Source organism: Oncorhynchus nerka, linkage group LG21 (assembly GCF_034236695.1).
Source record: "Oncorhynchus nerka isolate Pitt River linkage group LG21, Oner_Uvic_2.0, whole genome shotgun sequence".
Lineage (NCBI taxonomy): Eukaryota > Metazoa > Chordata > Actinopteri > Salmoniformes > Salmonidae > Oncorhynchus > Oncorhynchus nerka.
Genome location: NC_088416.1, coordinates 7667423 through 7727207, shown reverse-complemented (window position 1 = coordinate 7727207; position 59785 = coordinate 7667423). Strand labels below are relative to the sequence as shown.

The 59785-nt window shown below is 43.0% G+C and overlaps 3 protein-coding genes and 1 pseudogene across 3 annotated transcripts; 1 reads left to right on the top strand and 3 right to left on the bottom strand.

The window, feature by feature from the left end:
- Positions 1-18827: 18827 nt before the first annotated feature.
- On the top strand, positions 18828-23527 carry krt98 (keratin 98). Its single transcript, XM_029624383.2, has 7 exons — positions 18828-19355; positions 19957-20039; positions 20653-20809; positions 21705-21866; positions 22183-22308; positions 22931-23162; positions 23433-23527. Exons 1-7 carry the CDS (start codon positions 19002-19004, stop codon positions 23507-23509), a joined length of 1191 nt encoding a protein of 396 aa, XP_029480243.1. The 5' UTR covers positions 18828-19001; the 3' UTR covers positions 23510-23527.
- Positions 23528-24468: 941 nt separating this feature from the next.
- LOC115103760 (keratin, type I cytoskeletal 13-like) lies at positions 24469-28680 on the bottom strand. The gene is made up of 7 exons (XM_029624674.2): positions 28075-28680; positions 27462-27544; positions 26982-27138; positions 26583-26744; positions 25796-25921; positions 25257-25477; positions 24469-25073 (listed from the first exon to the last, which is right to left on the bottom strand). Exons 1-7 carry the CDS (start codon positions 28564-28566, stop codon positions 24917-24919), a joined length of 1398 nt encoding a protein of 465 aa, XP_029480534.1. The 5' UTR covers positions 28567-28680; the 3' UTR covers positions 24469-24916.
- Positions 28681-33655: 4975 nt separating this feature from the next.
- On the bottom strand, positions 33656-38725 carry LOC115103761 (keratin, type I cytoskeletal 13-like; annotated as a pseudogene).
- A 12320-nt stretch (positions 38726-51045) lies between these two features.
- LOC115103762 (keratin, type I cytoskeletal 13-like) lies at positions 51046-54765 on the bottom strand. Its single transcript, XM_029624678.2, has 7 exons — positions 54147-54765; positions 53519-53601; positions 53039-53195; positions 52635-52796; positions 52376-52501; positions 51846-52066; positions 51046-51614 (listed from the first exon to the last, which is right to left on the bottom strand). The coding sequence occupies exons 1-7, from the start codon at positions 54684-54686 to the stop codon at positions 51470-51472; spliced, it is 1434 nt and encodes a 477-aa protein (XP_029480538.1). The 5' UTR covers positions 54687-54765; the 3' UTR covers positions 51046-51469.
- Positions 54766-59785: the final 5020 nt, after the last annotated feature.

Here is a 59785-nt window from a genome sequence, read left to right as displayed (position 1 = left end):
TGGACAGTCTTTGGAATGAGTTGTTTTCGCATGGGACTGAGGGAGTGCTTTAGGACCGAGTCTTACAGACTGTCAATGTTATGAACTATGAAGCGAGTGGATTTGTTGGCTTACTGTTGGCATGACAACAAATACAAGGCATATTGCCTTGTGCTTTTTTCCATGGTTTACACTTGTTAGTAGTGTTACGGTCTAAAGATAAATAGGTTTTACTACTTGGTAAAAAATGTAGTGGGTCCATGGAATCTGAGTCGTGCGTTTATAGTAAATGTAAATGTTGGTATGAGACACGTTCCTTGTACTTCAATATCCATTATCAAGGATACCTCACTGTTTTATAGATATCCTAAATTAGATTATAGAAGAGACAATGGTTGAAAAATGATGGAGAGATGGAAGGGGAATGGGCGTTGGTCTATACAGAAACTGAACAAGAACAGGTGGCTGCATGTCCTCCACCAGCTCTCATCCCTTTTTTGTAAGTAGGGATGTGGTTACTGTTGAATACCTCATCTATTATGTGAAATTTTGGCTTAGCTAGCTTGAACAAAAAATGGTGGTCGGAGTTAGTTCCACTCCGAAACTGCCCATAATTACCTTTACCGAAAAAAACAGGCTTCTGGCTAACAGTTGTGGCAAATATTTTGGCCAATTTTCCGCAAATCTTTCATATTCTGTCATATTTTGTCATCTGTCATATTTTCACATGCAAATTAGTTTTTTTGGCACACTGTTGCAACAAATTTGTGGTGACTTGGGTACTTCTGGCAAATAATTCTGGGAAACTCTACTGTTTGCCGCAAATTTGCAGCAAATTTGATTATGCATATGCAAAGATTAATAACAACATCGGTCCACGCACCCGCACAGTCATGAAGAGGGCACAGCAGTGCCTCTTCACTCTCACTTGGCTGAAAAGCTTTGGCATGGGCCCTCAGATTCTCAAACATTTCTACAGCTGCACCATTGAGAGCATATTCAATGGCTGCATCACCTCTTGGTACAGCAAATGCAAGACCCTTGACCGCAAAGCGCAACAGAGGGTGGTGCAGACAGCCCAGTACATCACTGGGGCCGAGCTCCCTGCTATCCAGGAACTCTATAATCAAGCGGTGTCAGAAGAAGGCCCAAAAAATTGCCAAAGACTCCCGCCACCCAAAACAATAGACTGTTCACTCTGCCACCATCCAGCAAACGGTACCGGAGCATTGGCTCTCTGACCATCAGGCTCCGAGACAACTTCTACCCCCAAGCCATTACACTGCTAAATAGCCAGACAGTTTTGGTACCATTACTTGACTATTTAACAATCTAAATCAAATCAAATCAAATTTGATTTGTCACATACACATGGTTAGCAGATGTTAATGCGAGTGTAGCGAAATGCTTGTGCTTCTAGTTCCGACAATGCAGTAATAACCAACAAGTAATCTAACTAACAATTCCAAAACTACTGTCTTATACACAGTGTAAGGGGATAAAGAATATGTACATAAGGATATATGAATGAGTGATGGTACAGAGCAGCATAGGCAAGATACAGTAGATGGTATCGAGTACAGTATATACATATGAGATGAGTATGTAAACAAAGTGGCATAGTTAAAGTGGCTAGTGATACATGTATTACATAAGGATGCAGTCGATGATATAGAGTACAGTATATACGTATGCATATGAGATGAATAATGTAGGGTAAGTAACATTATATAAGGTAGCATTGTTTAAAGTGGCTAGTGATATATTTACATCATTTCCCATCAATTCCCATTATTAAGCCAAAGGCTCCCTGCCTGTGCCATTAAACCCCTACAACTCATCCAGAACGCCGCAGCCCGTCTGGTGTTCAACCTTCCCAAGTTCTCTCACGTCACCCCGCTCCTCCGCTCTCTCCACTGGCTTCCAGTTGAAGCTCGCATCCGCTACAAGACCATGGTGCTTGCCTACGGAGCTGTGAGGGGAACGGCACCTCAGTACCTCCAGGCTCTGATCAGGCCCTACACCCAAACAAGGGCACTGCGTTCATCCACCTCTGGCCTGCTCGCCTCCCTACCACTGAGGAAGTACAGTTCCCGCGCAGCCCAGTCAAAACTGTTCGCTGCTCTGGCCCCCCAATGGTGGAACAAACTCCCTCACGACGCCAGGACAGCGGAGTCAATCACCACCTTCCGGAGACACCTGAAACCCCACCTCTTTCAGGAATACCTAGGATAGGATAAAGTAATCCTTCTCACCCCCCTTAAAAGATTTAGATGCACTATTGTAAAGTGGCTGTTCCACTGGATGTCTTAAGGTGAACGCACCAATTTGTAAGTCGCTCTGGATAAGAGCGTCTGCTAAATGACTTAAATGTAAATGTAAATTAAAGTGGCTGGAGTTGAGTCAGTGTCAGTGTGTTGGCAGCAGCCACTCAATGTTAGTGGTGGCTGTTTAACAGTCTGATGGCCTTGAGATAGAAGCTGTTTTTCATTCTCTCGGTCCCAGCTTTGATGCACCTGTACTGACCTCGCCTTCTGGATGATAGCGGGGTGAACAGGCAGTGGCTCGGGTGGTTGATGTCCTTGATGATCTTTATGGCCTTCCTGTAACATCGGGTGGTGTAGGTGTCCTGGATGTTACAGGAAGGCCATAAAGATAATCAAGGACATCAACCACCCGAGCCACTGCCTGTTCACCCCGCTATCATCCAGAAGGCGAGGTCAGTACAGGTGCATCAAAGCTGGGACCGAGAGAATGAAAAACAGCTTCCACTGGATGTCATAAGGTGAAAGCACCAATTTGTAAGTCGCTCTGGATAAGAGCGTCTGCTAAATGACTTAAATGTAAATGGAGGGCAGGTAGTTTGCCCCCGGTGATGCGTTGTGCAGACCCTACGCACACTCACTAGATTATATATGCAAACCATATACAGTCACACACTCTACAAACCCCTCATACATTTGCATACACTACATACACCCACACACACACTAACACTTTTACACATCATTTTCTGCTCCTTCTCTGTTCTTTATTTTACTCTTATTATTATTATTATCGATCCTGATGCCTAGTCACTTTACCCTGCCTTACATATCTACAGCAGGTAGCCTAGTGGTTAGAGCGTTGGGCCAGTAACTGAAAGGCTGCTGGTTTGAATCCCCAAGCTGACAAGGTAAAAAATCTGTCATTCTGCCCCTGAGGAAGGCAGGTAACCAACTGTTCCCTGGGCGCTGTGGATGTTGATTATGGCAGCCCCCTGCAGCTCTCTGATTTAGAGGGGTTGGGTTAAATGTGGACACATTTCAGGTGAATGCATTCAGTTGTACAACTATCCCTACCTCAAATACTTTGTACCTCTGCACATTGATCTGGTACTCCCTGTGCATTTTATTTTATTCCTCGTGTTACTATTTGATTTTTAAACTCTGCATTGTTGGGAATGGCTCGTAAGCAAGCATTTCACGATGAAGTCTAGTTGTATTCGGCGCATGAGACAAATAATATTTGATAGCTATCAAATCCAATTTTATTTGTCACATACGCTGAATACAACAGGTGAAATGCTTACTTATACAAGCCCTTAACCAACAACAAAAAGTGTTAAGAAAATATTTATTAAAATAAACTGAAGTTATTTTTTAATTTTTTAAAATTAATTAACAGTAGTGAGGCTATACACAGGGCTATCACATCAATTGTGCAAAATATGATAGCTAATGTTACTAACTAGCTAAGCGTTACTAACGTTAGCTAGCTAGCCAGTCAGTGTTGCTGACAGATTGAAACTGATATAGCAACAACATGTGTTTCACCCGATCCCATAAAACATGACATTGCTAACCAGGCATCAATTAGCTAACACAAGTTTAGAAGGAAGTTTAATTAATGAGTTCAGTAGATAGCTAGATAGTCCGGGTCGATATTCGCGTAATAATAAGGAATTCCCCTCGACCACACCCACAAATTGGGGGAAACAAACATTCTTTCCCAATGACCCCCGGTGTAAAGAGCCAACTTCGCCGTAGATGTTTTGTTACGCAGGAATAACAAAACATTCCCAAACAAGTAACAGGGTCAAAAATGCAACCAGATCAATAAATCCCAACCTATGGTTCGCAATGCTCCCTCGTATGGAAATAGAGCCTGCGAGAAGAGAACTGTGGTTTCATGCTATTTGACGTCAGAGAGTGGGAAATGTGGGAACCTGGTGTCCAAGTTGGCGACACATAGCTATGTGTGTAGAAAACATTTAATCACAGGTAAGACATTTAACTTGTTTAGTATAGTTTGTTTGTAACTCCACTCACCACTTCCCAGCTAGCAATGAGGAATCGGCCCAGAAGCGGCCCCCCCGAACTGATTGAATTGGGCCGGAATCGGGTGTCGGACTCGGCCCGGAATCAAAATTAATGACTGCCCAGAATCGGCCCGATGTTTCCGTCTAACGGAATCCAGCCAACTTTGCCGGCATCTTACCAGAATCTCCCCAGAATAGGCCTGATGCAAAAAAAAGTATTTATTTATTTTTATTTCACCTTTTTTAACCAGGTAGGCTTGTTGAGAACACGTTCTCATTTGCAACTGCGACCTGGCCAAGATAAAGCATAGCAGTGTGAGCAGACAACACAGAGTTACACATGGAGTAAACAATTAACAAGTCAATAACACAATAGGAAGATAAAAAAAGGGGAGTCTATATACATTGTGTGCAAAAGGCATGAGGTAGGCGAATAATTACAATTTTGCAGATTAACACTGGAGTGATAAATGATCAGATGGTCATGTACAGGTAGAGATATTGGTGTGCAAAAGAGCAGAAAAGTAAATTAATAAAAACAGTATGGGGATGAGGTAGGTAAAAATGGGTGGGCTATTTGCCGATAGACTATGTACAGCTGCAGCGATCGGTTAGCTGCTCAGATAGCAGATGTTTGAAGTTGGTGAGGGAGATAAAAGTCTCCAACTTCAGCGATTTTTGCAATTCGTTCCAGTCAGAGGCAGCAGAGAACTGGAACGAAAGGCGGCCAAATGAGGTGTTGGCTTTAGGGATGATCAGTGAGATACACCTGCTGGAGCGCGTGCTACGGATGGGTGTTGCCATCGTGACCAGTGAACTGAGATAAGGCGGAGCTTTACCTAGCATGGACTTGTAGATGACCTGGAGCCAGTGGGTCTGGCGACGAATATGTAGCGAGGGCCAGCCGACTAGAGCGTACAAGTCGCAGTGGTGGGTGGTATAAGGTGCTTTAGTGACAAAACGGATGGCACTGTGATAAACTGCATCCAGTTTGCTGAGTAGAGTGTTGGAAGCAATTTTGTAGATGACATCGCCGAAGTCGAGGCGGCGTGAGTGAAGGAGGCTTTGTTGCGGAATAGAAAGCCAACTCTTGATTTGATTTTCGATTGGAGATGTTTGATATGAGTCTGGAAGGAGAGTATACAGTCTAGCCAGACACCTAGGTACTTATAGATGTCCACATATTCAAGGTTGGAACCATCCAGGGTGGTGATGCTGGTCAGGCGTGCGGGTGCAGGCAGCGAACGGTTGAAAAGCATGCATTTGGTTTTACTAGTGTTTAAGAGCAGTTGGAGGCCACGGAAGGAGTGTTGTATGGCATTGAAGCTCGTTTGGAGGTTAGATAGCACAGTGTCCAAGGACGGGCCGGAAGTATATAGAATGGTGTCGTCTGCATAGAGGTGGATCAGGGAATCGCCCGCAGCAAGAGCAACATCATTGATATATACAGAAAAAAGAGTCGGCCCGAGGATTGAACCCTGTGGCACCCCCATAGAGACTTCCAGAGGACCAGACAGCATGCCCTCCGATTTGACACACTGAACTCTGTCTGCAAAGTAATTGGGGAACCAGGCAAGGCAGTCATCCGAAAAACCGAGGCTACTGAGTCTGCCGATAAGAATATGGTGATTGACCGAGTCGAAAGCCTTGGCAAGGTCGATGAAGACGGCTGCACAGTACTGTCTTTTATCGATGACGGTTATGATATCGTTTAGTACCTTGAGCGTGGCTGAGGTGCACCCGTGACCGGCTCGGAAACCAGATTGCACAGCGGAGAAGGTACGGTGGGATTCGAGATGGTCAGTGACCTGTTTGTTGACTTGGCTTTCGAAGACCTTAGATAGGCAGGGCAGAATGGATATAGGTCTGTAACAGTTTGGGTCCAGGGTGTCTCCCCCTTTGAAGAGGGGGATGACTGTGGCAGCTTTCCAGTCCTTGGGGATCTCAGACGATATGAAAGAGAGGTTGAACAGGCTGGTAATAGGGGTTGCGACAATGGCGGCGGATAGTTTCAGAAATAGAGGGTCCAGATTGTCAAGCCCAGCTGATTTGTACGGGTCCAGGTTTTGCAGCTCATTCAGAACATCTACTATCTGGATTTGGGTAAAGGAGAACCTGGAGAGGCTTGGGCGTGTAGCTGCGGGGGGGCAGAACTGTTGGCCGAGGTTGGAGTAGCCAGGCGGAAGGCATGGCCAGCCGTTGAGAAATGCTTGTTGAAGTTTTCGATAATCATGGATTTATCGGTGGTGACCGTGTTACCTAGCCTCAATGCAGTGGGCAGCTGGGAGGAGGTGCTCTTGTTCTCCATGGACTTCACAGTGTCCCAGAACTTTTTGGAGTTTGAGCTACAGGATGCAAACTTCTGCCTGAAGAAGCTGGCCTTAGCTTTCCTGACTGACTGCGTGTATTGGTTCCTGACTTCCCTGAACAGTTGCATATCGCGGGGACTGTTCGATGCTATTGCAGTCCGCCACAGGATGTTTTTGTGCTGGTCGAGGGCAGTCAGGTCTGGAGTGAACCAAGGGCTATATCTGTTCTTAGTTCTGCATTTTTTGAACGGAGCATGCTTATCTAAAATGGTGAGGAAGTTACTTTTAAAGAATGACCAAGCATCCTCAACTGACGGGATGAGGTCAATGTCCTTCCAGGATACCCGGGCCAGGTCGATTAGAAAGGCCTGCTCACAGAAGTGTTTTAGGGAGCGTTTGACAGTGATGAGGGGTGGTCGTTTGACTGCGGCTCCGTAGCGGATACAGGCAATGAGGCAGTGATCGCTGAGATCCTGGTTGAAGACAGCGGAGGTGTATTTGGAGGGCCAGTTGGTCAGGATGACGTCCATGAGGGTGCCCTTGTTTACAGATTTAGGGTTGTACCTGGTGGGTTCCTTGATGATTTGTGTGATCTAGCTTAGATTGTAGGACTGCCGGGGTGTTAAGCATATCCCAGTTTGGGTCACCTAACAGAACAAACTCTGAAGCTAGATGGGGGGCAATCAATTCACAAATGGTGTCCAGGGCACAGCTGGGTGCTGAGGGGGGTCGGTAGCAGGCGGCATGCATTTAAATACATGCATTTAAATACATGTATACAAAATGACCCGATTTAGTCATTTTAAATATTACTATTATACATTTTATGCATACAAATGATACCCATCCATCCCCCAAATAATTATGTCAGAGGAAACACCCCCGGTGATTGTGTCAGCGTGCATGCGCTTGGCCCACCACATGAGTCGCTACAGCGCGATGGGACAAGACCATCCCGGACGGCCAAACCCTCCCCTAATTCGGACGACGGTGGGCAAATTGTGCATCGCCTCATGGGTTTTCCGGTCACGGCCGGCACAGGTATCTAGCAACGTCATGAAAAAGGGCATGATGGAAGCCCTACGATTTTATGTTTCTCTAAGTAGTGAGAACGCCCGGGCGAAGGCAATGTAGAAAAGTAATCTTAAAACATGCTGTACTTTTCTTAAATGTTGTTTTGTAATTGACTAAAACAAACAGGTAAGAAAGTTGCGTTTGAAAAAGGTGAAGTTTTTTCTGTGAGCCAATGGGGTAATGTGGATAACCACAGGTTGTTTTCCCAACAGGCGGGCAGTCTTTCTATCTAATACCGACAAGGACTATAGCCAAAGACTTTTATAACTAACCCAAGATAATCCCTGTTGTTTCCAATGGGAGCAAATTAATCATAATGGGCAAATATTTATTTTATATTTTATTTATTTATTTGCATATTTCCGTTGGGGAATGCCTACTCTGTGAAGTGTGCTTGTGCAATAACTCAATTTGCCCTTGCAATCTTTCTAAACAATGCAAAAAAAAAAAAGAATTTGGCAAAGGGTAAATAAAGTCTACAAAAAGCAGTCCACTGTTTGCTACAGATTCTAGTTTTGGAAACAGAAAACTGTATGGAGGTCAAATGTTTCATCGATGAGAAGATTAGCAGAATGCCGGCCAAAATCCACTTCACTCCATCTTCTTCCACTGCCGGCCACTGGGCTTCCTCTCATCACCATTTGGTAGTGGGTGAAAACTCCAACCGGTTGCTTCACATTTATACATCCGGTGAAATATCTGGCTCATTGCTATATCTGTGCTATAGCCTGGTTTCCATTTTCCAATTGAATTTTCTTCTCCCCCTGACTGGTCGTCAACAGTGACTGGTCTTGGAACTCACGTCTTCACCAGGAACGGCTTCTGGTAAACTATTTGCCACTAGTCGCAATAAATATTCTTGCCACGTGTTTGCCACAGATTGAAATATGTCGAATCTTGAGATAATTATTTCCCAGAAAAAATCCTCTGGCAAATTGTTTGCCACTAGGTTTGCCAAAGGTTTGCGCAGATTCGCCACTGGTGGCAAATATTTGAAAACCTTTTTTGGCACACTTTAAATTTACCACAAATTTGCAGGAAGTTTGCCACATCAAATAATTTTTTTGAAGGGTACACACTATATTTCTGGAAATAAAACTGTTTACTGTTCTGTATATCACTTCTACCCATCTATCTCTAGTATGTACTGTATCTCTCTATTGAATGCCCTCAGATGATTATATGAGATGCTTTGGGAATATGGGCCCTGGTTACTATTTATTTACAACTTTGCTGCCATGGCGATTGCACCTGATCACATAGTACCAGATGGTGAATATCTCATCATAGGGTGTGAGTGTTTTCTTTACTCATTCTTGAACGTCTCTTTGTCTATTGTTGAAATCTGGATCGTCTGGATTCCTATCATGAGTACAGACGGATACAGTGTCACAGTGTTGTTGTCATCAACAACAATAACCAATGACACAGTGAGAGCTGATGCTCGGTACACCGTTCCCATGCCTGTCATAAGCCTGTAATTGCCTGTTCCTTAATCTCTGAGTGGCAGGTGAAGTTGTGAAATATGTTTGTGCTGTAGCATTGAAACTCAATGGTGCGTCTATTGTCACATACATAAACGTTCACGTAGCTTGTGATTGGACTGTAACATAAAACATAAAAACAACTGAGAAGCATAAAAAAAGTAAAGATAACAAAGTAGTTTGTTTTTGTCTTTAACGCAGCTGTTTATCACCTGTGAATATGGTAAATAACAAAGGTTGAAGAGTACAATGGTGTGAGTATGGCAATCATATGTGCTGGGAATTAGCAGAAATACAGTATACAGTATGCTTTATGTGAGACTCATTGCACTGTATAAGTGTATAATTGAAATATTTGAATTACTCCTCTTTGAGGTTCTTGTCGTTAATGGCTATGAATGCTAAGCATGAATTCAATGTGCATTCATTAATAATATTGTGTCTTTTATGAACTTAATTTTAAGTCACATACCGTAATCTTTAGATACCCAACATCCGCCATTGTATTGTGCCTTCTGTGAGTAAAACCCTGCAATGTAAACAAGGTTATTGTACGCTGATTTCACTGGTATATAGGCCTACACTACATCATTGTCGTTTTGGATGTACAGTGCCTTGCAAAAGTATTCACCCCCCTTGGCGTTTTTCCTATTTTGTTGCATTACACCCTGTAATTTCAATGGATTTTTATTTGGATCTCATGTAATGAACATACACAAAATAGTCCAAATTGGTGAAGTGAAATGAAAAAAATAACAGGTTTAAAGAAATTCGAAAAAATCAAAAACAGAAAAGAGGTGTGTGCATATGTATTCACCCCCTTTGCTATGAAGCACCTAAATCAAATCTGGTGCAACCAATTACCTTCAGAAGTCATATAATTAGTTCAATAATGTCCAGTTGTTTGCAATCTAAGTGTCACATGATCTGTCACATGATCTCAGTACATATACACCTGTTCTGAAAGGCCCCAGAGTCTGCAACACCACTAAGCAAGAGGCACCGCCAAGCAAGCGGCACCGCCAAGCAAGCGGCACTATGAAGACCAAGGAGATCTCCAAACAGGTCAGGGACAAAGTTGTGGAGAAGTACAGATCAGGGTTGGGTTATAAAAAAATAGCAGAAACTTTGAACATCCCACGGAGCACCATTAAAATCAATTTTTCAAAAATGGAAAGAATATGGCACCACAACAAACCTGCCAAGAGAGGGCTGCCCACCAAAACTCACGACCAGGCAAGGAGGGCATTAATCAAAGAGACAACAAAAAGACCAAAGATAACCCTGAAGGAGCTGCAAAGCTCCACAGCGGAGATTGGAGTATCTGTCCATAGGACCACTTTAAGCTGTACACTCCACAGAGCTGGGCTTAACTGAAGAGTGGATAGAAAAAAGCCATTGCTTAAAGGAAAAATAAGCAAACAAGTTTGGTATTCACCAAAAGGCATGTGGGAGACTCCCCAAACTTATGGAAGAAGGCACTTTGGTCAGATGAGAAACCTGTTTCAGTCTTCCAGAGATTTAAGACTGGGACGGAGGTTCACCTTCCAGCAGGTCTATGACCCTAAGCATACTGCTAAAGCAATACTCTAGTAGTTTAAGGGGAAACATTTAAATGTCTTGGAATGGCCTAGTCAAAGCCCAGACCTCAATCCAATTGAGAATATGTGGTATGACATAAGAATTGTTGTACACCAGCGAACCCATCCAACTTGAAGGAGCTGGAGCAGTTTTTCTTGAAGAATGGGCAAAAATCCCAGTGGCTAGATGTGACAAGCTTATAGAGACATACCCCAAGAGACTTGCAGCTGTAATTGCAGCAAAACTAACTAAGAATAGTTCGTTTTTTGTTTTTTGTCTTATTTCTTGTTTGTTTCACGAAAATAATATTTTGTATCTTCAAAGTGATAGGTATGTTGTGTAAATCAAATTATACAAACCTCCCAGAAAATCTATTTTAATTCCATGTTGTAAGACAACAAAATAGGATAAATGCCAAGGAGGGTGAATACTTTCGCAAGCCACTGTAAAAATGCATCCAACATGATGTTGAAAAGGCTGGTCCTCATTTTTTATCAAACTTAAGTTTGGAGATATTTTAACGTCAGTTATACATTATGATAAAATATTTTTGTATGATTATGAGCAAGCTTACAAAATATAGCGCTGGGTGAAACAGCCAATGTTTTTTAATGCAGAACATATGCTAATCTGTGAAATTGGTATAATAATATGGGTGTACATACAATTGAAGTTGGAAGTTTACGTACACTTAGGTTCGAGTCATTAAAACTCGTTTTTCAACCACTACACAATTTTCTTCTTAACAAATTGTAGTTTTGGCAAGTTGGTTAGGACATCTACTTTGTGGATGACACAAGTAATTTTCCAACAATTGTTTACAGACAGATTATTTCACGTATAATTCACTGTATCACAATTCCAGTAGGTCAGAAGTTTACATACACTAAGTTGACTGTGCCTTTAATAAACAGCTTGGAAATTTCCAGAAAATTATGTCATGGCTTTAGAAGCTTCTGATAGGCTAATTGACATCATTTGAGTCAATTGGAGTTGTACATGTAGATGTATTTCAAGGCCTACCTTCAAACTCAGTGCCTCTTTGCTTGACATCATAGGAAAATCAAAAGAAATCAGCCAAGACCTCAGAAAATAATTGTAGACATCCACAAGTGTGGTTCATCCTTGGAAGCAATTTCCAAAGGACTGAAGGTACCACGTTCATCTGTACAAACAATAGTACGCAAGTATAAACACCATGGGACCACATAGCCGTAACACCACTCAGGAAGGAGACGCGTTCTGTCTCTTAAAGATGAACGTACTTTGGTGCGAAAAGTGCAAATCAATCCCAGAACAACAGCAAAGGACCCTGTGAAGATTTTGGAGGAAACAGGTACAAAAGTATCTATATCCACAGTAAAATGAGTACTATATCGACATAACCTGAAAGGCCGCTCAGCAAGGAAGAAGATACTGCTCCAAAAACGCCATAAAAAAGCCAGACTACAGTTTACAACTGCACATGGGGACAAAGATTGTACTTTTTGGAGAAATGTCCTCTGGTCTGATGACACAAAAATAGAACTGTTTGGCCATAATGACCATCGTTATGTTTGGAGGAAAAAGGGGGACGCTTGCAAGCTGAAGAACACCATTGCTACCATGAAGCACGGGGGTGGCAGCATCATGTTGTGGGGGTGCTTTGCTGCAGGAGGCACTTCACAAAATAGATGGCTTAATGAGGTAGGAAAATGATGTGGATATATTGAAGCAATATCTCAAGACATCAGTCAGGAAGATAAAGCTGGGTCGCAAATGAACCTTCCAAATGAACAATGACCCCAAGCATACTTCCAAAGTTGTGGCAAAATGGCTTAAGGACAACAAAGTCAAGGTGTTGGATTGGCCATCACAAAGCCCTGACCTCAATCCTATAGAACATTTGTGAGCAGAACTGAAAAAGCGTGTGTGAGCAAGGAGGTCTACAAACCTGACTCAGTTACACCAGCTCTGTCAGGAGGAATGGGCCAAAATTCACCCAACTTATTGTGGGAAGCTTGTGGAAGGCTACCTGAGAAGTTTGACCCAAGTTAAATCATTTAAAGACAATACTACCAAATACTAATTGAGTGAATGTAAACTTCTGACCCACTGGGAATGTGATGAAAGAAATAAAAGCTGATGTAAATCATTCTCTCTACTATTATTCTGACATTTCACGTTCTTAAAATAAAGTGGTGATCCTAACTGACCTAAAACAGGGAATATTTACTAGGATTAAATGTCAGGAATTGTGAAAAACGGAGTTTAAATGTATTTGGCTAAGGTGTATGTAAACTTCCGACTTCAACTGTATGTCTAAAATGTTATCCCAGGGCTACAGACAGTACAGACAATACATTACCACAAAGCTTAAAGAGTTGTTTAATAAAAATTGAACCTGTTATTTTCATTTGCACTGTATCAACAGAGACACAGTGCCTGAGTTGTCTGGCCCTCCATCCTTCATCACCTTTCCACACCCATCAATAAATCTCTATGGACACACCCTACTGCAAGTCAACCTGATTGGTGGACATACTACCTGTGGTCATAGTGCACACTCTAGTGGTAGCAGAGAGAGACATCAAAACCACTGAACCTTCCAGATGATATCACAACTGTCGCATTATCATTGACAGAAGTAAAGTCTGTAATCCAAGGCATATCCTTTTTTATTTTGCCAAGTGGGACATGATCGTTGATCATGATTGTTTTGGTACCTGGATCAACAATACAATACCAACAAGGTATAAACCAGGTAGTTTGGCTACTGGATGCTGATTGTCTGAAAGCTGTGGTATATGAGACAATATACTATGGGTATGAGGCAAAGCTACTTGTTTGCTGGTCTAATTGTGTTGGGAACCTGTTTATAATAGCAATAAGTCACCTCAGGAGTTTGTGGCATACACAGTGGCGACCCGTCATTCAGAGCCCCACTTGTTTTGAGCCCCACCTGTTTAGCAAAAGAATATATATATATATATATATATACATATACAGTACCAGTCAAGAGTTTGGACACACCTACTCATTCAAGGGTTTTTCTTTATTTTGACTATTTTCTACATTGTGGAATAATAGTGAAGACATCAAAACTATGGAATAACACGTATGGAATCATGTAGTAACCAAAAAAGTGTGCAACAAATCCAAATGTATTTTATATTTGATATTCTTCAAAGTAGCCACCTTTTGCCTTGATGACAGCTTTGCACACTCTTGGCATTCTCTCAATCAGCTTCAGGAGGTAGTCACCTGGAATGCATTTCAATTAACAGGTGTGCCTTGTTAAAAGTTCATTTGTGGAATTTCCTTCCTTCTTAATGCATTTGAGCCACTCAGTTGTGTTGAATAAAGGTAAAATAAAAAAATACATTAGTATTACTTTCTTAACTACGGTATACATATCTCCCTGGCATAATACATCATTTATGCAGCAGCAAACAATGCATTTCCTTTCCTGTGGCGGTCCTCATGAGAGCCAGTTTCATCATAGCGCTTGATGGTTTTTGCGACTGCACTTGAAGAAACTTTCAAAGCTCTTGAAATGTTCCGCATTGACTGACTTTTATGTCTTAAAGTAATGATGGACTGTCAATTCTCTTTGCTTATTTGAGCTGTTCTTGCCAAAATATGGACTTGGTCTTTTACCAAATAGGGCTATCTTCTATATGCCAACCCTACCTTGTCACAACTAGGCAAGTTGGTTAGGAACTGCCCATGTTCTGAATTCTGTCGTTGTACATTTCAAAAGTGCTGAACAAATAGTTATATTGACTACGTCTGTCTTAGCTCGCTCATTAACATCTTAATGAAAATTACAGGTGGCCTCTGATCCACTCGTCGTGCCCTTATGCCATAGTTTGTACATATTGTCAGTAGAAACCACATTTGTATAAGCAAGTTGCAGGTTTGTGGGCATCATTATAGTGCAATTAATGTATTGTTTAGTGTTGTGTTCTATTGTGTAGTGGCCTTGCTGGCATGCATCTAAAACATTTGTTTTTAGTTGAAATCGCCACTGGTGGTATATGACCAGCATACTGTACCACGGCTAAGGGCTATATCCAGACACTCCGGTTTGCGTCACGCGTAAGAACAGCCCTTAGCCAAGGCATATTGGCCATATACCAAAACCCCTCTGGCCTTATTGCTTAAGTATAGTTCAACCTGTTTAGAAATGGGATGTTGTAATAGCAATTAATCTAGATTGAAGTGGTGGTTGAATAAAAGGCAAATTTGGCTTCCTGATAATTACATGACACAATCACATCATTACATCATTATATCATTACAAACAGCACAAACTATTTGGTTGTTTTGTGATTCATAAAAAATAGCACCACCTGCAAGATAGTTTTTTTTTCTAGTTTAAAAACCTCTACAGGATTGGGTGATCCCCCAACTGGACGGTTGAGCTAACGTAGGCTAATGCGATTAGCATGAGGTTGTAAGTAAACAAGAACATTTCCCAGGACATCGACATATCATATTTCACATTTCCACAAACTTGTGGAAAAAGTGTTTCCTTTCAAATGGTATCAAGAATAGGCATATCCTTGCTTCAGGTCCTGAGCTACAGGGAGTTAGATTTGATATGTCATTTTAGGCAAAAATGGGGAAAAAGGTGCGGATCCTTAAGAGGTTTTTACACAGAACATATTACAAACATATTTCTTGCTTTGCAAACACAACAGTGGTCAAATATGTTTTTGTGAATGTGACAACATTTGTGACTCCACGGATTACATTTGTGACTGCATGGATTACATTTGTGACTTGCATTACATTTGTGAGTTGCTCCACATGTTTGTGAGTTGAGTTTTATGGATCAGATTAAGACATCCTAAATTTGCATAAAATGATATAAATGAATATATGACAATTACTTTTAGAAATGGATCTGTTTGGTATCCTATCTTAATTTCCTGTTCCTTTTCCCCTTTCCTCCCCTCCTTTGCTTTCCTTGTTCTCTTTCCACCTATGCTTTCCTAGCTCTCTTTCTTTTCCTCCTGTCCTACAGTGTCTTCCTTTCCTCCTTTCCTTGCTCCCTTTCCTTCCTTTCCTCCTTTCCAATATATTTTTCCTCCTTTCCTAGCTTCCTTTCTTCCTTTCCTTGCTCCCTATCTCCATGTGTATGCTTGCTTATAATCATAATCATGTTTTTTTATAATAATGTCAAATTGATGAGAAAAGATTTCCAGCAGGTAAAGTAAACTTGTAGTTGTTGAGGTTTCAAAAGGCTTCTAAAGTTGGTAATTTCCACTCTAAAATGACTTGATTTGCCCTAACGGAAAATGTATCAACCCCCCCAAAATCCCAATGAATTATAATCCACATAATAATAACACAAATCACAATGTGATTTAACTTACAGCCCTCATTAATGTCTCGGCACAAACTAAGATACAAACAAAGATAACTCCCTTATCTGGTCAAGCTGGAAACAGGTGCACAAAAATTTCCTGTGTGATGGATTGAACAGATCAGAGCTACTGGCAATAGATCAAAGGGACTTGTAACACAATGATGCTTTGATGTAGAACACATTAATAAAATCATATCAACTTTTTGTCTGCAAGCTGCCTTTCTTTGGCAGGTAAATGCACCAAACGGCTTTGGAATCACTAAGCTTTCACTAGCTTAACTATCACATTCGGTAACATTTATCAACGTCATAATCACAGTCTTTTGTGATTCATTCAATGGACTAACTCTGTGTTAGATATGGGGGGGTATTAAATCTGGTGGGGGGGTCTGGGGGTCCTCCCCGATTTTAAAGAAATGCTGAAATGCATTTCACTTACTTATACCTTTCTGCTAACCATCCATGACTTGCATCTAGAGCGCAATTATTCACATGCCGGTAGTCCATTGACAAATCAAAGTGTTCTGTATTTTTAATGTTTTAAATGTATGAATGCCAGTAGAAGCAGTAGAGAAATCCAGGGCAACACGTACATTCTCACAAATCCTTTTCATCTGTACTAATAGCTTCTTCCAATCACTTAGTGGAACATGTCTGGTTTAGTAAAGAGAAAAGAGAGCTTGCAGAACTACATTCTCTAGTAGTCCAACCATCAACTGCCTTTAAATGTGTATTGTTTCTGTCTCCATCCTTCTTCTTCTCTGCAACGCTGACGACAGAGTAGAGTAGATCTAAAGTGATTAGATGGGGGACCTTATTCTGCAACCTGCAGTTCCTTGTTTCAAGGAGATGGTTATCTATACATGTGCTCTATTTCTACGGTTTGAGGTTGACATGATGAGATGCACCTGGAGTAGATGGTTAAAAATGTGGCGTGTGTCACTAACTACTTTATTGGTTTAAAAAACATTGAATCCACATAGTGACAGAGCTTGACATATTTTTTTAAAGAATAATGGGCAAATGTTGCACAATCCAGGTGTGGAAAGCTCTTAGAGACTTACCCAGAAAGACTCGCATCTCTTAATCGCTGCCAAAGGTGATTCTGACATGTATTGACTCAGGAGGTTATTTTATAAAATCTTCCACTTTGTCTTTACATAGTATTTTGTGTAGATCGTTGACGTAAAAAAATGACGATTCAATCCATTGTAAAGCTACTTTGCAACACAGTAAAATGTGGAAAAAGTCAAGGGGTGTGAAGGCAGTAAGTAACCTATTGCAGGCTAAGTCTAGTGACAGTTTCAATATCAATAACAGAGCAAAACAATAGCAAACCCTGCATCAGAAATGGGATAAACTCCAAATGTATGCATGTTACTAACTGCATTTTAAGGAACATGCACCTTACAGTATGTAGAATAACTGAATGTTTCTTCTCTATATTGCAGTACCCCTGGCCTCCATGCTTCTCCCTCTCGTTTCATTACAATATTGACTCAAACCTGTTGATCACAACCCTTTTGGGTTGTTTAAAGGACAGAATGTCTCAGAGAGAAAACATGTTTAAACATCCCTTTTAAATCTTATCTTTCTGAGAGGTTGGCAGCAATGCTGGTGAACACCCTCCACCCACACGGTCTACTGAAACGTAATCCTCCAGACAGTCATACGAACAATGCTATGCTTTGTTTAAAATATACATTTTTAAAAAGGAACATGAAATGGATGCAAAATAGGGACCTGTGAAGTGATGCAGCCAAAATGTCAACATTTGAATTCATTGTCAATGCAAAAAAAAAAAATGTTTTTAAATGTGTCTTGTGTCTTATTTCAATGTGCATAATTTACAGTAGACTTAAAGATTAAACTTAATCTAGTGTACAACTGGAGTGTTTCCGACATGTACATCCTTTCCCACAGACATCCTTTGTTACCATGAACAGAGAACACATCCAATTGTTATTATACTATACATCCAATTGCATTTTTTTTCATCTACTAAAATAATTTTGGAATTGTAAATCTGTGATTGCAACTTCAATCACAGGAGGCTGGTGTTCACTTAATTGGGGAGGACAGACTCATGGTATTGGCTGGAGTAGAATCAGTGAAATGGTATCAAATACAACCGACAAATGGTTTTCAAGTGTTTGATACCATTCCAGCCCTTATTATGAGCCGTCCTCCCCTCACCAACCTCCACTGACTTCAATACGTCCCCTTGACCATCGCAATGCACACGCGCAATATGTTACCAGTACAACAGTGTCTTTTTGTCTATGAATTAATTGATGACAATATACTTTGAAACACTCTCCTGCTACACGATGGAGGTTAATACCACAGCATGATCTTTTCTCACTACTTTAGATTTTCTGGTAAGAATGTCGAACAACACCACCCACAATATCAAGCTTTAGCTTTTACCATTAGCCTAAGTCATTTTACTGGCCAACTTTACTTATTGATAAGTGGGTTAGTGGGCATGAGTAAAAGTGTCACCTGTTAGACTGCACTCAGTACTTATCCCCCCCAACCCCTCCCTTAACTCCATTGTGAAAAACAGAGGGACTCCAGGTGAATGAGCATATAGCAAGAGCTTTTCCAGGAATGCTTGTTAAGGAACAAGAAAAAGATGAAGTGCGAGTTCCACCAGAAAATGGGGCTGACCCACACCACCCTGAAGAAAGTGGAATGGAAGGAGGTGGGAGAGAGTGAGCAGGTTGTTCACATTCTTGGGATGTCCACTGTCATCAACAAACTCCTGGCCAAGCCCCTTTTTCTTCCTCCTCGGGTATATAACATTTAACCTTGCCACCAGAGTGACGCTTGTCACTGCAGATCCTTTGTCCAAGTCTGATCCAGCCAGCATCTGCTAACGTACCTGTGCCAGCCAGAATCCACCATCCACCACTATGTCGTTCACCTCCAGATCCTACACCTCTTCCAGGGCCCTCAGCATGTATGGGGGTGCCAGTGGCCACGGTTCCCGCATCTCCACCTCCCAAGCTGGAGGATTCTGCGGCACATCTTCCTCCTGGGGTGGCTTGGACCTGGCTGACGGCCTGGACCTCCACGTGTCAGTCAACGAGAAGTCCACCATGCAGAACCTGAACGACCGCCTGGCCTCCTACCTGGGGAAGGTGAGATGTCTGGAGGAGGAGAACGCCGAGCTGGAGAAGAAAATCAAGGATTGGTATGCGTCACGCACGGTTCTCTGCCACGACCACAGTGCCTACTTTGTCACCATCGCTGGCCTGAAGGACAAGGTGAGGGGTAGGGGGAAGGGTGTGTGTGTTAGAATTAGGGCTGTTTGACACCTGACCATGTTAACTTATTCCCAGAAGCACTAACTCCATCCTCACTGTTGATTTATTTGCTGGCTCCTCTGTGTACAGGCAGTTAGTTGTTGCATCTGTTCCTATCTATGGGGGTGAGGAGGGAAATGTGTGTGAGATGGGATATTCAGGGTATGGGTATTTCAGCCAAAAGGAATTCTGGCAGAGAACATTTTTTGTTCTGTCCCTTGAAGGCCAATGCAGATTACGTACTAAAAGAATGTCATTAACTACAACTTCACGTGTCAATATTCATATGTCATCTTATCTTCCTATAGCTACATACCAGATTTGCAACCAAATATGGGTCCCAAATGGCATGCTATTACCTAAAAAAGTGCACTACATTTGACCAGAGCCCTATGGGTCCTGGTCAAAAGTAGTGCACTATATAGGGAATAGGGTGCCAATTGGGATTACAACCCAAGTCTCCTTTCTGGCATTCCTGCTGCAGGTCACAGTCACTTGAGAATGTGTGTATAATGATGTGAGTGAAAATGAACACCGTGCCATTGTGATTTCTGTTACACAGATCCATTTGGCATCCAGGTCCAATGCCAAGACTTTGCTGGACATTGACAATGCCAAGCTGGCTGCTGAGGACTTCAAGATGAAGTAAGGGGCTACTAACTACTATGAATCACGACACACTATTCATATAAAACATGTGTCTGTCACTCAAGGCTCTATACAACACACTCTGAGTGGAAGTTACCCTTTTCAGATACAGAACCAGAATCAGCCTAGCCAAGCTAAATCCTATCCATAACTACTAGTGAGGAAAAGGCAAAACTGATCAATGGCCGTGTCCGAATACCCATACTAGCGTATTACATACTTAAACTGCTTACTCATTTTGGCGTTTGATCTAGTACAATTCATGTGTCTTTTCCGACTCACGTGTTTGACAACAGATTCAATGATACGCTGTGCCAAAATGAACAAATGGTGGGAGTCAATGCATTCGCGCATTAGATGACACATTTCGATTACTATTTTCAAATTTGACACACTGTAAAACGTTCTTCTTCGCCCACTATTTAGTTTGCTAGTGTGGGTATTCAGACAGGGCCCGTGTCTAGCCATCCCTACTCCATAGACGAAGCAAAAGACTACAATCTGAATACTCCATAGACGAAGAAAAAGACTACAATCTGAATACTCCATAGACGAAGCAAAAGACTACAATCTGCCTGTGTGACCTTAGCATGACCTTTGACCTGCTCAGGTATGAGAACGAGCAGTCCATGAGGATGGCAGTGGAGGCAGACATCAGTGGTCTGAGGAGGGTCATGGGTGACATGAACCTGGGCCGCTCTGACCTGGAGATGCGTTACGGGGGCCTGAAGGACGAGCTCGTCGTGCTCCAGAGGAGCCACCAGGAGGTAACCGATTGTTCCGGGGCCAACAGTTAGTCACAGGACAACCACACTGTATGGCACAGGGGAGCTGCTTTTCACTGTACACCCATTCAAAACCACACAGCGTTAGCAACACAAATCTAACAAAATGCCATGCCTTCTTATCTTTGATGTCCACCGACGCCCACAGGTTTTCACCTGCCTCCTCACAGCCACACCTGCAGTATAACAGATATGTTTGTGCTGGTGAATCTGAATAGGAATGACATGCATATGTTTACTTGTTAGTGCTGGCCTAATAGTGCAAACAGTACTAGGAAAATATATTGATTATTTGCTTAGTGTTCAGTGACGATATACATTGGACCTTACATGTATTTCATTCCACTTACAGCAGCAGAAAACTCACTTCAGTAGGCATCCACGACAGTTGCTAGGCGGAAGGATATCATTGGCCACTAAGGAGTACTTAGCCCTGTTTTGTATGGGGTGTTATTGGAGCAGTTCATGTTTAATACACAAATATGACATCTATCTAACCTCTGCTGATATCACACCAGGATTTCCTTTACACAGATGGATGGGTCTTTGTTTTTACAACACAGTTCCTCTCCCCCTCCTCACACTTCCTAGTATTCTTTATTTCTTCCATTATCTCACTATTATCCTTTGTGGGACTCTTACATCCATAAACACACACATTACAGTTCATGTATGGTGCATAATGGGTTATATATTGACCAGTAAGAGACATTAGATTAGTTGACAATAACTTAATCCCTCAGGTTTAAAATCCTCTGGTTGAAAAACATGTAATCACAAGTGTGATTTATCTAAAACGTTGAGACCTGTTTAATCGCAGTCAAGCTACTGTTGGTTGTTATGGTTACTAACTGAGGTTACACCCTCTGACCTATAGGAGATTGCCATGGTAAAGTCCCACGTGGGCAGCCAGGTGAATGTATCGGTGGATGCTGCCCCATCCCAGGACCTGAACGCAGCCATGACCGAGATTAGGAAGCACTATGAGTCTGTGGCCGTCAAGAACCGCAAAGAGCTGGAAGCCTGGTACCAGGGCAAGGTGAGCTGAATGACCAAGATACTTACTATATGTTGTCATTTATCCAAAAGAGTTACTCTCTAAAGTTTTTTTCCCCTCATAAGAATAATGCAATTCAGCTTCAGACAATGTCAGCTGCCCTAAAAAAATAAAAAAAATAAAAGTGTTACATTTGAAGTGTTAATTAAAAAACATGTTTAAAGCACGAAGAACGTATATTATCGTATATAGGATGAAGTCAATGATCTATTGAAGCATGGAAATCAGTTTAGAGACTGAATGAGTTGGCTCTGAGGTAAACTGTGTTGACTAATGTTTTGTTTTTTTACCTGTATAGCTGGCCACAGTGGAGATTGAAGTCGTGACAAACAATGAGCAGCTGGTCAGCTGCCTCACAGAGTTGAAGGAGTCCAAGAACACCCTCCAGAGGCTTCAGATTGAACTGCAGTCCCATCTGAGCATGGTACAAGACCACACACACACACACACACACACACACACACACACACACACACACACACACACACACACACACACACACACACACACACACACATACACATACACACACAAAAGCCATAATAGAATTGGAAGTGAAAACTCAGGCATGGATTTTAGCCAGGTCTCTGCATATCGTTATTCTGACACCCATAAATACCTTACTGACATTTTGAACTTGGCAACATGCCCACCTCATGTCTGGCCCTGACCAAACATTTTTCTGGGTGTGTAGTCTATTGGAGCACCAGATTCACAACCTCTCACATACTTTTGTGCAACCGAGTTATACAATAATAGAATATTATCCATATGTGTAGTGCAATGGAGAGGTTACCCACCCTATCCCCCTTGAACAGAAGCAAAACTTGTGCAACAGTGTCACATACTGTGGCAGTATATCATTGGACAAGGCACCAGTATACCCACTAGTTCACTCCAGGGGGAAGTTTTCCCTAGGTAACGATCTAGGATCAGCTACCCCTCATCTAATCCTAAACTTTACCATTAGTGGGGAGGAAAAACTGACCCAAGATCAGCGTCTAGGTGCTACTTCACCCTTCACCCACTCCCTCCTCCCCCGATAGAAATCCTCCTTGGAGGGCACCCTGACAGACACCCAGAAGCGCTACTCTGCTCAGCTGGCAGGGCTCCAGAGCATGGTGACTAGCCTGGAGCTCCAGCTCTCCCAGCTCCACGCCAACATCACCCACAACAAGCAGGAGTACGACATGTTGCTGGACCTCAAGACCCGGCTGGAGCTGGAGATTGCAGAGTACAGGAGGCTGCTGGACGGAGAGGACGACAGCTCCACCCAAGGTGAGCCATTGTATACAGCTGGCAACAGGCCTTTGTAGACTTCTTCCCAAACGCATCATCATGAGACTGATGATACTTGGTCTTGATTTTAAGCTGAAAGCAATATGCTGTATCTTCAACAGTTGAAAGTTGACCATTATTTTGAACTGTATCAAAAGTGAACTGATGAAGATGTTAAGAAACAAAAATGATTCTAAAATGATGCTTTAAAGTACTCAGTATGTGAGTATTGCAAAGAGATTTACTCCTTGTCCATTTTTGACTCCACAGTGGTTACCAAGACGATCATCGTGACCCAGACCACTGTGGATGGAAAGGTGATGGAAACCACTGAGTCTTTTAAATAAGTTATTAACAGAACCATCAATAAAGATTATGTGGTTGAATGAGAATGGACTGTGTGGTTTCACTTGTTTCAGAGATATTCATGCTTTATCATAGACTGACTACATGAATATGTGTGTATGGATGTATAGCAGGTACATTTTGTGTTCTCGTTTCAAATGAATTGTTTTCAATTTGACATCTTTCAACCAAAACATGGTGTACAGCTCTACAGTTGACCTCAGAAACAGTCTCCATACGTACATATAACTCTGGATCTAATACTTGAAAAACTGAGAGTTTGATTAAAATAGAGACATAATTATGTAATTCTGCTGACAACTAGTGTGACGACCCTCCCGTTATGTCTGCCAAATTCTTTCTCTTTGCTCTCGTTTTCCTTGGTGGGATGTCGGGGGGCGGAGCTGGGAGGGTTGTCAGCGATGTGGGACGCACCTGGGATCAGTTGTGTCCCGGAGATGTATACACCTTTTCCCCCCGTTCACTGAGGAAACTCTCTCCACGTAGACACACTATTATTTTTCGTTCTGGCGTTTTGTGGTTTCTTTGTTTTGGCATGTCTCAACACCCCTCATTATCACCATCGATGAATGCAACCGCTCACTTACACTACTGACAACACACACCATCGTTAATTGTATATAGTTTACTTTAGTTAATATATGTACTTTTGTTATTCCTCATCTCCACATTGTCACCCTCTTTGTTATGGGAAACAAGACCGTTTGTGACACTAGCAATCAGACTTCTTCTATCCGCAATTCAATAATGCAAAGAATTAAGCTCAACTCAGCAGAAGCGAATGTAATAAATTACACTATTCAAGATCATACTGACACATATACTTTCTCAATACCATAGAATTGGCCTCATGTGCAAAAGATAACAGCCAATATGATAGTCAGATGTATGGGAGCATGCCAGATCAGATAAATCAAGTTGAAAGACACAGAAGACAGAATGATGGTGTCAGCAAGTCAGAGCATCTTTATTACATTCACAATGGGGTCTGTTGTTGGTGTTCCATCCAGATGTAGTAGAATGTGTTGTTCTGGAGGTTTTAACCATAGAAATAAATAAATCCCCATTCAAGTCAATGTTCCATGATGGGTGTCTGAGGGGATTTAGCCATTCTAGAAAGAACAGGAGGATGGTATGGACATCTTAAACTAGAGTTAACCAGAGCTGGCATCAACAAATAACACAGATAAGGAAGACAGGGATTTCTCATCTTATGAATATTTTGTATAAGTTGTAACTTTGTATTTTAGGTTACATGAATAAAGTACTGGGGAACAACAATATTCCGAGCGCTGGCCTCTCATTTCCTATACCCATTCTAGTAATTATATGTCGATGGGGTTAACCCATTTCTTGCTGCAGTGCTTTCTGTGTGTGTATGTGGGACCTTAAGCGTGTTTGGTTTCACTTGAAGAGACAACCTTGCCGTCCACTATTTCCTCTGTGACGATCACCACCTTGCGTGTGGTGGAGGTGGTGGAGCTGGAGGAGCTGATGTGGGAGCTGGAGGAGCTGTGACCGGATTTCGAGGAGCTGAGGCCGAGTCTGTGACGGAATACCAATGGTTAGCATAGTTAGAATCTATGATCATAATAACTATCCATTAAAGGTCACATAGCAGTAGATTCATGTCAAAAGTAACCATGTTTCATAGTAAGGTCAACTTCAAATGAACATTGTTTTTATAGTCAAATGTTGAGGGAGACATCCAATCGCATCCTGCCGTACCCGCTAGCCTCTCCGTCCAGCAGCCTCCTGTACTCAGCGATCTCCATCTCCAGGCGTGTCTTGATGTCCAGCAGCATCTTGTACTCCTGGCCCTGGCGTTCCATGTCGCTGCGGAGAGACACTAGCTGTTCCTCCAGACTGGTCACTTGGTTCTGGAGGCGTCCCAACTGCATGGAGTAACGGCCCTCCGTCTCCGCCAGCGTGTTCTCCAGGGAGCCTTTCTATTGGCCGGGAGGGATAGAGATGATGGGTCAAAAACTGTGGGAGTAGGTCTTGAATTTGGAATGTTTACAGTCATACTGAAAAGTTAGCTCTAGTAATTGAATGTGTAGGCAGGTAGAGGTTAGCTATAGTAATGGAGTGGTGCCTGGCTATAACAACTTGAGGGACAGTGTTAGAGTCCAGGTGAAAGTGAGATAGTTGAGGGTTGGAAAAGAGAATGATGTCAACTGTTGATTTTTTAAGAAAGTTGTAGAAGTTGTGGTAGTAATGTCCCCTAAACTGTTGTCTGTGGTAAGATGTTTGTAATTACGTCTCACCATGCTGAGCTGTGACTGCAGTTCGATCTCCAGGCCCTGCAGTGTGCGACGGATCTCTAAGATCTCTGACTTGGAGGTCTGGAGAACCTCTGTGCTGGATGCCACCTCCTTGTTCAACGTCTCCGTCTGTAAAAAATAATAAGTTGTTAATGGTTGAAAATCACTCTATTGTCATACTTGAGTAAAAGTAAACACACCTTAACAGAAAATGACTCAAGTAAAAGTGAAAGTCACCCAGTAAAATACTATTTGAGTAAAAGTCTACAACTATTTGGTTTGAAATATATTTAAGTAAATGTAATTTCTAAAATATACTTAAGTATTATGAGTTAAAGTTTTTTTAGCCAGGGGCATCCATTTATTTTTATTTTTTTTACAAAAGAAGCATGTGTGTTTAGTGAGTCCGCCAGATCACAGACAATAGCGTATTACCAGGGATGATCTCTTGATAAGTGAATGACTTGGACCAATTTCCTGTCCTGCTAAGCATTCAAAATGTAAGAAGTACATTTGTGTGTCAGATCAAATGTATGGAGTACATTATTTTCTTCAGGAATGTAGTGAAGTTAAAGTAAAAGTTGTCAAAAATATAAACAGTAAAGCACAGATACCCCAAAAACTACTAAAGTAGTATTTAAAGGATTATTACTTAAGAACATTACACCACTATAACTCATCGATCATCACAGGAACAAACCAACTCATGATAGAATGTGACAACATTACCAACTAGAAGTAAAGGAACATCTACACCATGAACATAGTTTAGAGGTTCTAGAGGTTCTACCTTGGTCTGGAACCAGGACTCCAGGTCGCACTGGTTCTTGGCATTAACGGACTCGTACTGCTCACGGATCTCAGCCATGACTCTGGACAGGTCCTCCTGTGGTGCTGCGTCCACCTCCACGTTGATCTGTCCAGTCATCTGTGTCCTCATGGCCAGCAGCTCCTGTGGAGAAACACATAGGGGTTAGTTTAAAGAATTAAGAAGTTACTAACCTCTAGCTGATGGTAACAACTTGACCTGCCCTCTGTCTTCATTATACATTTGAACACCATTGCTTGATACAGATGTGCTTGAAAGCCAGCAGTAGTGTTCTAGTGGAGACCCATAGCAGGTTGACATGGTCAATAGATGTAATACATTAAGGGACTGTATGGATATGTTCCATCAGCCCACACCCACCTCCTCATGGTTCTTCTTGAGATAGATGAGCTCCTCCTTCAGCCCCTCGATCTGCATCTCCAGGTCAGATCTGGCCATGGTCATCTCGTCCAGCATCCTCTTCATCCCGGCGATGTCTGCCTCCACTGACTGACGCATGGCCAGCTCGTTCTCATACCTGAGATATAGAGAGAGCTTAGGTCAAAGAATTGCCGGAATGTGTTCCTCTGTGGGAATAGGAAGGGAGTTACAGAATCTAGTATTCCATTAAGTTTTGGAAAGATAACAGAAAGTAACACCAGGCTTTTAGTATATATGTTGGGATGGTGTAGTTATTGTGGAGGTGAAGGGTAATGTCATTTGATTTCCTTTTTCATAGATTCTACGCAAAATGAAATAAAAAACGTTATGAGGGTTTTTACAGATTTGGGGTAATTCTATTTGGTATATGGAATGTACCAGCAGTGTACTGTATCTGTGGATGGTGTTTGATATACTTACTTGGTTCTGAAGTCGTCTGCAGCGAGCTTTGAGTTGTCAATGTTGAGATAGATGCCCCCATTTACACGAGTGGCAGCCTGGATCTGAGAGGAGGAGGATGGCAAAACATTTCAGGATGGGAATGCATGGAATTTCACACTAATGCAGTACGCACAAACTGTGATACCACACTGTAATCATTGAGATCTGAGTTTCAGCTGCACTGTAAATGATAGCCCATAGAAGCATTACAGGGAACCTGTTGTCTTTGTGATAATTGTAAAGCATGACACGAAGAAACAAATGGCACCTTTCGTAATCGCCTAGGGGCTCTTAACAGACAGGAAGGATTGGCTTCAATGGTCTGCTATTTTGTCGATGCTTCAGCTGCAAATATGTATACTGTCTTTGCATCTATCTTTGTTGCAATATGTTGGTTGAATCAATTATAACAAATGCATAGAATTTTGCATTTTCCAATAGTCATGAATAACTCTCAGTAACTGACATGTGTAACATGTATCTGTACTCTCTAACGAAGCATGACATTGTCACTCTGCAGACATTACCATGTTTTGACATGCTGTGATGTCATTATTTAGTTATTTTGCTATCAAGGAGACATGTCACGTACCTTGTCTTGCAGGTCGGCAATAGTAGCGTAGAAGCGAGAGTAGTCGCGAGCGCTGGGGGACGTCTTGCTCTCCATGAACTGACGGATCTTCAGCTCCAGCTCGGCGTTGGCCGCCTCCAGAGAGCGCACCTTCTCCAAGTAGTTGGACAGGCGGTCGTTCAGGTTCTGCATTGTGGCCTTCTCGTTGGCCGACACATGGAGGTCGGCTCCACCACCACCCCCTCCCATGCCGAAACCATAACCGCCACCACCACCTCCTCCGCCGGAACCAAACGAGGAGCTAGAGATGCGCACCCCAGAGCCTCCTGCACCTCCATACACACTGCCGGCCCTCATGGCAGTGACGCGGCCTCCTCCACCACCACCACCACCCATCGAGGAGAAGCGTGAGGAGCCCATACCCATTCCACCTCCACCTCCAGACCTCATGGACATGGTGCCACCTCCACCACCGCTGCTGCTGTAGGACATGCTAGATCTGGAGAAGGACATGGCTGCTGAGAAGGAGTCTGCCTGCCTGGGATGAAGAGGAGAGAGAATGTGGTGCCTGGCCCAGCCACTGTTCCCTTTATATGCTGCACATGGCGGAAGGAGGGATGGAGTGTGGGAGGAGGACATGTAGGAGAGGCAGAAGGGTGGAATACAGGGAAGTATTACCACATGTGAGGCAGGGCTCCTCCCCCCACTTTGACACGTTATGATGCAGAAGACGGAAGAGGAAAGATAGATATGTGCTGTATGTGTGGATATGCAAATTTTGAAAATATACTCTTGTTGTGTAACTCCACTCTCCCCCATCTCACTCTGTAGGTATCAGCCAACAGGGTGCTTGCAGGCACTCACACTAACATATAGAAGTGCACACACCCATAAAGAGATGGAATTCCTCTCCTTTAAAAGCATCTGGCTTAAAGCATAGACAGGCCTGCGTCTATTAGCCCCAGGTAAGTAATTTAATCAGTCAACACACACAGTATAACTTTGACATGCTGTGACAGGTGACAGATGTTTTCTGAGCATATTTGAAACACTGAATGGCTATTTACCTGTACCTGTTCAGTTACCAAGACAACAAGTTGCAAAGAAACGTCCCAGTACAATATGATCTTTCTCTTGACACCGAGACAACATTCTCCCCGAACAGACCTGTCTTTTCCCTTAATCACAACAGTCGATTGTTCCTTGATAGATTTTCTGATTTTATGCATATACTCAGGTTTCACTCAACTTTATGCGTGTCCCATCTACTGTAGGAGTCTGCAGGACTGACAAAAGTAGTTTTTCCTTCCTTTTACCACTTTATAGAGTCATTAGTCGGGGTATCGTACCCCAGAAAAATTCACCTCAGGTGGGATTAAAGTAGTGTTCTTTTCCGTTAACACCTTGGCAGGGAATTTGGCATCTGAATATTTCCATATACAGTGGGGAGAACAAGTATTTGATAACCTGCAAAATTGGCAGTGTTTCCTACTTACAAAGGATGTAGAGGTCTGTATTTTAAAAAAAATCAAAGGTACACATCTACTGTGAGAGACAGAATCTAAAACAAAAATCCAGAAAATCACATTGTATGATTTTTAAGCAATTAATTTGCATTTTATTGCATGACATAAGTATTTGATACATCAGAAAAGCAGAACTTAATATTTGGTACAGAAACCTTTGTTTGCAATTACAGAGATCATACATTTCCTGTAGTTCTTGACCAGGTTTGCACACACTGCAGCAGGGATTTTGGCCCACTTCTCCATACAGACCTTCTCCAGATCCTTCAGGTTTCGGGGCTGTCGCTGGGCAATACGGACTTTCAGCTCCCTCTAAAGATGTTCTATTGGGTTCAGGTCTGGAGACTGGCTAGGCCACTCCAGGACCTTGAGATGCTTCTTACGGAGCCACTCCTTAGTTGTTCTGGCTGTGTGTTTCGGGTCTTTGTCATGCTGGAAGACCCAGCCACGACCCATCTTCAATGCTCTTACTGAGGGAAGGAGGTTGTTGGCCAAGATCTCGCGATACATGGCCCCATCCATCCTCCCCTCAATACGGTGCAGTCCGCCCTGTCCCCTTTGCAGAAAAGCATCCCCAAAGAATGATGTTTCCACCTCCATGCTTCATGGTTGGGATGGTGTTCTTGGGGTTGTACTCATCCTTCTTCTTCCTCCAAACACGGCAAGTGGAGTTTAGACCAAAAAGCTTTATTTTTGTCTCATCAGACCACATGACCTTCTCCCATTCCTCCTCTGGATTATCCAGATGGTCATTGGCAAACTTCAGACGGTCCTGGACATGTGCTGGCTTGAGCAGGGGGACCTTGCGTGCGCTGCAGGATTTTAATCCATGACGGCGTAGTGTGTTACTAATGGTTTTCTTTGAGACTGTGGTCCCAGCTCTCTTCAGGTCATTGACCAGGTCCTGCCGTGTAGTTCTGGGCTGATCCCTCACCTTCCTCACAATCATTGATGCCCCACGAGGTAAGATCTTGCATGGAGCCCCAGACCGAGGGTGATTGACCGTCTTCTTGAACTTCTTCCATTTTCGAATAATTGCACCAACAGTTGTTGCCATCTCAGCAAGCTGCTTGCCTATTGTCCTGTAGCCCATCCCAGACTTGTGCAGGTCTACAATTTTATCCCTGATGTCCTTACACAGCTCTCTGGTCTTGGCCATTGTGGTGAGGTTGGAGTCTGTTTGATTGAGTGTGTGGACAGGTGTCTTTTATACAGGTAACGAGTTCAAACAGGTGCAGTTAATACTGGTAATGAGTGGAGAACAGGAGGGCTTCTTAAAGAAAAACTAACAGGTCTGTGAGAGCCGGAATTCTTACTGGTTGGTAGGTGATCAAATACTTATGTCATGCAACAAAATGCAAATTAATTACTTAAAAATCATACAATGTGATTTTCTGGATTTTCGTTTTAGATTCCGTCTCTCACAGTTGAAGTGTACCTATGATAAAATTACAGACCTCTACATGCTTTGTAAGTAGGAAAACCTGCAAAATCGGCAGTGTATCGAATACTTGTTCTCCCCACTGTATCTTTTTTGTCACGCTCCAGAGGTTACCATTTTCCTCTAACATTTTACCTGGGCATTGCTCCATTATATATTTTGATCCTGAATACACAACACAGGGTGAAACCCTTTGTATTTTCAAGCTTTCTGATGGCAGCATCATGTTATGGGTATGCTTGTCACCGGCAGGAACTGGGGAATTTGTCAGGGTCAAAAATAAATATGAAAGGAGCGAAGCCCAGGTTAAACTTTTTATTTATCAGCAGGAGAATTACACATATATTAATGCCAAAGACATGCCAGAATGACTTTCAAAGTGGAGTTGAGTATTCCTGAGTGCTCCAGCCTCAGTCCAAAAACAATAGATACATGTTTCCCTAAGACTTGTCTAAAGTTTGTAAAAACAAAAATATACCTCCTCACCTTAGCCTCACCCTTTAATTATTCATAACATATTTCCTGGTTGTTTGTGGCTGAATTACAACCCAGTCACAGAGATCCGAGCCAAGCACGACAGCACATAGAGCCACTGACAGTCACTAGATTCACCCAGAATTCAACCCCATTCAAATCCCAAGTGCTGTCGCATGTGTCTTATTACATTTGTGAAATGATGGGCTTTTCTGAGAAATGCTAAATCAGAAGGGTGCAGTCAGTCAGTGAGTTTGCATTGGCGCGTTCACACAAACAAGGTGCCAGGCCAATGCAATCAAATTATATATAATAAATTCATCTGAAACACTATATCATCTATCATACACTACATGGCCAAAGTATGTGGACACCCCTTCAAATGAGTGGATTTGGTTATTTCAGCCACACCCGTTGCTGACATGTGTATAAAATCAAGCACACAGCTATGCAATCTCCATTAACAAACAATTCAGTAGATTGGCCTTACTGAAGAGCTCAGTGACTTTCAATGTGGCACCACCATAGGATGCCACGTTTCCAACAAGTCAGTTTGTCAAATTTCTGCTGGTGCTGCACCGGACAACTGTAAGTGCTGTTATTATGAAGTGGAAATGTCTAGGAGCAACAACGGCTCAGCCGCAAAGTGGTAGGCCACACAAACTCACAGAACGGGACCGCCGAGTGCTGAAGCGCATAAAAATAGTCTGTCCTCGATTGCAACACTCACTACCAAGTTCCAACTGCCTCTGGAAGCAAGGTCAGCACAAAAACAGTTAGCCGGGAGCTTTATGAAATATGTTTCCATGGCTGAGCAGCCGCACAAAAGCCTAAGACCCCCATGAGCATTGCCAAGCTTCTGATAGAGTGGTGTAAAACTCACCACCATTGGACTCTGGAGCAGTGGAAACGTGTTCTCTGGAGTGATGAATCACAGGCCTAATCACCAAATATCAGTGTCCGACCTCACTAATGCTCTTGTGGCAGAATGGAACCAAGTAAATGCAGCAATGTTCCAACATCTAGTGGAAAGCCTTCCCAGAAGAGTGTAGGCTGTTATAGTAGCAAAGGGTGGACCAACTCCATATTAATGCCCATGATTTTGGAATGAGGTGTTTGACGAGCAAGTGTCCAAATACTTTTGGCCATGTAGTGTATATGTGGTCTGCATCTTGATTTATGGCTCTCCACCACTGTGAGTAGAGCACTCTACTTTCCAAGCCTTTGTATGAGTTTTCCAAATCTCCTAAGTCTCCCACAGTCATATCTGTCAATGCGAACTGACCATCCTCTAACTCCAATACCTACTGATGTTGTGTAACTGTGGAGGCTCCTCAGAGGAGGAATAGGAGGACCCACCCTACTCAGTGATTATCAGAAAAATAATAAATAATTCTAAATTCTAAAGATATGCTTTTTTATGTAAAACTATACTAAATATACTCACATCACCAAATACCTGATGACCTCAAACACACTTTCACAAAGAAGGCCTAAAGTAGTCTCAACAGGACACTCCAGGGTAGCACACTGGTGTAGCCGGAGGACAGCTATTTTCCGTCCTTGTCTGGCTATATTGTCTTCGGTATATAAAATAGGAGGCTCATGCAACTCAGCTACCTCCATAGACCTACATGGTAGTTATGATGGAGAACACATAGAACCTCGATGTGGATGTGGATGAGATCAAGTAATAATTTGTCAACATAACCATCAATAAAGATTATGTGGTTGAATGAGAATGGACTGTATGGTTTCACTTGTTTCAGAGATATTAACGCTTTATCATAGACTGACTATATGAATATGTGAGTACGGATGTCATAGCAGATACATTTTGGCATCTAATTTAAAATGTATTGTTTTCAAATCTAAATATTTCCACTAAAATACAATGTAGACTCTGAAAAGAGGTAGAAATACATGTATATAATTTTGCTGACATTTTTCTACTATCAATATTTCAATTTGTTTTGCCTAGTATGAAACTCAGTACAAGTGAATGTCATAAATTACACTATTCAAGATCATACTGACACATATACTTTCTCAAGACCATAGATTTGGCCTCATGTGCAAAAGATAACAGCCGAAATAATAGTCAGATGTTTGGGAGCACGCCAGATCATATAAGTCAAGTTGAAAGACACAGAAGACAGAATGATGGTGTCAGCAAGTCAGAGCATCTTTATTACATTGACAATGGGGTCTGTTGTTGGTGTTCCATCCAGATGTAGTAGAATGTGTTGTTCTGGAGGTTTTAACCATAGAAATAGTATGACCAGAAAATAAATCCCCATTCAAGTCAATGATCCATGATGGGTGTCTGAGGGGCTTTAGCCATTCTAGAAAGAATAGGAGGATGATATGGACATCTTAAACTAGAGTTAACCGGAGCTGGCCTCAACAAATAACGATGTTATTTATTTGACAAAAACTTTTTATAAGTTGAAACATTGTATTTTAGGTTGCATGAATAAAGCACTGGGGAACAGCAATATTCTATGTGCTGGCCTCTCATTTCATATACCCATTCAAGTCATTATATTTCTATGGGGTTAACCCGTTGCTTGCTGCAGTGCTCGCTGCATGTGTGGGACCTTATGTGGTGTGTTTGGTTCCACTTGAGGAAACAACCTTGCCGTCCACCATTTCCTCTGTGATGATCACCACCTTGCCTTTGGTGGAGGACCTGGGGCCGGAGCTGGAGGAGCTGTGGACAGATTTCGAGGAGCTGAGGCCGAGGCTGTGAGGAAGGGAAACCCATGGTTAGCATAGTTAGCATCTATGATCATAATAAGTATTTATTAAAGGTCAAACACCGGTAGATTCATGTCAAAAGTAATAATGGCTCATATTAAGGTCAACTTCAAGAGAACATTGTTTATAAAGTCAAATGTTAAAGGAAACATTAATTCATTTTCACTTGTTTCAAGGACCTTTGTCACCCCTCTTCCCATCCTGCCTTACCCGCTAGCCTCTCCGTCCAGCAGCCTCCTGTACTCAGCGATCTCCATCTCCAGGCGTGTCTTGATGTCCAGCAGCATCTTGTACTCCTGGCCCTGGCGTTCCATGTCGCTGCGGAGAGACACTAGCTGCTCCTCCAGACTGGTCACTTGGCTCTGGAGGCGTCCCAGCTGCATGGAGTAACGGCCCTCCGTCTCCGCCAGCGTGTTCTCCAGGGAGCCTTTCTATTGGCCGGGAGGGATAGAGATGATGGGTCAAAAACTGTGGGAGTTGGTTTTGAATTTGGAATGTTTACAGTCATACTGAAAAGTTAGCTCTAGTAATTGAATGTGTAGGCAGGTAGAGGTTAGCTATAGTAATGGAGTGGTGCCTGGCTATAACAACTTGAGGGACAGTGTTAGAGTCCAGGTGAAAGTGAGATTCTTGAGGGATGGTAGAGAATGATGAGAGTCAATTGTTGATTATTGAAAAATTGTGGTAGTAATGTCCCCTAAACTGTGGACCTTGGTCAGATGTTAGTAATTACGGCTCACCATGCTGAGCTGGGACTGCAGTTCGATTTCCAAGCCCTGCAGTGTGCGACGGATCTCTGAGATCTCTGACTTGGAGGTCTGGAGAACCTCTGTACTGGACGCCACCTCCTTGTTCAACGTCTCTGTCTGTAAATCAGTGGTCAATCATCACAGGAACAAGCCAACATTTCAGCTATGATAGAATGTGACAACATTACCAACTAGAAGTGAAGGAACATCTACAACATGAACACAGTTTAGTGGTTCTAGAGGTTCTACCTTGGTCTGGAACCAGGACTCCAGATCGCGCTGGTTCTTGGCACTAACGGACTCGTACTGCTCACGGATCTCAGCCATGACTCTGGACAGGTCCTGCTGTGGTGCTGCGTCCACCTCCACATTGATCTGTCCAGTCATTTGTGACCTCATGGCCAGCAGCTCCTGTGGAGAAACACATAGGGGTTAGTTTAAAGAATTAAGAAGTTACTAACCTCTGGCTGATGGTAACAACTTGACCTGCCCTCTGTCTTCATTATACATTTGAACACCATTGCTTGATACAGATGTGCTTGAAAGCCAGCAGTGGTGTTCTAGTGGAGACCCATAGCAGGTTGACATGGTCAATAGATGTAATACATTAAGGGACTGTATGGATATGTTCCATCAGCCCACACCCACCTCCTCATGGTTCTTCTTGAGATAGATGAGCTCCTCCTTCAGCCCCTCGATCTGCATCTCCAGGTCAGATCTGGCCATGGTCATCTCGTCCAGCATCCTCTTCATCCCGGCGATGTCCGCCTCCACTGACTGACGCATGGCCAGCTCGTTCTCATACCTGAGAGACAGAGAGAGCTTAGGTCAAAGAATTGCCGGAATGTGTTCCTCTGTGGGAATAGCAGGGGGGTTATAGATTCTAGTATTCCATTTAGTTTGGGAAATTAACAGAAAGTAACACCAGGCTTCTGATATGTCTGTTGGGAGGGTGTGGTTATTGTGGAGGTGCAGTGGTGGGCCGTCAGGGGCCAGCAAGGCCTTCTCTGCTGGCCTAAACATCATCAGAATATATAATAATATTTTTAAATATATTTTCCCACAAATATGTATTAAATTATTCCCTAGAGTAAGAGTTACACTCTTCATTTCATAGCTTTCCTCTTGGTTGCACTGCTTCCAGCCCCAGGTTGAGATTTGGAGGGCTGGTCTTTATGTTAGATCTTTTATCCAATCATATTCAGCCATCATGTGTTGCCAGTGCGGGCGCTTGTAGCTTAAAGTGAAATGAAATGAAAATTTAGTGTCAACCAATCAGCTTTAGAGTTGGCTATTGTACGCCTGCTGGCTGACTTCAGTGTTACACAGGAGCCAGCTAGCAGGCGTAGTGCGTGCACGTCTTTTGATTGGATTACCAATATTGAGAGGCAGGTCCTATGGGCAGGTCTATGCAGAACCTCAGAACTAGGAAACTGAATTTGATAAATGAATTAATTTGCGTAATACTAAGCTGTTTTTCAACCCACAATGGCGGAAGGAGGAGAAGATATCGATTTGGTCGAGGATACAATTATAACGCCATTCTCAAGACACACTTTTCAAGAAAAGTTAGACATTGTAAGGAGAGGTCGCCCGACGCCGACGCTACAAAGCCTGTCACAGGCGGGAAAGGGGTTTGTTCGCCACTTTCAAAGTTCCAACTGCGATCGCTATCAATGGCTCACAGGCTCCGAGAAGCACTGCAAACTGTACTGTTGGGAATGCCTATTATTTGCAAGTGATCGATTTGGTGTTTGAAGCCACACTGGCTTTGCAAACTTGAGTTGTCTAACCAAGGCAGCAACGAGACACCAAAGTACGGCTGGCCACTTACAAGCAATGGTGCTTTTGAAAACTTTTGGGGACACCCGAGTGGATCTACAGCTCAACGAACAAGCGCGCAGGGCTGCACAATGAGAAGGTGAAGAAAAATAGGGAAATATTGAAAAGACTCATTGATTGTGACATGTTTTTGGGTAAACAGGAACTGTAGTTTGGGGGGGGGGACTTAAAGCTCAAAGTTTGTGGACCAGAAATGGATAGAAGAAGAATATTAATATAACTCTGTTGCACTCGACTATGTTCTTGCCTATTAGTTGAACTGTACTGTATTGTATTGTACTCTTCCCCTGCAATTCTCTGAATAAAAATGTCAATTTCAAGGTGACGCAACGCCTGGTTATACTGTGTTTCTGTCTAAATGTATAGTGTCTAGAGCCATGGCATCATAATGATGGTAATAAGAGGTGGATTAATTCGGGTGAGACTGTGTAGGACCTCACTGAAGGCCCAGGCCCCAGGCCCACGGCACGCCACTGTGGAGGTGAAAGGTAATGGCCATTGGCTTCCTTTTTTATAGATTCAACACAAAATTAAATAAAAAGCACTATGAGGGTTTTTACAGATTTGGGCTTATTCCATTTGGTATATGGAATGTACCAGCAGTGTACTGTATCTGTGGATGGTGTTTGATATACTTACTTGGTTCTAAAGTCGTCTGCAGCGAGCTTTGCATTGTCGATGTTCAGATAGATGCCTCCATTCAAGCAAGTGGCAGCCTGGATCTGAGAGGTGGAGGATGGCATAACATTTCAGGATGGGGCATGCATGGAATTTCACAGTAATGCAGTACGCACAAACTGCGATACCACACTGTAATCATTGAGATCTGAGTTTCAGCTGCACTGTAAATGATAGCCCATAGAAGCATTACAGGGAACCTGTTGTCTTTGTGAACATTGTAAAGCATGACACGAAGAAACAAATTGCACCGATTGCAATCGCCTAGGGGCTCTTAAGAGACAGGAAGGATTGGTTTCAATGGTCTGCTATATTTTCAATGTTTCAGCTGCAAATATGCATACTGCCTTTGCATCTATCTTTGGTGCAATATCTTGGTTGAATCAATTATAACAAATGTGTATCATTTAGCATTTAGCAAATCATATTCATATCACGCTTAGTAACTTGTTGGAAAACAAGCTGATGACATGTGTAACATGTATCTGTACTCTCTAACAAAGCATGACATTGTCACTCTGCAGACATTACCATGTTATGACATGCTGTGATGTCATTATTGAGTGCTCTTGCTATCAAGGAGACATGTCACGTACCTTGTCCTGCAGGTCGGCAATAGTAGCGTGGAAGCGAGAGTAGTCGCGAGCGCTGGGGGACGTCTTGCTCTCCATGAACTGACGGATCTTCAGCTCCAGCTCGGCGTTGGCCGCCTCCAGAGAGCGCACCTTCTCCAAGTAGTTGGACAGGCGGTCGTTCAGGTTCTGCATTGTGGCCTTCTCGTTGGCCGACACATGGAGGTCGGCTCCACCGCCACCACCACCCCCTCCCATGCCGAAACCATAACCTCCACTGCCGCCGCCACCCTCCCATTCCGAAACCATAACCGCCACCACCACCTCCTCCGCCGGAACCAAACGAGGAGCTAGAGATGCGCACCCCAGAGCCTCCTGCACCTCCATACACACTGCCGGCCCTCATGGCAGTGACGCGGCCTCCTCCACCACCACCACCACCCATCGAGGAGAAGCGTGAGGAGCCCATACCCATTCCACCTCCACCTCCAGACCTCATGGACATGGTGCCACCTCCACCACCGCTGCTGCTGTAGGACATGCTAGATCTGGAGAAGGACATGGCTGCTGAGAAGGAGTCTGCCTGCCTGGGATGAAGAGGAGAGAGAATGTGGTGCCTAGCCCAGCCACTGTTCCCTTTATATGCTGCACAGGGTTTAAGGTGGGAGGGAGGTTGGGAGGAGGACACCGGTGGGGGAGGCAGAAGGGAGGAGTAGAGAAGGGAGGAATACAGGGAGGTATTACCTCATGCAGGGCAGGGCAGGGCTCCTCCACCCACTTTGACACCCTGCGGGCAGATGCTAGCATGCAGAAGGAGATGGAAGAGGATAGATAGATATGTACTTGGTGTGAATATTGAAAATATACCATTGTCGTGCAACTCCACCCTCCCCCATCTCACTCCATATATGGTGTCTGCCTGCACAAACATATAAAATTGCACACAACCATAAACAGATGGATTTCTTCCCCCATAATAGCGTCTTGTTGAAAGCATAGACAAACCTGCTTCTATTATCCCCAGGTAGGTCAGTCAGTCAGTCAACACACACAGTTTAACTTTGACAGGTGAGCTTTGCCATGACACACAGAATGGCTATTTACCTGAACCTGTTATGTTACTAAGACAACAAGTTGCAAAGAAACTTCATCGTACAAGATGATCTTTCGCTTGACACCCAGACAACATTCTCCCTGAACAGACCTGTCTTTGTCCCACACACTGATATCTTGCAAGAACATCTCCTGTCCTTTTCATTAAACAGTCCATTGTTCCTTGGTAGTTTTTCGGATTTTATGCACAGATTCAGGTACCATTGTTTTAAGTTTCACTCAACTTTATGTTCAATCTATTGTAAGAGTCTGTAGGACCGACAAAAGTACCACTTTATAGCCCCTATGGGATGAGTCATTACTCCGGGCATCGTACCCCGGGAAAACTCACCTCAGATGGGATTATAGTGCTGTTCTTTTCCCTTAACACCTTGGCAGGGAACTTGGCATCTGCAGCGTGCAAGAACAAGCTGTCGCTTGTTTGTATATTGCCATTTCACCAGAGCATTTCCTTTTCATAATTATACTCCAGAGGTTACCATTTGAGTCTCACATTTAGTATGTGAAAAAGTTTTGTTGTATTTGGTTAAAGCCAAAGAGCATTGCATCATTTTTGTCCACATGTCTTTAAGGAATACCTAGGATAGGATAAAGTAATCCTTCTCACCCCCCTTAAAAGATTTAGATGCACTATTGTAAAGTGGCTGTTCCACTGGATGTCATAAGGTGAACGCACCAATTTGTAAGTCGCTCTGGATAAGAGCGTCTGCTAAATGACTTAAATGTAATGTAAATGTAAATGTTAATAATTTGTGGTAAAGTGGATTATAGTGGCATTGGTGGAAAACGTAATAAAAAAGTCATATTTAACCTTTGTAGGTAAATTGTCACCATAGCTAACATACCATTAACATGTATGTTGCAGTGACATCACACTGGGCACACCACATCATTTCAACATGGACAATTGGGGGATTTTTGGTTGAGATGTTGATCAATGAGAATTTTACCGACATTCACCCATTCAAAAAGACATCCAAAAGTTTGTTGAATTCCCAATGTGTCATCACTATGCTTTCAACCATCCAAAAACACAACCAAATTCCAATGGAATTCCAATGGAACTTGATTGTCACCTAAATGAATTATAACTGCACTTTCAACCATTTAGCACAAAGTTCAAATGAGAAAACAATGACAGATATTGTGTTTTTCTGTACAACGGTATGTGTTATCATTGTGCTTCCTCTAATGAATAGTACAACCAAATGAGCTGAATTGCAGTTGAGATTTCATTAAAAGTACATTGTGCAAGCAGGGGTGGACTAGGACCAGAAATTTGGCCCTGACATTTCTGTTTTAAAGCTAAGTTCCTACACTTCTACTTAGTTTAACATGACATATAATGTTGGGTATGCAATTTCATGATAATAATTATGAAAAAAATCTAGTCCAACCCATATTTGATGTTATTCTTCCTACCAAATATGTTGTAATATTGTAAAATGAACAATTATAATTTCTTATTCAGAACACCTGTGACTATCAAAATAGCCAAATGCGTTATGGTTTTTGTGCAGTTTTCACTAAGTGAATAGCTCAATTGACGGCGACAGATTTCCCATTTAACCTGTTGACGGGTTAGGGTTCCCATTTGGGAACGAACCCTCCCACGTTCTGAACGTGGCGCATGGAACGCAAAAATATTCTTAGAAATATTTAACCTCCACACATTAACAAGTCCAATAGCTCAAATGAAAGATAAACACCTTGTTCATCTACCCAGCAGGTCAGATTTCTAAAATGTTTTACGGCGAAAACATAGCACATATTTATGTCAAACCACCACCAAAGACACAGCTAATTTGAATAGCCAAGTTGAACAAAATATGCAATCAACAAACGCAGGATTAAAAGAAAAATAATTCACTAACCTTTTGAAAATCTTCATCAGATGACAGTAATAGGACATGTTACACGGAACATTTATGTTTTTTTCAATAATATGCCATTTATATCCATAAATCTCTGTTTACAATGACGACATTTTCAAAAAATGCTACTCAAATGTCCGGAGAAATGATGATAGCTCCGTCAGATAACAAGCAATACACATCATAAACTTTGACTAAATATACATGTTCTACACATAGATAGAAAGATACACTTCTTCTTAATGCAACCGCTGTGTTACATTTATTTTTAACGTTACAGAATTCGTTCACTAGGCTATAATATGAGACGGCGCTCAGAAATTAGCATTATGTCTCCTCTATCTTGGAGTCCACAGAAACCCAAATTTACCACATAAATATTCCCTTACCTTTGATGTTCTTCCATCAGAAGACGTGGAAGGACTCATACTTACCAAAAACAGCGTTTGGTTTTGAAGTCTGTGTCTTTAGGTTATCAAACGCGACAAATTCCGGTTGAAATGCAGCCAAAATTCTAGTGGATGCGCACCAAAACTTCAAAATTACATATTATATGTCGACTAAACTGGTCAAACTAAGTGCAGAATCAAGCTTAAACATGTTATAAACGTCCAAAACAATCCTTAGCTTGAACAGAAACACCGACATCGTTTGGTCAATCCTGGAAGAAAGAGAGCTCTGGAGCCAGCGCACGCATGTATTTTCGCATGACCCGAAGGTTTCAGCCCGCCAAAACTCGTGTGGGCGCGCGATTCTCACAATGACAAGCACCATTGAAAGCAGACATCGCGCTGAAGACATAGAAACTGTTCCCGGATCGGTAGCTGCTTGGGAAGGGTGGGGGCGATGACGTCAAAGTTGGGCCAACTTTTCAGATGACAAGAGAGAGTTTGGGAGAATGGCTGCCCTGAGAGTTCTGCTTTACATACAGACATAATTTGAACGGTTTTAGAAGCTTTAGAGTGTTTTCTATTCAATAATTATTATTATATGCATATGTTAGCAATTTTGGACAGATTTTTTTTCTGTTTACTATGGGCACGCAATTCCTCCAAAGGGGGCAGTAAGTCAGCCCTATCTTTCACAGGTTTTAAAGTAAAGTCCAAAAAATAGGCTATATAGAAATAATTATGCTTAAATTGAAAAATCATTCAACAAAATTAAGATTTTTATCATCCTAATCAAGGTGTAGATTACATCTCACATTCAGAGTTGGCTCTAAGCGAGATTTGGTTGGGGGGCCCCCCATCAAGCGGGCAAAACGTTTAGTGGCCCCCTTCTTGACAGTGGAGAGAAACATTTCCTGCAGTTCTACACATTTTGCCATGTGGCATAGAGAAAAATGTGCAATTTTATCAAACATTTCCTGCAGTTCTACACATTTTGCCATGCGGCATAGAGAACAATGTGCAATTTTATCAAACATTTCATGCAGTTCTACACATTTAGCCATGAGGTGAACAGGAAAACACACATTTTCACAGTTGGTCAGGGGGCCCCAAATGATGGGGTTACGTCGATTATGCCTGGAGCTGGCCCTGCTCATATTCCAGCTATTGAACTTGTAAACAAGGCTGCATGGGATTTCTATTACTGGGACTCCCTGTAGCCAAAGTCAATGTCTGCTTTAGGTATAATGCCAAGAGCCGCTTTGGCTTTGACAGAGCAAACGCAGTTCCACCTCTGGCAGCGCGAGAACAACTGCTTTGGATGTTTTACTCACTTTAAGGTTGAACTGTTACAAAGGTTTGTAAGAGCCTTCACTTTAGGCTATTGTATTACAAAAATAATATTGAATTGTGTTTGGACGTCTACACAAAATAGCTAAATTTGAAGGAAATGTATCTACTGCTTATGTCACAAACCAGCTCATCGCCAGTAACAAAAAGGGTGCCAACGCAGAGAACAAGGAATAACAAAAACATTTATTAACTAAAGTAAACTATAAACAAGTAACAATGGTGTGTCCATGGTGTGTCCAATTTCGCTGACGACCCTACAAGCTCCGCCCACCGACATCCAAGTTATTAGGCTATTTACTGTAATGCAAAAAGGGATACGGAACTATGTTTGGTCAGTGCAACCAAATATCAACATTTGAAGGAAAGCTGATCCAAATGGCTTAGTCTTATTATTTTGGTTGAGATGGAGATGTGAATCCAACACATTCATTACTAAGTTGTCCACAAACGGGAATTAAAAGCTTGAAACCCTAGGCCTTTCTGTATTATCAATTTTTGTCCTGGGATCGGTGTCCCTTCCAAAGGTTGACTTGTAGTAGGGTGTGGCCATAGAGATTTATTGTTGGGTGTGGATAGGTGATGAAGGATGGAGGGCCAGACAACAGAAGCACTCTGTCTCTGTTGATACAGTGCAATGAAAAGAACAGATCAAATTTTAATTAAACATCTCCTTATGCTTTGTGCCAATGTACTGTCTGTACTGTCTGTAGCCCTGGGATAACATTTTAGGCATAGATATGTACACCCACATGATCATATTATTCTACCATTATCACAGAGTAGCATATGTTCTGCTGTGAAAAACATTGTCTGTTTCACCCAGCACTATATTTTGTAAGCTTGGTCATGATCATACAAAAATATTTTATCTTAATGTCTAATTGGCGTTAAAACTGATTCAGGATAGGTGTCCCATCCACGAAATTGTTGAGCTAAAATAGGCTAATGCGATTAGCATAAGGTTGTAAGTAAAAAATATGTCCCAGGACATAGACATATCTGATATCGGCAGAAAGCTTAAATTCTTGTAATTCTAACTGCACTGTCCAATTTACATTAGCTATTACAGTGAAGGAATACCATGCTATTGATTGAGGAGAGGGCACAATTTTTAACATGAAAAGTTATTAATAAACAAATTATGCATATTTGGGCAGTCTTGATACAATATTTTGAAGAGAAATGCAATGGTTCATTGGGTCAGTCAAAAACGTTGCAAATGCACTGTTGCCATCTAGTCACCAAAAGCTAAATTGCGCCTGGGCTGAAATAATACATTATGGACTTTCTCTTGCATTTCAAAGAAATGGTACATATAAAATACAAAAAAAATCATGTTTTTTCTTTGTGTTATCTTTTACCTAATCTAATGTGTTGAGGGTTGGATCCTTATTAAGAAGTTAAGAAAAATAAGTAAAAAATTGAAAATAAAAAATAAAATTAACATGTACAAGTAGGTAGTGTTAAAGTGACCATGCAAAGATTATAAACAGAGAGTAGCTGCAGCATAAAAGAGAGGTCTGGGTAGCCATTTGATTAGCTGTTCAGGAGTGTTATGGCTTGCAGGTAAAAGCTGTTAAGATGCTTTTGGACCTAGAATTGGCGCTCTGGTACCGCTTGCCGTGCTATAGCAGAGAGAACACTCTATAACTAGGGTGGCTGAAGTATGACCATTTTTAGGACCTTCCTCTGACACCGCCTGGCATAGACGTCCTGGATGGCAGGAAGCTTGGCCCCAGTGATGTACTGGGCCGTACGCACTACCCTCTGTAGTGCCTTGAGGTCTGAGGCAAAGCAGTTGCCAGAGCAGGCAGTGATGCAACCAGTCAGGATGCTCTCGATGGTGCAGCTGTAGAACCTGTTGAGGATCTGAGGACCCATGCCGAATCTGTTCAGTCTCCTGAGGAGGAATAGGTTTTGCCGTGCCCTCTTCACAACTGTCTTAGTATGTTTGGACCATGATAGTTTGTTGGTGATGTGGACACCAAGGAACTTGAAGCTCTCAACCTGCTCCACTACAGCTCCGTCAATGAGAATCACATAAAGAATTTTCGATAGTAACATTTTTAAATCGTATTTGTTATTCAAATTAAAAGCTCATTGAAAACTCGCCTTTGTGTAATGATTTAAATCCCACCGCTTAAGGGACATTTATTTTGAAGGCACATATAAATAACAACTGCACGAGGACAGACAACAACTGACAGGCTGACACACACTTGTAAATAGTACTTACCGCATGGCACCGACAGAGATGGTTGCCTCGCTTTGAGTTCTTAGGAAACTATGCAGTATTTTGTTTTTTTTAATGTATTATTTCTTACATTGTTACCCCAGGAAATCGTAAGTCTTATTACATACAGCCGGGAAGAACTACTGGATATAAGAGCAACGTCAACTTACTAACATTACGACCAGGAATACGACTTCCCGAAGCGGATCCTCTGTTCGGTCCACCACCCAGGACAATGGAGCTAATTCCAGTAGGCAATCCAAATCAGCGACTTCGCGGAAGGGGCAGACGAAGCGGTCACCTGGCGAGGCTCCGTAGACGTGCACACCGCACACAGCTCCAGAGTACACTACTAACCAATGTCCAGTCTCTTGACAACAAGGTAGATGAAATTCGAGGGTTGTCTTCCAGAGAGACATCAGAGATTGTAACATTCTCTGTTGCACGGAAACATGGCTCTCTTGGGATATGTTGTTGGAATCGGTTCAGCCACCAGGCTTCTTCATGCATCGCGCCGACAGAGATAAACACCTCTCTGGGAAAAGGAAGGGCGGAGGTGTGTGCTTTATGATTAACGACTCATGGTGCAATCATAGCAACATACAGGAACTCAAGTCCTTCAGCTCACCCGGTCTAGAATTCCCTACTATCAAGTGCCGGCCATTTTACCTACCAAGATAATTCTCATCAGTTAAAATCACAGCTGTGTACGTTCCCCCTCAAACAGACACCAAGATGGCCATCAAGGAACTTCACTGGACTATATGCAAACTGGAATCCATATATCCTGATGTTGCATTTATTGTAGCTGGGGATTTTAACAAAGCAAATTTGAGAACAAGTCTACCTAAATTCTTCCAGCATATTGATTGTGCTACGCGCATGTGCAATACGCTCGACCACTGCTACTCTAACTTCCGCGATGCATACAAAGCCCTCCCCCTCTCTCCCTTCGGCAAATCCGACCACGACACCATCTTGCTCCTTCTGCCTTATAGGCAGAAACTCAAACAGGATGTACCAGTGTCGAGAACCATTCAATGCTGGTCCGACCAATTGGATGCCATGCTTCAAGATTGTTTTGATCACGCGGACTGGAATATGTTCTGGTCAGCCTCAGAGAACAACATTGACCTATACGCTGACTCGGTGAGTGAGTTTATAAAGAAGTGCATTGGAGATGTGGTACCCACTGTGACAATCAAAACCTACCCTAACCAGAAACCGTGGATGGATGGCGGAATTTGCGCAAAACTGAAAGAGCAATCCACCACATTTAACAATGGAAAGAGGTCTGGGAATATGTCTGAATATATACAGTATATACAGTATGCTTCCAGACAAACTAAACACCTTCTTTGCCCACTTTGAGGATAATACAGTGCCACCATTGTGGCCCGATAACAAGGACTGCGCCCCCCCTCCTCCGTGGCTGACGCGAGTAAAACATTTAATTGTGTTAACCCTCTCAAGCTGCAAGCCCAGACGGCATCCCTAGCCGCATCCTCAAAGCATGCACAGACCAGCTGGCTGGTGTGTTTACAGACATATTCAATCACTCCCTATCTCAGTCTGTTGTCCCCATATTCTTCAAGATGGCTACCATTGTTCCTTTACCCAAGAAGGCAAAGATAACTAAACTAAATGAATCCCACCCCGTAGCACTCACTTCTGTCATCATGAAGTGCTTTGAGAGACTAGCCAAGGATCATATCACCTCCACCTTACCGGCTACCCTAGACCCACTTCAGTTTGCATATCGCCCCAACAGGTCAACAGTCAATGCAATTGCCATCACACTGCACACTTCCCTATCCCATCTCGACAAAAGGAATACCTATGTAGGAATGCTGTTTATTGACTACAGCTCAGCATTCAACACCATAGTACCCTCCAAGCTCATCATCAAGCTGGAGTCCCTGGGTCTCAAACCCGCCCTGTGAAATTGGGTCCTGGACTTTCTGACTGGCTGCCCCCAGGTGGTGAAGATAAGAAACAACATCACCACTTTGCTGACCCTCAACACTGGGGCCCCACAAGGGTGCGTGCTCAGCCCTCTCCTGTACTCTCTGTTCACTCACAACTGCGTGGTCATGCATGCCTCCAACTCAATCATCAAGTTTGCAGATGACACAACAGTAGTGGGCTTGATTACCAACAACAATGACACAGCCTACAGGGAGGAGGTGAGGGCACTCGGAGTGTGGTGTCAGGAAAACAACCTCTCCCTCAACTTCAATAAAACAAAGGAGATGATCGTGGACTTCAGGAAACAGCAGAGGGCGCACCTCCACATCCACATCGAAGGGACAGTAGTGGAGAAGGTGGAACGTTTTAAGTTCCTCTGCATACACATCACAGACAAACTGAAATGGTCCATCCACACAGACAGAGTGGTGAAAAAGCCGCAACAGTGCCTCTTCAACCTCAGAAGGCTGAAGAAATTTGGCTTGTCACCCAAAACACTGACAAACGTTTACAGGTGCACAATTGAGAGCATCCTGTTGGGCTGTATCACAGCCTGGTACGGCAACTGCACTGCCCTCAACCGCAAGGATCTCCAGAGGGTCCTTGCGGCAAACTACCTGCCCTCCATGACACCTATAGCACCCAATCTCACAGGAAGGTCAAACATTTTTAAATCAACCACCCGAGCCATGACCTGTTCACACCATTACTATCCAGAAGGAGAGGTCAGTACAGGTGCATCAAGTAGACAATGATTGTAGGGTGTTCCAGCAAGAGTGAACATCAAAATATTTCTTTATTGAGGTATCATGGAAAGCTGTGTGCTTAGTGTGTCTTGAAAGACTACAACTTGTCCCGACACTTCAAGACGAAGCATGCAGAAAAATAGGAATATGTCTTCAGAGCAGAAGGCAAGAGAGTTTCTTTCTCAGTTGCAAAAGCAGCAAGGACTTTTCACAAAACTGCATTCAGCAAATTACGGAATTGCAAGAGCTAGCTATGTACTATCCCACAAAATTAATAAACAAATCAAGCCTTTCGCTGAGGGCAAATTCATGAAATAATGTTTACTTGACTCAGTTGCAGTTGTTGATATTCTTACGAGCCATAACCCCAGACTTTGAAATTACAGAGGGGCTTGCTTCGGTGCAGTCAATGAAGAGCACAACCACAGAGAAATATGTATTGGAGGAGGATAAGTGTGTGGCAAAGCAGGGACTGATTTTTGAAAAGTTACCCGTGTGACCACTGATGGGTGCCCAAACAGTCACTAAAGTGGTAAACATCAATAGTTTGTCTCGTTGTTGGAAGAGACAGAGTCGAGTCATGCAGATCTACCCACCACACACATGTGAGATGGCTGAGTTTGGGGAAGGTACTTAAAAGGGTGTGGGACCTGAAGTCGGAGATTGCTGAGTTTTAGCAAATGAAAGGAAAATATGTGGAACTGTGTGGAACAGGGAAACCCAAGAGCAGACTCAGATGAGGAGACTGGGATGAAGTAACCAAGGTATTTATTGAAACACAGGGGGAAGATGGAGTGCAGGTCAGGGGAAGCTTGGGCGGGTTGCAGGAAACCAGGTGTAGAGGCTGAGGCTGGAGCGAGAGGGGTTGGGACAGGGTAAGCAGGTCCGGAGGGGAATCCAGGACAGAGTAGCAGGATGATGAGACATTGTACTGGAGACAGGGACCAGAGTCAGAGCTGGCGGAACTGTAGCGGAGAACAAAACAGCATCAGGCAAGGAAAACAGGCACAACAGGATCTAAATAGAAACAACGGCTAGAACCGTAGACTGACTGAGCAGAGATTACGATCTATCAGCGTGGAAGTGGCAGGGCTGAGTATTTGTAGAGGTCTTGATTATGGAACAGGTTGCAGCTGGTGGGATCTGCTCTGACTCCAGCACACCTGTCTCCACCCACACAATCACACACGCACAGAAAGAGAGAGAGTACTGGGGGAGTGGCGGCAGGTCAAGGAGACACAGGATGAGCAGTAGAGGGCATTGCAGGAGCAGAAGTGACATCAACTGCAAGATAAAGAAAGGGTGGCTAATTTTGCCTTTACTGTGGACATCATGGCCCTCATGAATGAACTGAATTCCAAACTACAAGGGAAGGAAGGGTCTTTTTGCACATTAGATGTACAGCCTTGTTAAAGCCTTCAAGGGAAAATTACTCCTCCTGACCCGTCAAGTAGAAGCCAACAATCTCACCCACCTTCCGACACTACTAGTCTGTTCCCTATCAGATGACCAGTGGGAGAAGTATACACCACTGCTGCGTGCTTTGAATGGTGAGTTTTCTTGTCGTTTTGAGGATTTCAAAGTGTTGGAAAATGACATGCTGTTGGTTTCCTCTCCTTTCACCTTCAATGTGGATAACGCTCCCACTGACCTGCAACTTGAGCTTATCGATCTTCAGTCTGATGCAGTGATTGGAGAACTATTAAAAACAATGTCACTGACGAGGTTCTATGCATCTCTTGATGAACAAAACTTTCCAAAGATTAGGAGTCATACTCAGAAGATGTTTGTACTGTTTGGGTTAGCAGTACACTACTGTTCAAAAGTTTGGGGTCACTTAGAAATGTCCTTGTTTTTTGTCCATTAAAATAACATCAAATTCATCAGAAATACAGTATAGACATTGTTAATGTTGTAAATGACAAGTGTAGCTGGAAATGGCAGATTTTTTATGGAATATCTACATAGGCGTACAGAGGCTCATTATCAGCAACCATCACTCCTGTGTTCCAATGGCACGTTGTGTTAGCTAATCCAAGTTTATCATTTTTACAGGCTAATTGATCATTAGTAAACCCTTTTGCAATTATGTTAGCTCAATTTGATGTTATTTAATGGACAAAAAAATAGCTTTTCTTTCAAAAACAAGGACATTTCTCTAAGTGACCCCAAACTTTTCAACAGTAGTGTAGGTGACCAGATATTTTCAGTGAAAAAAATACAAGTCAAGGCACAGATCATCTCTTGCTGACTCTCACCTCTCAGCAATTCTACGCATAGCGACGTCAGAAACTATACCTGACTTCACTTCTCTAGTCAATGCCCATCAGAGACTTCACTCCTCACACTGATTGAGTAGTTTAAAGGTAATGTTGAGCTCTCTTTCTTTTGTTTTTGTGCATACCCTTTAACAAGAGTTCTGTCCGTGGTGCTGAATGCACAGTGTACTTTTTCTTCCCTGTAGTTCATTGCATGTTTAATAATGGAAATACCTACCAATAGGAGAACATGGTTGTGGTTTATTTCTGTGCATGTTAAAAAAGTAAAATAAGTAGCATATCTGGACGTGATTTACAGTAGATATATCTGTCAACACAGTCATAGACATGATGTATAATCCTGTAATATGATTCTGGCCCGCAAAGGCAAAAATATATTCTCCATGGAAGAATTTGCCCAGATCTGGTTTAGTTATTTATTATTAGGATCTGACCCCTGACCCCCTTACATAGACCTACATGGTAGTTATGACAGAGACAACCCAGAATGTCAAGTAATAATTTGTCAAGACAACCGTCAATAAAGATTATGTGGTTAAATGAGAATGGACTGTGTGGTTTTACTTGTTTCAGAGACAGATTATAAGAATGTCTGAGTATGGATGCCATAGCAGATACATTTTGTGTTCTCATTTCAAATGAATTGTTTTCATCATTCAACCAAAACATGGTGTACAGCTCTACAGCTGACTCCACAAACACCCCCATACAGTACATACCTCTGAACCTAATGCTTAACATTTTTGGAGTTTGATTAATTGAGATTGAATTGTATCATTTTGCTGACAACTTGAATTCAGATTTCGACTGTCAGTGTTCATACATTTAATGCCAAGTATTAAAACTCAGTACAATTGATTGTAATTATTACACTATTCAAGATCATAATGACACATGTACTTTCTCAAGACCATAGATTTGGCCTCATGTGATAGTCAGATGTATGGGAGCACGCCAGATCAGATAAATCAAGTTGAAAGACACAGAAGACAGAATGATGGTGTCAGCAAGTCAGAGCATCTTTATTACATTCACAATGGGGTCTGTTGTTGGTGTTCCATCCAGATGTAGTAGAATGTGTTGTTCTGGAGGTGTTAACCATAGAAATAGTATTACCAGAAAATAAATCCCCATTCAAGTCAATGATCCGAGGGGCTTTAGCCATTCTAGAAAGAATATGAGGATGGTATGCACATCTTAAACTAGAGTTAACCGGAGCTGGCCTCAACAAACAATGTTATTTATCTGACAAATACTTTTTATAAGTTGAAACGTTGTATTTTAGGTTGCATGAATTAAGCACTGGGGAACAGCAATATTCTATGTGCTGGCCTCTCATTTCATATACCCATTCTAGTAATTATATTTCTATGGGGTTAACCCGTTGCTTGCTGCAGTGCTCACTGCGTGTGTGGGACCTTATGTGGTGTGTTTGGTTCCACTTGAGGAAACAACCTTGCCATCCACCATTTCCTCTGTGATGATCACCACCTTGCCTTTGGTGGAGGACCTGGGGCCGGAGCTGGAGGAGCTGTGGACAGATTTCGAGGAGCTGAGGCCGAGGCTGTGAGGAAGGGAAACCCATGGTTAGCATAGTTAGCATCTATGATCTATGATCATAATAAGTATCTATTAAAGGTCAAACACCAGTAGATTCATGTCAAAAGTAATAATGGCTCATATTAAGGTCAACTTCAAAAGAACATTGTTTATAAAGTCAAATGTTGAAGGAAACATTCATTCATTTTCACTTGTTTCAAGGACCCTTGTCACCCCTCTTCCCATCCTGCCTTACCCGCTAGCCTCTCCGTCCAGCAGCCTCCTGTACTCAGCGATCTCCATCTCCAGGCGTGTCTTGATGTCCAGCAGCATCTTGTACTCCTGGCCCTGGCGTTCCATGTCGCTGCGGAGAGACACTAGCTGCTCCTCCAGACTGGTCACTTGGCTCTGGAGGCGTCCCAGCTGCATGGAGTAACGGCCCTCCGTCTCCGCCAGCGTGTTCTCCAGGGAGCCTTTCTATTGGCCGGGAAGGATAGAGATGATGGGTCAAAAACTGTGGGAGTTGGTTGGGATTTTGAAATGTTTAAAGTCATACTGAAAAAGTTAGCTCTAGTAATTGAATGTGTAGGCAGGTAGAGGTTAGCTATAGTAATGGAGTGGTGCCTGGCTATAACAACTTGTGTTAGAGACCAGGTGAAAGTGAGATACTTGAGGGATGGTAGAAAATGGTGAAAGAGTCAATTGTTGAAGAAAGTTGTAGAAAGTTGTGTTGGTAATGTCCCCTAAACTGTGGTCCTTGGTCAGATGTTTGTAATTACGTCTCACCATGCTGAGCTGGGACTGCAGTTCGATTTCCAGGCCCTGCAGTGTGCGACGGATCTCTGAGATCTCTGACTTGGAGGTCTGGAGAACCTCTGTGCTGGATGCCACCTCCTTGTTCAACGTCTCTGTCTGTAAAACAGTGGTCAATCATCACAGGAACAAAGCAACATTTCAGCTCATGATAGAATGTGACAACATTACCAACTAAAAGTGAAGGAACATCTACACCATGAACATAGTTTAGAGGTTCTAGAGGTTCTACCTTGGTCTGGAACCAGGACTCCAGGTCGCGCTGGTTCTTGGCACTAACGGACTCGTACTGCTCACGGATCTCAGCCATGACTCTGGACAGGTCCTCCTGTGGTGCTGCGTCCACCTCCACGTTGATCTGTCCAGTCATCTGTGACCTCATGGCCAGCAGCTCCTGTGGAGAAACACATAGTATTGTATTGAGTTTAAAGAATTAAGAAGTGACTAACCTCTGGCTGATGGTAACAACTTGACCTGCCCTCTGTCTTCATTATACATTTGAACACCATTGCTTGATACAGATGTGCTTGAAAGCCAGCAGTGGTGTTCTAGCGGAGACCCATAGCAGGTTGACATGGTCAATAGATGTAATACATTAAGGGACTGTATGGATATGTTCCATCAGCCCACACCCACCTCCTCATGGTTCTTCTTGAGATAGATGAGCTCCTCCTTCAGCCCCTCGATCTGCATCTCCAGGTCAGATCTGGCCATGGTCATCTCGTCCAGCATCCTCTTCATCCCGGCGATGTCCGCCTCCACTGACTGACGCATGGCCAGCTCGTTCTCATACCTGAGAGACAGAGAGAGCTTAGGTCAAAGAACTGCCTGAATGTGTTTCTCTGTGGGAATAGCAGGGGGGTTATAGATTATAGAATTCCATTTAGTTTTGGGAAAATAACAGAAAGTAACACCAGGCTTCTGATATGTCTGTTGGGAAGGTGTGGTTATTGTGGAGGTGAAGGGTAATGCCATTTAGCTTCCTTTTTTATAGATTCAACACAAAATTCTGTAAAAAGCAGTATGAGGATTTTTACAGATTTGGGGTTATTCCATTTAGTATATGGAATGCACCAGCAGTGTACTGTATCTGTGGAAAGTGTTTGATATACTTACTTGGTTCTGAAGTCGTCTGCAGCGAGCTTTGCGTTGTCGATGTTCAGATAGATGCCCCCATTCAAGCAAGTGGCAGCCTGGATCTGAGAGGTGGAGGATGGCAAAACATTTCAGGATGGGGAATGCATGGAATTTCACACTAATGCAGTACGCACAAACTGTGATACCACACTGTAATCATTGAGTTCTGAGATTCAGCTGCACTGTAAATGATATCCCATAGAAGCATTACAGGGAACCTGTTGTCTTTGTGAACATTGTAAAGCATGACACAAAGAAACATATTGAACCTATTGCAATCGCCTAGGGGCTCTTAAGAGACAGGAAGGATTGGATTCAATGATCTGCCTTTTTTCCAATACTTCAGCTGCAAATATGTATACTGTCTTTGCATCTATCTTTGGTGCAATATCTTGGTTGAATCAATTATAACAAATGTGTATCATTTAGCAAATCATATTCATATCACTCTTAGCAACTTGTTGGAATACAAGCTGATGACATGTGTAACATGTATCTGTACTCTCTAACAAAGCATAACATTGTCACTCTGCAGACATTACCATGTTTTGACATGCTGAGATGTCATTATGTAGTTATTTTGCCATCTAGGACACATGTCTCGTACCTTGTCCTGCAGGTCGACAATAGTAGCGTAGAAGCGAGAGTAGTCGCGAGCGCTGGGGGACGTCTTGCTCTCCATGAACTGACGGATCTTCAGCTCCAGCTCGGCGTTGGCCGCCTCCAGAGAGCGCACCTTCTCCAAGTAGTTGGACAGGCGGTCGTTCAGGTTCTGCATTGTGGCCTTCTCGTTGGCAGACACATGGAGATCGGCTCCACCGCCACCACCACCCCCTCCCATGCCGAAACCATAACCTCCACTGCCGCCGCCACCCCCTCCCATTCCGAAACCATAACCTCCACCACCACCTCCGCCGCCGGAACCAAACGAGGAGCTAGAGATGCGCACCCCAGAGCCTCCTGCACCTCCATACACACTGCCGGCCCTCATGGCAGTGATGCGGCCTCCTCCACCACCACCACCACCCATCGAGGAGAAGCGTGAGGAGCCCATACCCATTCCACCTCCACCTCCAGACCTCATGGACATGGTGCCACCTCCACCACCGCTGCTGCTGTAGGACATGCTAGATCTGGAGAAGGACATGGCTGCTGAGAAGGAGTCTGCCTGCCTGGGATGAAGAGGAGAGAGAATGTGGTGCCTGGCCCAGCCACTGTTCCCTTTATATGCTGCACAGGGCTTAAGGTGGGAGGGAGGTTGGGAGGAGGACACCGGTGGGGGAGGCAGAAGGAATGAGTAGAGAAGGGAGGAATACAGGGAGGTATTACCTCATGCAGGGCAGGGCAGGGCAGGGCAGGGCAGGGCAGGGCAGGGCAGGGCTCCTCCACCCACTTTGACACCCTGCGGGCAGATGCTAGCATGCAGAAGGAGATGGAAGAGGATAGATAGATATGTACTTGGTGTGAATATTGAAAATATACCATTGTCGTGCAACTCCACCCTCCCCCATCTCACTCCATAGATGGTGTCTGCCTGCACAAACATATAAAATTGCACACAACCATAAACAGATGGATTTCCTCCCCCATACTAGCGTCTGGTTGAAAGCATAGACAAACCTGCTTCTATTATCCCCAGGTAGGTCAGTCAGTCAGTCAACACACACAGTTTAACTTTGACAGGTGAGCTTTGCCATGACACACAGAATGGCTATTTACCTGAACCTGTTATGTTACTAAGACAACAAGTTGCAAAGAAACTTCATCGTACAAGATGATCTTTCGCTTGACACCCAGACAACATTCTCCCTGAACAGACCTGTCTTTGTCCCACACACTGATATCTTGCAAGAACATCTCCTGTCCTTTTCATTAAACGCAATAGTCCATTGTTCCTTGGTAGTTTTTCGGATTTTATGCACAGACTCGGGTACCATTGTTTTAAGTTTCACTCAACTTTATGCATGTTCAATCTATTGTAAGAGTCTGTAGGACCGACAAAAGTACCACTTTATAGCCCCTATGGGATGAGTCATTACTCCGGGCATCGTACCCCGGGAAAACTCACCTCAGATGGGATTATAGTGCTGTTCTTTTCCCTTAACACCTTGGCAGGGAACTTGGCATCTGCAGCGTGCAAGAACAAGCTGTCGCTTGTTTGTATATTGCCATTTCACCAGAGCATTTCCTTTTCATAATTATACTCCAGAGGTTACCATTTGAGTCTCACATTTAGTATGTGAAAAAGTCTCTTTGTATTTGGTTAAAGCCAAAGAGCATTGCATCATTTATGTCCACATGTTAATAATTTGTGGTAAAGTGGATTATAGTGGCATTGGTGGAAAACGTAATAAAAAAGTCATATTTAACCTTTGTAGGTAAATTGTCACCATAGCTAACATACCATTAACATGTATGTTGCAGTGACATCACACTGGGCACACCACGTCATTTCAACATGGACAATTGGGGGATTTTTGGTTGAGATGTTGATCAATGAGAATTTTACCGACATTCACCCATTCAAAAAGACATCCAAAAGTGTGTTGAATTCCCAATGTGTCATCACTATGCTTTCAACCATCCAAAAACACAACCAAATTCCAATGGAATTCCAATGGAACTTGGTTGTCACCTAAATGAATTATAACTGCACTTTCAACCATTTAGCACAAAGTTCAAATGAGAAAACAATGACAGATATTGTGTTTTTCTGCACAACGGTATGTGTTATCATTGTGCTTCATCTAATGAATAGTACAACCAAATGAGCTGAATTGCAGTTGAGATTTCATTAAAAGTACATTGTGCAAGCAGGGGCGGACTAGGACCAGAAATTTGGCCCTGACATTTCTGTTTTAAAGCTATGTTCCTACACTTCTACTTAGTTTAACATGACATATAATGTTGGGTATGCAATTTCATGATAATAATTATTTAAGAAATCTAGTCCAACCCATAGTTGATGTAATTCTTCCTACCAAATAGGTTGTAATATTGTAAAAGGAGCAATTATAATTTCTCATTCAGAACACCTGGGACTATCAAGATAGCCAAATGCATTATGTTTTTTGTGCAGTTTTCAGTAAGTGAATAGCTCAATTGACGGAGACAGATTTCCCATTTAAAGTAAAGTCCAAAAAACATTTCTGACTTGCAAAATCTCAGCCTCTGAATATCATACAACCTAAAGCGTCGCAGACATAGTTGTTGTGCATCGTTTTATTGAATTTGTTAAATGCCTATATTCAATCAGATCAGGCGTTAACCGTCAAAACCAGACACCCGCATAGCAGATGTTTTGGCAGTGTTGGAGGTGGAACTGATTTGGGCGCTGTCAAATCGGTGAGCAGCTGCTCTTTCGGGCATTTTCAGAGCCAAGCCTCAATCTTGTTAGTAGTTCAGAACGAGAAAGTGTAGGCTATATAGAAAGAATTATGCTCAAATTGAAAAATCATTCAACAAAATGAAGATTTTCGAGGTGTAGATTACATCTCACATTTAGAGTTGGCTCTAAGCGAGATTTGGTTGGGGGGCCTCCCATCAAGCGGGCAAAACGTTTAGTGGCCCCCTTCTTGACAGTGGAGAGAAACATTTCCTGCAGTTCTACACATTTTGCCATGTGGCATAGAGAACAATGTGCAATTTTATCAAACATTTCATGCAGTTCTACACATTTAGCCATGAGGTGAACAGGAAAACACACATTTTCACAGTTGGTCAGGGGGCCCCAAATGATGGCTTACGTCGCTTATGCCTGGAGCTGGCCCTGCTCATATTCCAGCTATTGAACTTGTAAACAAGGCTGCATGGGATTTCTATTACTGGGACTCCCTGTCGCCAAAGTCAATGTCTGCTTTAGGTATAATGCCAAGAGCCGCTTTGGCTTTGACAGAGCAAACGCAGTTCCACCTCTGGCAGCGCGAAAACAACTGCTATGGATGTTTTACTCATTTTAAGGTTGAACTGTTACAAAGGTTTGTAAGAGCCTTCACTTTAGGCTATTTTATTACAAAAATAATATTGAATTGTGTTTGGACGTCTACACAAAATAGCAACATTTGAAGGAAACATTTGAAGGTATCTGCTGCTTATGTCACAAACCAGCTCATCGCCAGTAACAAAAAGGGTGCCAACGCAGAGAACAAGGAATAACAAAATCATTTATTAACTAAAGTAAACTATAAACAAGTAACAATGGTGTGTGTGTAGTCAGTAGTGTAAGTGAGTGGTTGCAGGCATAGATGATTAGCGTTGAGAGGTGCCAAAACTAACCAGACAAAATGGCACAAACAAAAATCAACAGTGTCTGTGTGGAAAGGGTATCCACGATTTACAGGGAAAGGTGTCTTTTTCCCTGGGACACACCCAAGCCCAGGTGTGTCCCATTTCGCCTCCCGGCTCCGCCCACCGACTTCCTATTAAAGAATACAAGAGCAAAGAAAGAATTTGGTAGACAGAGTGGGAGGTCCCCCCCCCCCCCCCCCCCCACACACACACACATAAAAGCGGGGACCACCAAGTACCCTGGACCACCACTCAAACAAAATACTGCCCTGGTTAACACTGTCCCACTGCCCCAGCCGACCTTGTCCTCCCCAGCCCTCAGCAATCTTTGCGCACAGGAAGCATCCTTTAAGAGGAAAGAAGAAAACGAGGACAGCAGGGAACAGAAAACAGGACAACATAAAATAAATACTAGGGGACAACATGCTCGAGAAAACGTGTGTCCACCCATCAATAGGACCAGAAGTGTTCAGGAACAGGGTGCACGAGAGAGAGCGTCAGCAACAACATTATCAGTGCCCCTGATGTGCTGCACATCGAGATTAAATGCCTGTAAAAACAAACACCATCTCACCGGTTAGGACAAGTCATAGACCTCAAGAAGGTGAGAGGGTTATGGTCGGTGTAGACCACAATAGGTATTGTACTACACCTGACCAGACATACACCTCGAAGGGTTGGAGCTTGATTTCAGCACGCTCCAAATCCTGTTTAAATTCCAATTCATTTTCATGCTCTACACGATCATGCTCGAGCCGTAACAGAAGCAAATCTTTCTGCTATTCAAAAGAAGACTACTATGGCTAACAGACTAATGTAATGAAATGGGGAGACGGCTGGGGAGGTGGCGAGTCCTCGGCAGAGGCTTCCCCAGTGGCAACTTCAAGTATACCCCTCTCAAATCAGATTGGCCTTCAATATCAACTTAACATTTATCACTAACTTCAACCTGGGAGTGTTCAGCGATCATCAACAGCTGTTCTTTAGTACATGTGAGCGGACCAAGTAATTGGGCGTCACTCTAAAGCGGGAAGGTGGAATAAACGAGTCAGGAGTAGGTTTTCTTGATTGAACACAGTTCTCTATTGAGGGCATTTGGTCAACACAAACAGTCCAACATAATCAATGAAAATCTTCCAAGGAAAAACATACATCTTCTCCGGATGAAACCGGAACACAATAGGCTTATCTTTAAACTACAACAAAAAGTCACAGGCTTGTCACCGTCTTAGTGGTTCTTCCTGGATAGCTCCTCTCTCTCGGTGGCCATCTTCCAGAGATAGTTTTCCCTCCCGCTCTGCTGGTTCCATTCTCTCTCTTATAGGGGAAGGAGAGTATGTCATTAGTACCGTCAGCTGTGCTTAATTGCCTCTGGTTACCTTGTCTCCCATGCCTTGTTGGGCTACTATCCATGAGCCCAGCCTGCCCTCTGGTGGTCCTTCCACATACCTTCCCCCCCAGGACCGAACCGGAGGGTCGGGCGCCAGACGCACCGTCTTGGTCGTGTCGGGACAGCGCGTCTGCATTCCCGTTCCTCTATCCGGCCCTGTGGATGACATGGAAAGAGAACGGTTGTAAAGACAAAAACCATCTGGCTATTCTGTTGTTATTGTTTCTCTTACCAGCCATCCACGTGAGGGGCGCATGGTCAGTAACTAATGCAAACCTCCGACCCAGTAGGTAGTACCGGAGATAATCGAGGGCCCACTTGATGGCTAAGGCCTCTTTCTCTACGGTCGCATACCTCTGTTCCCGATCGCTGAGCTTCCTACTAATGAAGAGAATTGTCTTCTCTGCTTCACCTTTACCCTGAGCTAGTACGGCCCCGAGCCCTGTATCCGAGGCGTCGACCTGCACAATGAACTCTTGTGAGAAGTCCGGAGCCTGTAGAACGGGATCAGAACACAGGCCATCTTTTAGCAATTGAAAGGCCTCTTCCGTCTCGTCTTTCCACTCTAC

Coding starts and splice junctions, on each gene's coding strand:
- krt98 (XM_029624383.2), top strand. CDS start 19,002: ATGTCGTTCACCTCCAGATCCTACACCTCTTCCAGGGCCCTCAGCATG. Junction 19,356..19,956: donor TCGCTGGCCTGAAGGACAAG/GTGAGGGGTAGG, acceptor TCTGTTACACAG/ATCCATTTGGCATCCAGGTC. Junction 20,810..21,704: donor TCCAGAGGAGCCACCAGGAG/GTAACCGATTGT, acceptor TCTGACCTATAG/GAGATTGCCATGGTAAAGTC.
- LOC115103760 (XM_029624674.2), bottom strand. CDS start 28,566: ATGTCCTTCTCCAGATCTAGCATGTCCTACAGCAGCAGCGGTGGTGGA. Junction 27,545..28,074: donor TTGCCGACCTGCAAGACAAG/GTACGTGACATG, acceptor TCCTCCTCTCAG/ATCCAGGCTGCCACTCGTGT. Junction 25,074..25,256: donor CTGGACGGAGAGGCTAGCGG/GTACGGCAGGAT, acceptor ATTCCGTCACAG/ACTCGGCCTCAGCTCCTCGA.
- LOC115103762 (XM_029624678.2), bottom strand. CDS start 54,686: ATGTCCTTCTCCAGATCTAGCATGTCCTACAGCAGCAGCGGTGGTGGA. Junction 52,502..52,634: donor AGTCCTGGTTCCAGACCAAG/GTAGAACCTCTA, acceptor ACTGTTTTACAG/ACAGAGACGTTGAACAAGGA. Junction 51,615..51,845: donor CTGGACGGAGAGGCTAGCGG/GTAAGGCAGGAT, acceptor CCTTCCTCACAG/CCTCGGCCTCAGCTCCTCGA.